The 72,089-nt window shown below is 35.8% G+C and overlaps 2 protein-coding genes, 1 non-coding gene and 3 pseudogenes across 3 annotated transcripts; 2 read left to right on the forward strand and 4 right to left on the reverse strand.

Moving 5' to 3' along the window:
* The first annotated feature begins 1,823 nt into the window (after window positions 1–1,823).
* On the forward strand, window positions 1,824–5,840 carry LOC146886217 (uncharacterized; annotated as a pseudogene).
* Window positions 2,418–2,524, reverse strand: LOC114186429 (small nucleolar RNA R71). The gene has a single exon (XR_003605087.1). It is a non-coding gene; the product is annotated as a small nucleolar RNA R71 (small nucleolar RNA).
* Window positions 5,841–21,252: 15,412 nt separating the features above from the next.
* Window positions 21,253–24,055, forward strand: LOC146886218 (uncharacterized; annotated as a pseudogene).
* Window positions 24,056–29,753: 5,698 nt separating this feature from the next.
* On the reverse strand, window positions 29,754–31,980 carry LOC114184467 (uncharacterized). Its single transcript, XM_085672899.1, has 4 exons — window positions 31,445–31,980; window positions 31,083–31,297; window positions 30,242–30,979; window positions 29,754–30,039 (listed from the first exon to the last, which is right to left on the reverse strand). The coding sequence occupies exons 1-4, from the start codon at window positions 31,875–31,877 to the stop codon at window positions 29,926–29,928; spliced, it is 1,500 nt and encodes a 499-aa protein (XP_085529025.1). The 5' UTR covers window positions 31,878–31,980; the 3' UTR covers window positions 29,754–29,925.
* A 4,095-nt stretch (window positions 31,981–36,075) lies between these two features.
* LOC114184468 (uncharacterized) lies at window positions 36,076–44,451 on the reverse strand (annotated as a pseudogene).
* A 2,353-nt stretch (window positions 44,452–46,804) lies between these two features.
* Window positions 46,805–49,332, reverse strand: LOC114184469 (replication protein A 70 kDa DNA-binding subunit B-like). The gene is made up of 11 exons (XM_028071777.1): window positions 49,174–49,332; window positions 48,806–49,073; window positions 48,625–48,721; window positions 48,429–48,550; window positions 48,266–48,350; window positions 48,065–48,197; window positions 47,875–47,981; window positions 47,603–47,723; window positions 47,337–47,516; window positions 47,175–47,252; window positions 46,805–47,101 (listed from the first exon to the last, which is right to left on the reverse strand). The coding sequence occupies exons 1-11, from the start codon at window positions 49,330–49,332 to the stop codon at window positions 46,805–46,807; spliced, it is 1,647 nt and encodes a 548-aa protein (XP_027927578.1).
* Between the last annotated feature and the right edge of the window lie 22,757 nt (window positions 49,333–72,089).

Genomic DNA, 72,089 nt, shown 5'->3' on the forward strand with positions numbered 1-72,089 from the left:
GACCACGAATTAGGTCTGCATGAAAGGAGGCCAGCCGCTCCATCATCTTGAACCTCTCTTCAAAACCTCCATTTTCGTTCTCCAAGCTTCCATGGACGCCCCCCTTGCGGTTTTTCACGTTTTTGTCTCATTTTTACCGTTTTTATGCATATTTGACAGCACCCATTGAGGGTTTTACGTTTTGAATTCGTTTTCTTGCTTGGGCAGTTCGTTTTGTGGGTTTTATTGACATGGAACAATACCCATTCATGGGGTTTTCGCATTTATATATTACAACACCGTTTTGCATTCCATTTAAGCTTTGAAATCTCTATTTTTGCTCTTAAATTGCGTTTTTTTCAGATTTCATAAGTTAGGGTTCTTGGTTCTGTTTTGTTATTGCAGTTTTGAAGTGTTTGATTGTTCATTTTCCATGTCTAGCTAAGGTTTTCGTATTGGTTCCTTGAAGAAACTGATTTGAAACCATGAGGTTGATGTTTTACAGTGCACTCCAATTCCTAATTTCTCTTCATCCTATTCAATTTCGTAGCTTTGAATGAAATGGAATTTGTGATGCTTAATCGTGGGTTCATATTTTGCACAATTTCAGAATCCTTGTCATGCTTAGTGAGTTCGGGTTTTGGCCACAGTTGCTTAATCTGTGTGTGTGTGTGTGTGAAATTGAAAGAAGGATGTGTGCTATGCTTAATGGCATAATGAAGCTATGTTAATTTTCGCATAGTTGATTAATTCGGATTTCATGAGAGTAAATTGGATAAGAGACTTGATTTAGTAACCTGTGATTGGTGGATTTTTAGTGGAATCAAGGGACCAGTATGTTTTGAATTGTGTGTTTAATTCAGTTTTGGTGTTTTGATTAGAATTTAGCAAGCTTGTGTGAATCTGCCAAACCCCCCCCCCCCTTGTATTTTATTGTTGTGTTCATCTAGAAATTTCGCTTTAAATTAAAATATTGGTCGTTGGGAGATGACTTGGTTCACTTTCATATACTATATTTAATATGTTTTAATTGGGTGGGGTACGGCCTCTATCAAATTTGGCGCCGTTGCCGGGGACCAATCGTTTCGTTCAAAGTAAAATTTCCAGTGTGTTTGTGTTTTGTGTTTTGGTGTGTGTGTGTAGTTCAAGTGTGGTTAAGTTGGTATATGTTCATTGTGATGTTAATGTTGTGTTAAGTTCAGTGCCTGTTTCCATTCCTGTGTGTTTCTGTGTAGTGTAGTGAATAGTGTCGCGGCGCATGAATAATGTCATTTGTAGTAGTGAATAGTGTTTGAATAGTGTCCGAATCTGGCATTTAAGTTCTGGATTTTTGTTTTGGTAGCTACGGTGCTTGTTTTGACTTGAAATTTTTTTCCCCCACTTCTAAGACGTTGAACTTGATAGGAAAAATAGCTAGAGCAGTTGATATGGTCTGAGTTAAGAGATTCAAAAAAAATTTTGGACTGATTTTTAGTGAAACTTCAGAGGACCATAACTTTTGCTCTGGTTATCAGAATCACTATTATTTTATATGGATTTGGGGTAGAATTTGATTTCCTACCTTATCACAATCCGCTTTGTCGGTTTGCAAACTCAGATTCTCCAGAAAATGCCATTTTCTACATTTCAGCAATGCTTTTTGTGATTTTTCTTCATTTTTTTACTTTTGAAAAATTGAAAAAAATACTTGTGCTTTGAGTTTTGATCTGATTTTTTTGGTGCTTCTGTTTGACCACTCAAAGGAATATCCTACCAATTTTAAAGTCATTTGAAGGTCGTTTGAGTATACTTGTAGTTATACCCTTTGTTATGCCAATATCACTACAATTAGTGCTTTTTGGTGCATGACTAGGGGAAACCCAACTGATTTACAACCATTTGACCCTGAGATTGATAGGACATTCCACAGAGGAAGTAGGCATCTTAGGAATCCATCTTTGCATGCTGAATATTCAGTGACTTTTCCTGATTCTTCTGACTCTCATCACATTCCTGACACTCCTCATTCTTTACATTCTGAGCATACTATTTGTTCTGAGCATTTTCATACTGATAACATGGCTCAACCTCCTCCACCTCATGAGAGAACCATGAGTGAGCTCACTGCACCAGAGTTCACTTATGATAGTTTATGCATACAATACCCTGAGGATGAGGTTCCATATGTGCTGAAAACTAGTTTAATACACTTGTTGCCAAAGTTCCATGGTCTTGCAGGTGAGGACCCGTGCAAACACTTGAAGCAGTTTCATGTCGTCTGTTCCACCATGAAGCCTGCAGATGTACAAGAGGACCATGTATACTTGAAGGCGTTCCCTCATTCTTTGGAGGGTAATGCGAAAGACTGGCTGTACTACCTAGCACCCAGGTCCATCATAAGCTGGGATGACCTGAAGAGATTGTTCCTTGCCAAGTTCTTTCCTGCTTCAAGGACAACAGCCATAAGGAAGGAGATTTCTGGCATCAAGCAGCAATCTGGGGAGACCCTTTATGAGTACTGGGAGAGGTTCAAGAATCTCTGTTCAAGTTGTCCACACCATCAGATTTCTGAACATCTCCTTCTGCAGTATTTTTATGAAGGCTTGCACCACATGGATCGAAATATGATTGATGCCGCAAGTGGTGGTGCCCTTGGTAACATAACCCCCGCTGCAGCCAGACAACTGATAGAGAACATGGCTTCAAATTCTCAACAATTTGGCACAAGGAGTGATGCCATAGTTGTTAGAGGTGTTCATGATGTAGGAGCAACCGAGTACACGAAGAAGTTGGAGAGTAAGATTGATGCTCTTACCACACTAGTCAACCAACTTGCTTCCAATCAGAGAGCTCCAGCTGCAAGAGTTTGTGGCCTTTGTACATCTGTTGATCATTTTACAGACTCTTGCCCAGCATTGCAACAACAAGCTGTTTCTCCTTCTTCTTCTACACCAGTGGACACACCTCAGGCCTATGCAGCAAATATTTTCAACAACAATAGGCCCCAACAACAACAACAAAACCACCATGATTTGTCAACCAACAGATATAGTCCAGGATGGAGGAATCACCCTAATTTGAGATGGGGAAACTAGGGTAACCAGCAGCCCCAACAATTTCAAAATGTGCAACCACCTCCACAACAAATAGTTGCACCTACACCACAAGCTGCTCCTGTTCCACCTGTACCCACACCAGCTCTTGCTGCAGCACCTGCACCTTCTTCTTCTACTTCATTGGAGGAGTTAGTCAAGATGATGACCCTTCAAAATATGCAATTCTAGCAGGAGACTAGGGCCTCAATCCAGAGTTTAACAAATCAAATGGGGCAGATGGCCACTCAGCTAAACCAGGCACAAGCTCAGAATTCTGACAAGCTTCCATCACAGACGGTGGAAAATCCTAGGAATGTGAGTGCCATTACTTTGAGATCTGGGAAGAACATTGAAGATCCCACTTCCGAGCCTACACCTCCAAAGGAAGCCCACCTTGCCACACTTCAGAGAAAGCATGATGCTCATGCAGTTGGTCCTTCCACATCTGGTGCGACTTCTACACCTTCCACCTCTACTGCTGCACCTTCCATACCTCTTCCTTTCCCTCCAAGAGCCATTCCAAGCAAAAAGATGGAAGAGGTTGACAGGGAGATCTTAGAAACTTTCAGGAAGGTGGAGGTGAACATACCTCTGTTGGATGCCATTAAACAGATTCCCAGATATGCAAAGTTCTTGAAGGAGCTATGCACGCACAAGAGGAGGCTAAAGGGAAACGAAAAGATCAGCATGGGCAGAAACGTGTCAGCATTGATAGGTAAATTTGTTCCTCAGATTCCTGAGAAGTGCAAGGACCCAGGTACATTTTGTGTACCTTGCATCATAGGTAACAATAAATTTGAAAATGCAATGCTTGATCTTGGTGCTTCAATAAATGTAATGCCTCTGTCTACTTTTAAATCTCTTTCTCTTGGACCCTTGCAACCTACGGGTGTGGTGATTCAGTTGGCAAATAAAAGTGTTACCCACCCCGCAGGTTTGGTTGATGATGTTTTGGTTCGTGTTGGTGAATTGATTTTCCCTGCTGATTTTTACATTCTTGATATGGAAGAGGGATTTTCACATGGTTCTACACCAATCATTTTAGGCAGACCATTTTTGAAAACTGCACGAACCAAAATTTATGTCCATGCAGGTACTTTGTCCATGGAGTTTGATGATATTGTTGTGCGATTCAACATTCTGGATGCCATGAAACATCCTTCTGAGGATCATTCTATTTTTCACGTGGATATTATTGATGATGCTGTTGATGGATTGATTTCTGATTTCCACTCTTTGCATACATTAAAACATTCATCCGTGTCTGAGTTATCTGAATTTGCATGCATTGATGTTCTTGATTCTAATTCTGATTCTGATTATGATGATGCTGAATATGATGTGGATAATGCTGAATGTACAGAGTTTGACTCTCTGGATGTTGTACCTATTCACTTTGATGTTATACAATCAGGTTGCACTAACCATGTTGCAGGAAGTACATATGCATCTGATTGTTATGCTCAAGTACAGGCTGTGGAACCCATTTCTCCCTCCCCTCTAGTCCCTGATATTCAGCCAGCATCCAATACTCTAGAGTTGAAACCACTACCAGACAACCTCAAGTATGTTTACTTAGAGGAGGAGGACAAACTGCCTGTCATCATTTCCACCTCCCTCACTGCTGAACAAGAGCAGAGGTTGTTGCAAGTTCTTAAGAAGCATAAGAAGGCAATTGGATGGACATTGGCTGACATCCCTGGTATTAGCCCATCAACATGCATGCACAGGATATTGTTGGAAGATGGAGGAAAGCCAGTGAGACAGCCACAAAGGCGACTCAACCCTGTCATCTCGGATGTTGTAAAGAAGGAGGTGACCAAGCTTCTACAAGCTGGGATCATCTACCCCATTTCTGACAGTCAGTGGGTTAGCCCTATCCATGTTGTTCCAAAGAAGACTGGCCTCACTGTAGTCAAGAATGAAAAAGAGGAGCTGATTCCAACAAGAGTGCAAAATAGTTGGAGGGTTTGCATTGACTACAGAAGGCTAAATCAAGAAACCAGAAAAGACCACTTCCCCTTGCCTTTTATTGATCAGATGCTTGAGCGCTTGGCAGGTAAGTCCCACTATTGCTTTCTTGATGGGTTTTCTAGTTATTTTCAAATTCACATTGCATTTGAGGACCAAGAAAAAACCACATTCACCTACCCCTTTGGCACTTTTGCCTATAGGAGGATGCCGTTTGGCCTATGCAATGCCCCTGGCACATTCCAGCGGTGCATGCTTAGCATTTTTAGTGATTTTCTTGAAAAATGCATAGAGGTGTTTATGGACGACTTTACTGTATATGGGTCCTCATTTGATGCATGTTTGGATAGTTTGGACAGAGTTTTAAACAGGTGCATCCAATCTAACCTTATTCTCAATTTTGAGAAATGTCATTTCATGGTAGAACAAGGCATAGTATTGGGGCACATAATTTCAAAAAAGGGCATTGAAGTTGACCCTGCCAAGATCTCAATTATTTCACAATTGCCTTACCCCTCTTCTGTGCGAGAGGTTCGTTCTTTTCTTGGCCATGCAGGGTTTTACAGGCGCTTCATTCAAGACTTCAGTAAGAAGGCCCTCCCACTATCCAACCTACTGCAAAAGGATGTTGACTTCATCTTTGATGAAGGATGCAAAGAGGCTTTTGATTGCCTCAAGAAGGCCCTGACCATAACTCCAATCATTCAGGCGCCCGACTAGACAGCCCCATTTGAGCTTATGTGTGATGCATTCAACTATGCATTAGGGGCTATTCTAGCTCAAAGGATTGATAAGCAGCCGAGGGTAATCTACTACGCCTCCAGGACATTAGATGCTGCCCAATCAAATTACACCACAACAGAAAAAGAGCTCCTTGCGGTAGTTTTTGCACTTGAAAAGTTTCGATCTTATCTGCTTGGTTCTCCTGTTGTTGTGTTTACTGACCATGCAACTCTTAAGTACCTGTTGAAGAAGGCAGAATCAAAACCTCGGCTGATAAGATGGATGCTCTGGTTCCAAGAATTTGATTTAGAGATCCGTGATAGGAGCGGAGCACAAAACCTGGTTGCAGACCACCTAAGCAGGATTGAGAGGTCTACTGATGATGCTTCACCGATCCGGGATGACTTTCTCGATGAAAGTTTGTTGACACTCTCTACTTCTTCCTCACCTTGGTTTGCTAACATTGTTAATTATCTTGCTGCTTCTGTTTTTCCTCCCCTAGCATCCAGAGCTCAATGTGATAAACTCAAGAGCGATGCTAGGTATTACATTTGGGATGACCCCTATCTGTGGAAAATGTGCAGTGATCAGGTTACCAGGAGATGCATTCCGGACCATGAGATTGACTCAGTCCTCAAATTTTGTCATTCATCTACACTTGGTGGTCACCTTGACACACAAAGGACAGCTCGTAAGGTGCTAGATTGCGGATTTTATTGGCCCACCATCTTCAAAGATGCGTGGAGGATTTGTAGCACATGTGAGGAATGCCAATGAGCAGGAGAAGCCATTTCTTGGAGACAACAGATGCCTCAACAACCCATGCTATTTTGTGAGGTGTTTGACGTCTGGGTATAGATTTCATGGGCCCTTTCCCTGTCTCTTTTGGTTTCACTTACATCTTGTTTGTTGTTGATTATGTTTCAAAATGGGTGGAAGCCAAAGCCACTAGAACTAATGATGCTCGAGTTGTTGTGGATTTTGTTAGGTCTCACATATTTTGCAGGTTTGGAGTTCCTCGAGCTATTGTTAGTGACCAAGGCACCCATTTTTGCAACAGATCCTTGGGGGTTTTGCTTCAAAAGTACGGGGTTGTGCATAAACTTTATACACCATATCACCCCCAAACTAATGGGCAAGCTGAGATCTCAAACAGAGAAATCAAGAGGATCTTGGAGAAGATTGTGCAGCCCAACAGGAAGGATTGGAGCAATAGACTTGACGACGCTCTATGGGCTCACAGGACTGCTTACAAGGCACCTATAGGGATGTCTCCTTACCAGGTTGTCTTTGGTAAGCCATGCCACCTTCCAGTGGAGATAGAGCATCGAGCCTACTGGGCTGTCAAGTCATGCAACTTCTCTCTTGATCAAGCTGGGGAGGAAAGGAAGCTATAGTTGAACGAGTTGGATGAGATCCGTTTGGAGGCATATCAGAACTCGATGTTCTACAAGGAGAAGACCAAGAGAGTCCATGATAGCTCCATTGCTAGAAAGGAGTTTGTTGTTGGTCAGCAAGTTTTACTGTATAACTCCATACTTGGACTCATGGGGGGTAAGTTGAGATCAAAGTGGATTGGTCCTTTTGTTGTCACTAATGTTTATCCTTATGGTGCAGTTGAAATCAAAAGCCAGTCCAAAGATAAGAGCTTCAAAGTGAATGGGCATCGTGTTAAGCCATTCCTCAGCAATCCTGCCTTGGTGGATACTGTTGTGGAGGAAACTTCCCTGCTTGACCCCACTACTGTTTCACCATGATTCAGGGAGTTTTCTTTCCCTTTCTTCTTTACTTTTATTGCACTTGTCTAGGTCTGTCTGTTGTTGTTTCCTTTTGTTTGATTCCTTTTTGTTAATTTGTGTTAGTTAGTGTTATGTTTTCGCTTTCTGTTTGGAACACTCACTTCACTTTTGGAGGATGAGTTGTTGGTTATTCTGTGAACTGATATCCTTGCTTTGTCTTTGCATGTCAAGTTGCTTTTGGAATTATTTTATCCAGTGTGAGAATTTGAGCCACTCTCTGTTCTTTGTTGTGTGATACCGCCTCTTGAATGCTTGCACAGTGGCCTTGGCTTGACTCTTTCTGATACTTTCCTGATACACATGCATGTTGGGATATGATTTAGGCAATTTTGTTTTGTGAGCCTATAGCCAGATGAGCCTACCTTGAACTATTTCTGTTGATACCCCTTTTTGAGCCTGCATACCCTTTCATTGTTCTACAGCTCATTACAAGCCCTTAGCCTGAAAAACCATGATTATTCCTACCTTAGGAAATTTTGGAGCTTTGGAATTGTTTTGGGAATGGGTGCTCAATTAAGTGTGGTCGCGCACAACAAGTGTGGTTGTGCGCGCACTTGTTGTTGGTTGGTTCTTGGAATTGCTCATTTGTACACCAAAGTGGGATTTCAAAATTTTTGTTTCTCTGCATGTTCTTTGTATAGTAAAAAAAAGAGAGAAAACAAAAAGAAAAGAAAAGAGAATAAAGAAAAGAAATAAAAAGGAGTTTGGATTTGAGCATTGTGTGAGAACCGAAGTTGGAAGTGTTGGTGTTTGGGATTATTTTCATGATTGATTGAGACTTATTCCCCATTGCTCCTCTATTTCCTTGGTTGCTTAGCTACTTATCCATATGTTCCACACCTTGTCCTCAGCCCCATTACAACCTTGAAAAGTCCTTCTGATCTTGACCTGCATGTGTTTCTGGTTTGGTTGTTCATTCTAGAGGCTTGCCAAGTCTGTTTGATGTTTGTTTTTCAGGGATGCTTTGAGAGTAAACAGTAGCCTAGAGATTTGAGTGATACAGTGCATATTTCGTGAGGTTATGTTACTTTCAATTCTCTCCTTAAGCTGAATTGAGTACTTGACATGTTTTGAATTGCTTGGATGATGTTCATGGATACCTTGCAGCTTTGAATCCTTCTGTGTTAGATGTGTTTCCGTTTGTCATGTGTCTGTTTGTCTTGTGTCTTTTTGTCTCTCTTGTTATGTTTGTGATGTCCTTGCTTTGCTTTACTCTTTAATTTTGCCCAGGATTGCAAAAGGGTAAGTGTGGTCGATTTTGATGAGTCATTATTTTCTTCTATTCCACTAGCCTTTGTGCACCCATTAGACAGTTGATTAGTGCTTAATAGTTCATCATTAGAGTATTTTTCATCTGTTGGGCTTTATTGGGCCATTGTTCCGAATTTGGACTAATTTCACATTATTTTGCCTAATTTTTGTTTTTAATTATTTTTAGGTATTTGGGTGAAGCAATTTTGGAGCTTGGACATTAATATTTAGTTGAAGAGACTTTCCACATCATTTCCATGTCATTTCCACGTCAACAAAGTCAATGGGTCAACATTTGAGGCCTAGAGTGGCATTTTTGTAAATCTGAGTGGCAGAGTGGCAATTTTGTAAATATGAGTGGCAGGGGTGATATGACCACGAATTAGGTCTGCATGAAAGGAGGCCAGCCGCTCCATCATCTTGAACCTCTCTTCAAAACCTCCATTTTCGTTCTCCAAGCTTCCATGGACGCCCCCCTTGCGGTTTTTCACGTTTTTGGCTCATTTTTACCGTTTTTATGCATATTTGACAGCACCCATTGAGGGTTTTACGTTTTGAATTCGTTTTGTTGCTTGGGCAGTTCGTTTTGTGGGTTTTATTGACTTGGAACAATACCCATTCATGGGGTTTTTGCATTTATATATGACAACACCGTTTTGCATTCCATTTAAGCTTTGAAATCTCTATTTTTGCTCTTAAATTGCGTTTTTTTCAGATTTCATAAGTTAGGGTTCTTGGTTCTGTTTTGTTATTGCAGTTTTGAAGTGTTTGATTGTTCATTTTCCATGTCTAGCTAAGTTTTTCGTATTGGTTCCTTGAAGAAATTGATTTGAAACCATGAGGTTGATGTTTTGCAATGCACTCCAATTCCTAATTTCTCTTCATCCTATTCAATTTCGTAGCTTTGAATGAAATGGAATTTGTGATGCTTAATCGTGGGTTCATATTTTGCACAATTTCAGAATCCTTGTCATGCTTAGTGAGTTCGGGTTTTGGCCACAGTTGCTTAATCTGTGTGTGTGTGTGTGTGTGTGTGTGAAATTGAAAGAAAGATGTGTGCTATGCTTAATGGCATAATAAAGCTATGTTAATTTTTGCATAGTTGATTAATTCGGATTTCATGAGAGTAAATTGGATAAGAGACTTGATTTAGTAACCTATGATTGGTGGATTTTCAGTGAAATCAAGGGACCAGTACGTTTTGAATTGTGTGTTTAATTCAGTTTTGGTGTTTTGATTAGAATTTAGCAAACTTGTGTGAATCTGCCAAACCCCCCCCCCCCTTGTATTTTATTGTTGTGTTCATCTGGAAATTTCGCTTTAAATGAAAATATTGGTCGTTGGGAGACGACTTGGTTCACTTTCATATACTATATTTAATATATTTTAATTTGGTGGGGTATGGCCTCTATCAAAAGCCTAAAATTCGTGAGCCTCTTGGCTTTGAGCATGTGATCATGAATCACATAGATCCAATCCACTTGGATGTTGTTTTGAATGCAATACATGAGTATCAAATCTCCCTCATTCAATGTTGAATGGGTTCTACCACGTGGAACTATGATTTTTATGACTATCATATCAAGAAGCCTTTGATCCACCTTGAGACCACCAACATGGAAGTGCTTGATTTTAGCAGCAGGAGTCCTCAAACATTGGCCATAGTATTGCATCTTGTTGAATTATGGAACACCTCTTGATTTGAGTCCAACCACATCTTTCCAAGCTCTCTTGTTGATCTCCATTTGAACACCCTCGATGCTGGACAGCAGAACATCATTTTTGAACTCCAAGTACGTGAAAAACACCTTCACCAAGTCTAGATAGATTTTTCCTGAAAGTTCAAGGAAGGACTTCAACTTTTGATGCTTTAGTTGTTGGAATAGACTTTCAAAGCCTTCAGCCCTTAGCCATGAGAACCTCAACACCTTAGAATTGCTTATCTGCTTCCTATTCATCTCAATGAGGAACACTTGAATGTTGCCTCATGATCCTCAAATCATGCTTCAATTCTTCCATGGCTTTCATGATTTGGAGACCTTGGGGTAGGAGGAGTGGAGTGCTCATCATCAGATTAGATAGCTCTTTGGGAACGATGAGGCATGATAAGTGTTGGTATGGCTTTTTCTAAGAGATGTATGATGCAAATGCAGCAATACAAGTGCAGTATTTATAATTCAACAAGCTGATTTTCAGAAATAGTTGATTAAATGGTGCAAATTTTTCTAATTAATTCGTTTTAGGTTACCCAAATCAATTTAATGCAGTCCAAAATAGTATCTCATGCATTCATGATGTTTTCAATGTTTTTTTATGAGTGAATCAATCAGTTCAGGTCATGTGAGCTGCATGCACATTGGAATTGTACACTAGAATGCTTTTTGGTCAAACAAATATGTAAAAGTAACACATGGTTGATGAAATAGGCAGTTAGGAGCAGATAGTACCTGACAAAAAGATGCTTTCTTTGACTGGGTCAGCTTAACAATTCAATTCATTAGTAAATGCACAGTTTAAGAAAAATCAACACGTTGAAAAATAGAATCAGTCGACTAAAACAGCATCAGAGCATCATAGATTAAAAATAGAATCTGATTAAGTGAAATCAGTTGACTGATTTTGAAAATCAATCGATTGAAAATTGTAAAATTTAACTTCATTTTTCTAGATTCAGTTATTCAGTTTTAATGAAATCAACATACTGAATTATGAAAACACTAGATTAAAAATCATAGCAGATCAATTTTCCAGCATTCAGTGGCAGTTTAAGTGAATAAACATGTTGAAATACAGAATCAACAGGTTGACAGATCATGTTTTTGCAAACAGAGGTAGATTTAAGTGAAATCAACACGTTGAAATGCAAAATCAACAGGTTGAATATGACAATTTTCAATTTTTGCATACAGCAGCAAATTTTTATGAAACCAGTGCATGAGTACATAAGATTAACATGCTACAAACACATCAAACCACATTATTGATGTCTAATATGCCTAGTTCAGTTCTTAGCTTGTTAAACCTATCTCTAGCCAATGGTCTTGTAAACAAATCCACCAATTGATTTTCAGTTTTAACAAATTTGATTTCACAATTCCCCTTTGAACATGATCACGAATGAAATGATGCCTAATCTCTATATGCTTGGTTTTAGAATGTTGTATTGGATTCTAGGTTAAGTTGATTGCACTAGTATTATCACAATACAAAGGTACTTTGCTTAACCTTACACCATAGTCCAAAAGTTGATGCTTCAACCATATGATTTGTGCACAGCCATGTCCAACAGCAATATATTCAGCTTCAGCTGTAGAGAGTGCCACACATGCTTGCTTTTTGCTATTCCATGAGATTAGACTTGATCCAAGCAAATGGCAAGTACCACTTGTGCTTTTCCTATCCAACTTGCACCCTGCATAGTCCGAATCTGAAAAACCACTAAGAATTATGTTAGACTCACATGGATACCATAAACCAACATTGGTTGTTCCTTTGAGGTACTTTAGAATCCTTTTTGCAGCCTTAAAGTGTGATTCCTTTGGATTTGCTTGAAACCTAACACATAAGCATACTCCAAACTGAATATTTGGCCTACTTGTTGTAAGATAGAGCAAAGACCCAATCAACCCTCTATATTTGGTTGAATCCACTGGTTGGCCAGCCTCATCTGCATCCATAAGACAATTTGTTGCAATTGGAGTGGCAGCTTCCTTGCAATCCTCCATTTTGAACTTTTTCAACAAGTCAAAACAGTATTTTGATTGGTTTAAAAATGTTCCATGCTTGAGTTGCTTGACTTGTAGCCCTAGAAAGTAGGTAAGCTCACCCATCATGGAGATCTCAAATTCTCCCTGCATAGCTGCAACAAACTCTTCAGACAATGTGTTGTTATTTGAACCAAAGATGCTATCATCAACACACACTTGAAGAAGTATAACATCATTACCATGTTTTCTAATGAAGAGTGTTTTATCCACTACACCTCTAGCATAACCTTTTGATAAGAGAAAATTGCTTAGCCTTTCATACCATTGCCTTGGTGCTTGTTTCAAACCATATAAGGCCTTTTTCAATTTGAAAACATGGTTAGGATAGAGATGATCCTCAAATCTAGGAGGTTGTGATACATACACTTCTTCATTTAGGAAACCATTCAAGAATGCACTTTTCACATCCATTTAATGCAATTTAAAGTTACACATGCAAGCATATGCTAAGAGTAATCTCACAGCTTCTAGCCTAGGTACAAGTGCATAAGTTTCATCAAAATCAATGCCTTCTTCTTGATTATAACCTTTAGCAACTAGTCTAGCTTTGTTTCTTACAATATTACCATCTTCATCCATTTTGTTTCTAAAAACCCATTTAATTCCAATTATATTCATATCATCAGTTTTAGGCACTAGCAACCACACATAATTTCTTGTGAATTGATTGAGTTCATCTTGCATAGCCACAATCCAATTACTATCATTCAAACCATCATTCACATTCTTAGGTTCAATTTGAGATACAAAAGCAACATGTTCACAAAATACAATCCTACGTCTAGTAGATACTCCATATTTCATATCACCTATGATGTTGTCCTTTGATAAACCTCTAGGCTAGATCTAATCTTTGGGCAAGTTGTTGTCTACAACTTTTTCAGTCGATTGTTTTGCCTTTTCAGCCGATTGATTTCCTACAGCAATAGACGTTTCTGCAACAGAAATTTGTTTTTCCAGTAGATCTTCTTCATCTGCATTCTTTGGCACTTTATTTTGCAACTTTGGGTTAGTTTCATCAAATACAACATGCATAGACTCTTCAACAGTCATCAATCTCTTATTATAGACTCTATATGCATGACTTTGTGTAGCATAGCCTAGAAAAACACCTTTATCCGCTTTTGCATCAAATTTGCCAAGACTTTCTTTGCCATTATTTAAGATGAAGCACTTACTTCCAAATACTTTTTGGTGACTTAAAACAAGCCTCCTCCCTTTGAAAATCTTATAAGGGTTTTCTTCAAAATTGGCCTAATCAACACTCTATTTAAAACATAGCAAGCAATGTTGACTGCATCAGCCCAAAAATACTTAGGTAGTGAGTTTTCATTCAACATAGTTCTAGCTAGTTCCTCAAGTGACCTGTTTTTACTTTCAACAACACCATTTTGTTGTGGGGTTCTTGGTGCAGAAAAATTATGGTTAATGCCATGCTTTTCACAAAAGTGTTCAAACTTTTCATTTTGGAATTCCCCACCATGGTCACTTCGAATATACACTATCTTGGAACTCTTTATATTTTCAAGCATCTTGGCAAGTCTTTTGAAAGCATGAAAAGTGTCATTTTTGGAAGCTATAAACAAAGTCCATGTGTACCTAGAGAAATCATCAACAATGACTAATCCATAAAGATTGCCACTAAGGCTCATGGTTCGAGATAGACCAAATAGATCCATGTGAAGCATCTCTAAAGGTCTTTCAGTTGAAACAACATTTTTGGATTTAAAAGAGACCTTAGTTTGTTTTCCTTTTTGACATGCTTCACACACTCTATCTTTCTCAAACTTGAGTTTTGGTAGTCCTTCAACCAGTTGTTTTCTATTCAGCCGATTGAAATGCTGCATGTGTATGTGACAAAGTCTTCTATGCCATAACCAAGTATCATCCTCTTTTGAAAGAAAACAATGGATGCTAAATGATGCATAATGCAGGTCAAGTAGATATATATTATTGACTCTTTTGCCTATCAAAATAATACTACCATGTGCATCATATATCAAACAACTATTTGGTTCAAACATGACTTTAAAGCCTTTATCACATAGTTGACTTATACTTATCAAATTGTGTTTGAGTCCTTCTACGAGCAGCACATTCATGATGTTGAAAGAGGATCCATTGCCTATGACTCCATTTCTAAGGATTTTTCCTTTGTTGTTGTCTCCATAGGTTACAAACGCTTCCTCCTTCAACTCCAACTTTGCAAATTTGGTTTTATCTCCTATCATATGTCTCGAACATCCACTATCAAGGTACCGCAAATTTGGTTTTGTAATAAGATTATTACTTTGCCTTTAATTGAATGTTGGCATATTAAACGATGTTTTAAAATTTCCCGCGTTTGGGCATAATAATATTTCGACGTTTGAATATCAACTTTTATTTATTTATTTAATTAAATAATTTCCCTTAGGGATGTTAAAATGGCCATTTTGGCCTATTTTTCCGCCAGGCGGTGGCGCCTCGCAACTCTTTCCAGAGAGCTGGCACTTGGCGCCACTCTTGAAGAGGCTAGGTGGTGGCCATGTTTTTGCCTCTTGTTCTAATAGTCATCTGATTTCTTTTTGGGTTGTTAGGCCTTAGTGCTACAATGTTTTTTTGCACTTGAATGACTCTATGTTTTGTTGTTCTAGCTTAGTCTTTATATGCAATTAATTCTCTTAGACCTTATCTTTCTCGATATAGTCTTTTTGATTGAATTTGTCATTCCAAAACTAACATTGAATCGTCCGTTTGTACCGAATGTTTATTTTACAGATGGCATCTTCCTCCAACCCCAAGAGAATCAAGACAACCATTGGCAACCCCACTAAAGGGCAGAAACGCAAGGAGAGAATTTATTCTCACCACTTCCTCACTAAAGACAATGAAGACCGTTTCTCAGTGGTCATGTAGAGAAAATTTGTGGCAGAGAGGAAAGTCATTCTGAGACTAGGGGAAGTAAATGAATTCCAACAAGATTTGAGTCGACGCGGTTGGGAAAGGTTGGATAACTACCCTGACACGTTCAGCATAACATTGGTTAAAGAATTCTATGCCAATGCCAAGGTTACCACCTCTACAGCTCCCACCTTCCTCAGCTATGTGAGGGGGAAAAGGGTGCCCTTTGATGCTGAAACGATCAATGAATTCTTGGGAACCCATTTGGCTGATGATGTAGAATGCCAATTCTCAACACTAGATGATGAAGGAGTGGCGCCTGGAAATCTGCTCTAAACATTCTGCTTGGCGTGGGAAGGATTTCGTAGGGGCGCGATTCAGCGAGGTTCCCTTCACCTCCTAGCCCGATTCTTGTCAGCTTTTCTTCATGCCAACATCTCTCCATGCTCCCATGTGTCTGATTTTACGGAGTGACGAGCCACCATCTTGTACATCATCATGACCAACCAGGTGATGAATGTGAGCCAGTATATTGCTAATGAGATCCAACAGTGTGTCAATGTTGCTGGCAATGCCTCTCTATGCCATCCCTTTTTCATCACCCATATTTGCAGCCTGGAAGGGGTCGACACTTCTATATCCCCTTTGGAGAAAGCAACGCAAGAACTAGACTTTTCCTATTTTCAGAGGTTATGCTCAATTGTTCCCAGACCTCGGAGGCGCCAAATAACAAGTTGAGCTAGAGGCTGAGCCAGATGCAACCCCCACGATTGATATGCGATTGCTGACTTTAGAGGCAAAATTAGATCATCTTCAGCTTTTGGAACCTCATATGCAAGCTCTATACCGATTGGGAATGGCAAATACAGATATGCTGAGGGGCATCTCCCTTACGATTCTAGAGTTGAGCACTCGATCACATGGGAAACTGGAATGATGTGCTACCTTTGGTGGAGTTCACCTACAATAATAGTTACCACTCCAGTATTGGTATGGCGCCTTATGAAGCATTGTACGAAAGAAGGTGTAGAACTCCCTTATGCTGGTATTAGGATGGCGAGGCCTTTGTGTTTGGTCCTGAATTTCTACAACAAACAACTAGTAAGGTTAAATTGATTCAGGATCGGATGCGAGCCACTCAGAGTAGGCAAAAGTCTTATGCTGATAAGAGGAGACGACCACTTGAATTTGATGAAGGAGACCATGTATTTCTCCGGGTTACTCTAACCACAGGTATCAGAAGGGTTCTTAAATCAAGGAAGTTGACTCTAAGATTTATAGGCCCTTATCAAATTACACGGAGAATAGGAGCAACGGCGTACGAGATCGCTCTACCACCTCACCTATCCAACTTGAATAATGTGTTTCACGTCTCACAGTTGAGGAAATATATTGCAAGTTCAGATCATGTTTTGGAGTCAGATGAGGTGCAAGTACGTGAGGATCTAACTATGCCAGTTGGACTGGTTCGCATATTGGATACTCAGGTCAAAGTTCCACTCAATACATACTCAATCAACACTAAGGTCAGCAACATGAACTAGATAATGAATCAACAAAGACCACAAAACAGGGGCATGATGAACAAGGTAATTAAGTGGCATGATGAACAACTTAGTGAAATCAAAATGACATAACAGCTCCATCCAAATAGCAATAACACAGTTAATCTAGACAAAAGCATGCAACAGCAACCACATAGAACACCAAACTAATCTAGACTAAACAATCACAAATTCAACTGAACCCCAACCGTTACCAGCGTTGCAGTATCACCAAAATTGGTCCAAGAATGACCCAACTCACACAATTACATCTCAGAGTAACCAAAACAACAACATATCTCAATCAAAATCACAAAACAGAGCATGGTATCAATGCAACTCAGTGAATTTAACAAGGCCAACACAGCACACCTGAAGCACGTTAACTTAGTTCACGAAATGCACAAAAAAATAGAGAATTTAATACATGAACAACATATATGAACTAAAAGAAAAAGAAAACAAGAATGGGTACATGAGTGGATGCAAGGGAGAAGAGTGCCTAGGTTCGTGAGGTTACGAGAAAATGGAGCTTGCGCCTAGAATTTGCTTCAGCCTGCGAGTGAGAGGGATTTGGCTCAAAAATGCGTGGGAGAGGAGTGCGAAAATGGTGTTGTTCGTGTGGGTGCAGGGGTTTCAACCTCGTTGAGTGTTGAGGTGCGTGTTTGTGTGGTCTGTAAGTTGAAGAGGTGAGTGCGTGAGTGACAGTTGAATGAGAGGCGAGGCTAAGCGGTGGGAGCAGCAATGGTGATCGTTGAAATTAGGGCAGAATCTAGGTTAGTTCATGAAATTGGGGAATTGGGAGTGGGGATTGTGAGATTAGGGTTTGAGTTTGAAAAGGATTGGGAATAATGGAGTGAGGGGTCGAGATAGGGAGAGTGAGAGTGAGAGTGGTTGAGGTTGAGCGTCAGCTTTATTGGGCCAAAACACTATTCATACAAATTGAATCACGAGCTCGTGCATAGCACCGATTTCCAGCGTTGAGCGCCGATTTCCAGCGCTAAGCGCTGTATTAGCAAAAACCAGAATTTCAATCTTTCTAGTGTGGCACTGAGCGTCCAAATCTAGCGTTAAGCGTTGAAGCTGTAAAGGTGTATTTTTCGCGTTGACTGAGGCTAAGCGCTAAAGCTGCAGAGTTTTGATTTCTATGCTTTTTCTCTCAACCTTTGAACCTTGGCACTCAACACTTATGCAAACATGTATTCAAAAAAAAAACCAAGCTAAGACTAACTTAAAAAAGCACCCTAAAACCACACTAACAACATTTAAAGGTTGATGCACACATGACTTAAAACAAAGAGAAAAACATGCTCAACTTGGCATCAATTTTCACAAACACACCAAATTTCACAATAAGACTTAAAGCAACAAACTGAAATAAGAGAAACGATTGAGAACATTGGGTTACCTCCCAAGAATTGCTTGTTTAACATCACGAGCCTGACGGGTAAGGCGCTTAAGCTTGGTTGGTGATTTTGGTGTGCTCCTTCCCAACCTCACACTTATACAACTTCAATTGATCACTAGTCACCAATTTAGTCCTTCTAGAATAAAGAGCTTCAATTTCAATCCTTCCATCAACTTTGATGTCTCTAATAATTCATAGCTTTGCCCCTTTTGACTTGAACCTTCTAGGAGAAATCTTCAAATGTTCATTTCTCATCACAATTAGTTGGCCAAGTCTAAGCTCATTAGTTCCCATCAAAGAGTGGTGGTGAACTCGAACGTCATCTTTCTCTTCCTTCTCTTCATTCACTTTCGTAGAGAAATAATTAGAGCACTTTTCAAGCAACTTTGAAGCTTGCCAAGGTCTACTAGTCACAGATAAGAATTCATTGATGGCCTTAAGACTAGTTTGTTCATCAGTCGGTTCTTGCACAGCTTCAAGAACATTGAACGTCACCTCCTCATTTTGGTCTTTCAATTTTAGCGTTCCATCATCCACATTGATAAAAACCTTTGTTGTCTTCATTAATGGCCTCCCAAGAATGAGAGGTACCCCTTCATCTTTCTCCATTTCCATCACCATAAAATCTACTGGGAATTTAAGGTTATTTATTTGCACCACCACGCCATAGGGGTATTTGACGGAGTTGTCTGCTAACTGCAAGGCCATCCTTGTTAGCTTGGCTTTGAGACCACCAATCTTTTTAAGCATAGATAGGGGCATCATATTAATGTTAGCCCCTAAGTCAACAAGATCTTTCCCCATATCTTGATTTCCAATGGTGCAGGGGATGGTGAAGCTACCCGGATCCTTGAATTTTGGAGGAAGATTTTTCTGAATAAAGGCACTACAATTCCCTTGCACTTCAATGGTTTCCCCTTCCATGTATTTCTTCTTTTTGCCAAGGAATTCCTTCGTAAACTTTACATAAGAAGGTATTTGTTGTAGTGCTTTGGAAAAGGGGATCTTGATCTCAAGTTGCTTGAATATGTCTTTGAACCGAGCTAATTTTTTCTCCTTCTCTTTTCTTGAATGATTTTGAGGATATGGAATGGGCTTGACAACAAATTTGTCTTTTTATCTTTTCTTTTCACTTTTATTCTCTTCTTCTTCCGCGACAATCTCTTCATCAACTTCTTCCGCGACAATTTCTTCATCAACTTCTTCCTCTTGAATCTCTTCTTCATTCTTTTACTTTTCTCTAGCCTCCACCTTTTCTTTAGAACCTAGCCCAACCTCCTTTCCACTTCTAGTGAAGATGGCCTTACATTTCTCTTTGGGGTTCGCTTCGGTGTTGGTGGAAAAAGAACTTCCTCGTTGATCAGCCAATTGCCCCACTTGCACCTCCAAGTCATCAGTGTATCTTTGATTTTGAATTGACATTTGCAAGAACTGCAACATCATGTTCTCAAGCTTTGAGGTTCTGTCAGTCAAAGAGGGATGGTGATAACTTGGTTGAGTTGGGGGTCTATTAGAGGGTTCTGATTGGCCCATGTTCTGGTGAGGCCTCCATCCTTGACTGAAATTTCCTTAATGGCCCTGATTACTCATATAGCTAACTTCCTCCTAAAATGTTCTTTGCATGGCACGTTGTCCATTAGAATGGTTTTCCCCACACAATTCACAGCATTGCCCTTGTTGATGTTGAGCTAGAGACGCATTTTGAAGTTCTTGAGGAAGTTGAGAAAGTTTCTTCATGAGAGCTTCAAGTTGTTGAGTTATGATTTTGTTTTGAGCTAGCAAGGCATCTTGGGATTGAAGCTCTAAGACACCTTTCTTTTGCAAATGGGTTCTCTCATTATAAGTGTCATTGTCACTAGCTGCCATGTTCTCTACCAACTCGTAGCCTTCCTCCGGTGTCTTCCACTTGATATTTCCTCCAGCTGAAGCATCCAACATAAGCTTTGTTTGGGATCTAAGTCCTGCCAAGAAAAATGTAATTTGTGTACGTTGATCGAACCCATGAACGAGAGTTTTCCTTAGCAGTCCTTTAAATCTATCCCATGCTTGACCCAAGGACTCATCAACATCTTGTTGGAATGCGAATATCTCTTGCTTTCCCTTGTTGACTTTGGACTGGGGGAAGTATTTGTTCAAGAATTTGGCCACCACATCATCCCAGTCATTTAAGTTATTCTGTGGGAAGCGTTTTAGGCAAGCTTTAGCATTTCCCGCCAATGAGAAAGGGAATAGACTTAGGTGGATGGCCTCATCTACTACTTGATGGATCTTCACCGTGTTGCATATCTCCAAGAAAGTTGATAGATGAGTGTATGGATTTTCATGAGTTAATCCATTGAATTGATTACTCTGGACCAAGTGAATGAGAGTTGCCTTCATCTCCATATTGGTGGCATTGACGGTCGGCCAAGCAATACCATTAAAGTTGATAGGGCTTGTGAACGCTGCATAATCTTCCAAAGTGCGTCTTTCACGATCTCTACCATCACCATGAGGATTTTCAGCCATTTCTTCCTCTGGAAATGAATCAAGATTCTGAGGAGTTGACGGAAGAGTTTCTAAAGCAGGAGAGTAAAGGGCAACTTGTTGTGCTTGAGCTCGTCGTCTCCTTATGGCACTATTGTTTCTACGGGCAGTTTTCTCTATCTCAAGATCAGCAAGGAGTGGTTCTAAAGACACAGTCCTCCTTGTACAGATCCTACCCTGCATACACTAGAGAGCAATAAAAAAGACAAGCTCGAACTACAAGTTAGCCCAAATAATGTGTGTATAAAGCTAAAAAAAATAGTAAACATTAAAAAAAGAATTAAGTCTAAATAAGTCAAAAAATCACACAATAGTCAAGTATTAGACATGGCTCTTCGGCAACAACGTCAAAAACTTGTTAAGACTCCGGCAAGTGTACCAGGTCGAGCAAGTAGTAACCGGTAAGACCAGGATATCGTTTCCCAAGAGACTCATGTATACTAAATATTTGGGTAATTAGCGACTAATTTAAACTAAAGAATGAATCCATATTTTGAGTTTCATGTATGAAATTAAATTTTGCATAAATGATTAAAATTGAACTTTGGAAGTTAGAGGCACTTAGTGAATGGAAAAGATTAGAAATGATATGAACGGATATTGTCGGGGTTAGAATTCACAAACTATGCTCTCATGCAACTACAATTTTACACCCTCTAAATTAATATGCCAATGCCAACCCACAATTTTACTCAAACCCTAATTCCTTAATGGATTAAGCCTAAATTTCCTTATTAAGAGTCAATTCCTTAAACTCTTAATAACCAAATTTGCTTTATGCACTAAGGTTTAATACAACCAATGGGTCAAGCCTTGTTCCTAAGTATAAGCTCCATTGAGTTTTCTTGTTCCAAATCAAGGTTTCAAAAGATATTTCCACACCCAATGAACCAAAAATCATTCAATGGATGGGTAAATCAATGCAAGCATTAAGTGAAGAAACAAGAAGACTAGCATTCAATGAAAGAGGCATTTATATATTCAAAGCATTGCAATTACATAAGAGTGCAGTGGTTACATCTAACCCCAACAAAAATGGGTTTAGCTCTCCATTGTCATGGAGAGCTCAAGCTTGCAAATGGAAGAAATGGAAGAGAAAGAGATACAAGGAGGAAGAAGGAGTCGTGCCCACAAGCCCTAGCACACCTCCAAGCTCTCCAAAACGAGTTTGCTTACGCATCCCACTGCCAAAGATCGTTTCCCCTCGAGAATCTAGAAGAAATAGGTTTAATTTTGCAACATTAGCTCAGGTGCCGCTCAGCGTCATCCTCGCACCACTCAGCGTCCAAAAATTGCGAGCCAATCAACGCTCAGCGCTGGCTTCTGGCGCTCAGCGCCCAAAAATGTGAGAAGAATGGCGCTCAGCCTTGAACTGCTATGTTCATATCTTCAATTTTGGCTTTTTTTTTCTTCTTTCTTCTTTGGTTGACAACTTCTTTGGGTTGAGACAAAAGCTTCCTATCGTTAAATTGGTCACAAAAGTGGGGATTAGTGGTATAATTATATCTATGTAACCCGTATTGTATTTATTCACAAAAGCAAAGTAAAAGTGAGGATTAAGTGGGTAAAAAGCTCAAGAGGAGTTGGTTTTGTTAGCAAAAGATAGCCTAGATAATGGTAAAAATATACATTATCACACATGCACATCTACTACTGTTTTTGCACCAAAATAGCAAATACCCAACTATAGATGACATTGATAGAGCAATTTCAGCTGAAATTCCATGTCCACTACAAAATCTAAAGCTACATCAATGTGTTAATGAACATATGATTCATGGACCTTGTGGAGTAGTCAACAAATCCCTTCCTTGCATGAAGAATGGTAAATACTCACGCTTCTACCCAAAAACATTTCAAAGCATTACAACTATTTCAAAAGATGGTTTCCCACACTATCGTCGAAGAGACAATGGAATATGTGTTGTAAAGAATCATGTTTCAATAGATAACCGTTTTTTGGTTCTGTATAACCCAAAGTTATTACTTAAATATCAAGCTCATATCAATGTTGAATGATGCAACAGAAGTACTTCAATCAAGTACTTATTTAAATACATCAACAAAGGTTATGACAGGATAACAGTTGCTATAGTTAATAATAGCAATGAATTTGGTGTTATACATCAACCATCAGATGAAATCAAACAGTACCTTGATTACAGATATATATCGTTATGTGAAGCATGTTAGAGGATCTTTTCATTTTCGATTCACGGAAGAAACCCATTGTAGAAAGATTATTTTTCCATCTTCCTGGACAACAAGCAGTGTACTTCAAAGATGATGTTTATATTGATGATATCATTAGAAAGCCAACTATTGCAGAGTCCATGTTCACAAGTTGGATGGAATGTGACAAAAACTACGAAGATGCTAAAAGCTTAACATATGCACAGATGGTATCAAAGTTTGTATATGTAAAGAAAGATAGATGTTGGAAACCAAGGAAAATGGGAAACACAATTGAAAGACTAATTCAGGTGTCGTCCAGTACAGGAGAACTTTTCTATCTAAGAAGAATGCTAACAGTAGTAAAGGGGTCACTATCTTACGAACAAATCAGTACTGTAGACAATATATTGTATCCTACATTTAGAGAAGCCTATGAGGCATCCAGATTTTTAGCAAATGATAATGAATATGTAGAAGCCATCAAAGAAGAAAATGATTGCGGTTCTGGACACTACCTAAGAAAACTTTGTTACAATGCTATTATCTAACAGTGTTAACCAACCACACCAACTATGGGAAAAAACTTGGCAATGGTTGTCTGACGGCATACTATATATGGAATGAATAAAAGCTTCAAATCCAGGTACTGTAAATTTTATTTGGCCGCTTTAAAATCTTAACTAATATTTTAACATAAACATTTGACTAGCTATATTTGTATGCATGCAGAACAACAATTAAGCAATGACATCTTGAAGAACTTAACATTACTGCAACTAGAAGAGATGTTACAAAGAAATAGAAGAAGCCTAACACAATTTCCATTTATGCCTTATCCTGATGGTTTTGTTACAGCTATTATGGAAACATGTTAATATACTCTGAAGTGGATTATAATGTTGTAGATGAACATAACCTATTTCAAAAATATTACACTTCCATGAGAGGTAAATAATTCTTACCTAACTTGCTATACTAAAATTGTACAAATTATATAGTCATTATTGATTTATGAGCATTTAATGAGAGGATTAAAATTTAACAGATGAATAAAGGAAAATTTTTGAAAAAGTCAACCAAACTGTTGTTAACAATATATGAGGAATGTTCTTTTTGTATGGATATGGAGGAACTGGAAAAACTTTCATGTGGAGTACTTTATCTTCAACATTACGTTCCAAGGGATAATTGTATTAATAGTGGCATCGAGTGGTATAGCATCTCTTTTGTTATCAGGAGGAAGAACAACACATTCTAAATTCAGAATTCCAATCCCAACCATAGATAACTCAATTTGCAACATAGAGCAAGGATCTAAAGCAGCGAAATTATTGAAAGTAGTTGATCTTATTATTTGGGATGAAGCACCAATGGCATACAAATTATGTTTTGAGGCATTAGACAAAACTCTTAATGATGTAATGAAACACCACAAAAAATCGAATTCAGTCTTTGGAGGTAAAGTTGTAGTGTTTAAAGGTGATTTTAGACATATACTACTTGTCATTCCTAGAGGGACTCGGTCAGACATTGTAAATGCAACAATCAATGCATCATACCTTTGGGAACATTGTCAAGTTATGACACTAACCAAGAACATGAGACTACTACAAACAGGTTTAGAAACAAGTACAGCTTCAGAAATTCAATAGTTCTAAGATTGGATAGTTAAACTTGGTGATGGTTTATTATGTGAACCAAATGATGGAGTAGTGGATATTGAAACACCACCAGAATTTCTGATTTCAGATTTTAATGATCCAATCAAAGCAATAGTATCAAGCACATATCCTTATCTATTACAGAACTATAGCAATGCTAATTTCTTGAAGAGTAGAGCAATATTGGCGAGTCGAATAGAAACTGTTGAAGAAATCAATGAACACATATTATTCTTAATTCCTGGTACATATCTATATATATTTACACAGTTCATATATATTATGTTTGTATTATATGTCTAATGACGATTATTAATAATACTATGCAGGAGAAGAGAAAGAATATCTAAGTGCAGATTCAATTGATAGATGCGACAATCCAGTGAATGATGACTACGACGTCATTACTCCAGAATTCCTAAATTCATTGACAACGTCTGGAATACCCAGTCATAAAATCAAACTGAAAATACGAGCACCTATAATGCTTCTAAGAAATTTGGATCAAGTAGAAGGCCTCTGTAATGGAAGCAAATTAATTATTACAAGATTGGCAAAACATGTAATATGAGCAAGGAATATTACTGGAAACAAAGAGAGAAATGAGGTTTACATCCCACGTATGTCTATGTCCCCATCTCAATCTCCATGGCCATTAAAGTTGATCAGAAGACAATTTCCTATTATGTTATCTTATGTTATGACTATAAACAAGTCATAGGGCCAATCTTTATCTTATGTTGGATTATACTTGCCAAAACCAGTATTTAGCCATGGTCAGTTGTATGTTGTTGTTTCTAGAATTTAGAGTAAATTAGGATTAAAGATCTTAATCTATGATAATGACAAAAAACCACAGAGTTGTACAACAAATGTTGTATTCAGAGAAATATTCCAAAATGTATAACAAATTAAAAATGTGTTAACTTTGATATCTAAATTATGATGATTATATAATATTTGCGGTTTATATATCTAATTCGTATAAAATTAAATTAATTACCATCAACCTAATAAAATGTTTAAGCTATCTAAATTAGCTTTTCGACAAGCTAATGAAACCAGTCTGGTATATAACATTATACAAATTAGACTGAACTAAACAGATATACAAAGGAAGATTTGAAAAACCATACCTGAGGACTAAATATTCAAATGAACCATAAAAACCGAAAAAATTCAAGGATAATTGATTGTAAAATCGTAACTGAAAGAGGTTACAAAATAACACAAATCGAAATGCAAATACAAAATATCAAAACTCACAAAAAACATACCATCAATCTTCTTTTTTATTCTCCATTCATTGATAACATTATGTTACAAATTCTATAATATACTTCTAGGAGAAGAAAACTGCCTTATCATTTAAAGCAATATCAACCGTCAACCAACCCACAAAATAATAATAAATAATGTAGTTATGAACTCAACACTCACATTTGGTTTTTCTATTCAATGGAGACAATCTACTCATTTATAAATGGGTTAAATATGTTTTTGGTCCTTTAAGTTTCAGTGAATTTTGGAATTAGTTCCTCTTCAAAACTTTATACCAATTTAGCCTTTCATCTTTAGAAATGCGTGAATTTAATCATTCTTACCAAATTTTGTTAAGTTTCTTTGACATTTTAATCATATTTTATGATAATATTTGAGTTAACATTGAAAATAAAATGTGTCAAACAGTGTAAACAATTCAAATACTATCATAAAATGTGCTTGAAACGTTAGATAAACTTAACAAAATTCAGTTAAAAGGACTAAATTTACGCATTTTTAAAGATAAAAGACTAAATTGGTCAAAACTTTTGAAGACGAACTAATTTCAAATTTCACTGAAACTTGAGGAACCAAAAACATATTTAACCCTTTATAAATTCAATTCACTATATTCGATCTACAACTAAATCCACCGAAAATACCATACTGATAAATTAATACTTACAAGTGCCAAAATTATATTATCACATAAATAAAATACTAACTACAGGACAGGACATTGTTACCGTATCATATATAATATTGTGTAAAAATTATATTAATCAATTAGTACGTTTAAGATAAGTAGGGGTGGGCAAAAAATCTAATTTTCTTGATCCAATCCACTTTTGCTCCAATCCAATCCATTTATAATCCATTTTATTAAAAATCCAATCCATTTAAAATCCATTTAATGGATCTAGATTTCAATCTAATCTACATTTTATATATTTTATGGTTGGATATCCATTTTATAAATCAAGATTTTTAAATGTGGATAATCCAAAAAATCCAACCCAAATTTTCAATTTAAATTTTTAGTTGGGTTAGATTAAAGGTTGAGATGGACTATGCTAAATTCAGACTTGGATGAGCCTTGCTCGATGACCTATACGAATCGGGCAGGCCCGACGATCATAAGAGGTTCGGCGAGCCTAAAGATATGAACGGGCTAAGCGGACCCAATGACCTGATGAGCCAGGTGGGCCCGAAGACCTGAACGGGCCAGGCAGGTTCGAAGATCCAAACGGGCCAAGCGGGCTCGAAGACCCGAACGGGCCAAGCAAGCCCGATGACCTGAATGGGTCAAGCGGGCTTGAAGAACCAAACGGGTCAGGGACGCCCAAAGACCCGAACGGGTCAGGCCAAAGACCCGAAAGGGTCACGCAGACCCGAAGACCTGAACGGACCAGGCAGGACCAATGACGAAAACAAGTCAAGCAGCCCAAAGACCCAAACGGGTCAAGCAGGCCCAAAGACCCTTATGGACCCGACGACCCGTACGGGCCTGACGAACCGAATGGGCCCGATGAACCGAATGGGCCCAAAGACTCGAATGGAGCGGACGACCTAGATGGGCCCGGCGACCCAGACGGGCCCGACGATCCGGACGGGTGTTACGACCTACACGGGCCTTACGACTTGGATGGACACAACGATAGGAACGGGCCGGACGACTCAGATGGGCTCAACGATCCGGACGGACCTGATGACTTAGATGACCCAGAAGGGCCTGACGACCCGGACGGGCCTGACGACCCTGACGACCCGGATGAGCCTGACGACCTACACGGGCCTTACGACCCGGATGGCACGACGAAACGAACGGGCGCGTCGACCCAGAAGAGCATTACGACCCAGACGGGCCCGACGATCTGAACGGGCCTGACGACCCGAACGGGCCTGTCTGGGTCGTCTAGCCCGTCCGGGTCGTCGGGCCCATCCGGGCCTTAATGACACAAGTTTTAAAAAATTCAATTTAAATTTCTTTTATAAAAAATGGATTCTGGATTTTGAACTTGATCCAAATATTTGGATTGGATTTAAATATTGATCCAAATATTTGGATCTGGATTTGAAAAAAATCCAAACTACTTTTACTAAAAATATGGATTTGGTTCAAAAATCTAATCTAATTATTTGGATCTAAAATAGATGTGGATTGGATCATTAAAAATCTAATCCATGCCCACCCCTAAAGATAAGGGATCATTTTAAATTACAGGACATTGTTATGTTTGAGATAATAGATCTCCGTATAACAAAATAAATTTTACTAAAGCATTATAATAAATAAAATATTTTAATAAACTTATAAAAATTAATCTTAAAATCAATAACCAAAATAACCAAAAAGGACATTCCTACAGTAATTCATAACTTTTAATTATTTTAATTTTAATAAGTATTCCAGAACACTTACAAACATTGATAAAAGACCAATAAACCAGCAAATATTTCAAGAATAGAAAGAACATGGTAGAATAGAAAACACTTCTATTAAAAATGATGACGAAGAAACTGATATACACGAAAAATCTACAAATGAAAAAGCAAACGTCACAAATCAAATATATTTCGCAATGCTGAAAAGACATATTGTAATATCTACACACATTCCTATTTTACATTTATCTAAAAACAATAAATATATTCACGTCAAACAATAAATGTATGTAAATGTATTTAAAAAATAAAACAAATTATTACTATTATTATTATATTTCGTATAATATTAATTTGGTATAAAAAACTATATAAAAAATAAAAAACAATAAATAACTACAATAAATTAAAATATTACTATTATTATTGTATTTAACAAATAAATTATTATTTTTATATTATGTATTTAACACTTTTTTTTAAATATAATAAATACTTCAAAAATTTAACATACAATTAGAAAAAAAAAAAACAAAGACCCGTGTCAGATGCTAGTTTCTTTAAAAGAAACTGTTTTAAAATTATATTGGTATACCGACCCCTTAGGATAATCTCTAACTCTCATTGAATGTTCTCTTAAATGTTTTTTTAGTCACATTCAAAACAATTACAAGAAATTCGTCACCTTCAATTTTTTTTAATTTTACAAAGGGAATACATAATTAATAAAAGGAAATTAAATGAAATTCCATGAATTAATATTCGGTATTCATTTATCAACCCAATTAATTGACATAAGTTATTAGAAATGCTCCCTCTTTTTCTTGTCAAAACATTTAAACTATGCTTATAATTAATTAAAAAGCTACGAAATATATTAAAAGAAATCCAAGTTTGATGAATCATTTTACAAAATACATAAACTTGTCTTTCATGATATCAAAGAACAGTTTTCCAAATTAATTTGAAAAACAACGTACATTTTCTGTGAGACTAGCTCCGGAACTCAGTTTAAATGGTTCACCAACAATACTATACATACGGATAAAAATAATTTTCGAAAATGACCTTAAACCAAGTCGGATTCATATGGGTACAAATTTAAAATTGCTAAATCAATACAGCGAAGTAAAAAAATGAAATTTCTTTTTTCAGATACATAAATTAATTTAAATTATTTTTCCAAAATGAATAAATAAAAAAAAATCTCTTGACACATTAAATATATCTCAAAAATCTCGACAACATTTAATCTTAATATTAATATCTTGACAGAGCAAGTAAAAGTAACACATGTAAAGAAGACATCCTCCATTATAAGAAGGCATCAAAATTGCTGGAAAAGTCCAAAATCATTTTAATGACAACAAAACATTTTAAATGTAAACATAGAATTGCGGAAAATGAAAAAAAAAACGAAATAATAGGACTATTTCTAAGAGAAAATATAGTTAATTCCAAATAAAGCTTTTTCTCACAAAATGTGTGGTAAACTCTGGAGAATGTCATTGTTAACTCAGCACTCCTCCTTCACTTTTGTTAAGCACTCTTCCTTCACTTTGGTTAAGTGGCTCAGACTTAATGTTGATAGGGCTGATGTAGTGCACAAAGCTTGTAGGGTGCGCACAACCTGCAACAAGACCATAATGTTAATAAGTGTCTTTACAAGGTTTAATATATAAAAAAAAATTATATACAAAAAATAATATTTCAAGGACCGGATGAAAAGCAATTTTAGATAGAAACTAAACAAAGAATTGGCTAGGAAAAAAAATTATATATATATTATATATATATATATATATCATAATTTTTTATTTTACTATTCTTACCTCCTCTTTGCCTATGCTAACTACTTTCTCTTTTAAGTCATGAACGGGGATGTCCATACTGTTCAGCAAAGACATAACAGAAAAGGAGGAGGAAGGAGTCACAACCAAATCATCTGTTGCCATATACATGGTCGGTCCTTTGGCATATCCTTTAACGTTGTTACTTGAATCAGACAAGGGATCCACAAACACCGAAGCCACACAACTTTCTACCAAGGGGTTCACTTTCTTACGGGTGGAAGTTAAATAGCAGACTTTAATTCTTTCAGTAAAGTGATCTTCGATGTTAACGTAACAAAAATAATTGGGGACAACGTCGCACATTAGCGGTAGCAAATTACCCCTTTTGAACTGTGCGGCAAGAACAGGAGCAACAACCTTATTTTTCACTTCCTTTGTGATCCAATATTTGTCATCCAGATCAACAACACTCCTGTACAATCCATCAACACTACCAAAATAACAAAATCCTTTCGTCAAATGTACCGCACCTCCTAAAGGTATAGTCAGCAAACTGAAAAGAAAATCCGCAAAATCCTCGTTTCCTTCGGCAAACACTATCTTTCTATTAGATTTTCTCTGCATTATCTTCACTGTGATTTTACCACTATCTCTTGCTTGAAAATCAGAGAGAACGATTCTTTTCCTTTTCAGTAATCTCTCACCGGGAAGTTTTTCTAAGAACAAATCTGTCAAAACTGTCTTTGAGCACAAACTAAGTCTCAACAGATCCACTACCTGTAAAAAGCAAAAATCGATACATAATCATAATCATACCAACCTTAAACAGTCGTTCAATAAACAATCTTAAGAAACTAATATGAAATGCAAGTACAAAAACCTGATTCTTAGTTATATTCACTGTCATTTCGCTTACAAAAGACACGTTTCTTATTCCACTATTCTGTAGCACATTAACAGTTGTATTCATTGAGTTTGGAAAAACTCTCAGATCGTCCGTGATCATGAAACTGGAATTACTCAGAACAAAACCATCGAAAGAGTCAGATGTTTCAGTAGAAATAGGATTTGCTAGTAAACACTGTTTAATGAGACCTGAGTTTAATCACATAAAATACCAACACTACTCTCAATCCAAAACCTTAAGACAATGAATTTGTGGATCTTTATTTTTATATAGTGCTCTACTTTCTCATTTTTAACCAATATGAGACTTAGACTTCCACTTGAATTCCTAACAACCCCCACATCTGCATCTTTTATTTCTGAAGGTGCTTATCAAGACAGGGCTTTGGTGTCTACAACTGATCAAGTTTTCACATACAAAATACCGAGTGGGTTCTGTGTCGTCAATGTTTATCTTCAAACTCCTGCAATAAGCTTCCACTGAGTTTCTCGGACGCAGTAGCATTTCCTTACACGTATCTGTGGGAAAACACCCTTTGTCGAGATTCTCCACACTTTGATAGAGCGAAATGAGTGATGCAATTTCAGGTGGCTGCGACTTACACCCCTTGCGTACAAGTCTTGCGATGGTTCCTAAAGGCATTGTTAAGAAGCTGCACAGAACATCCACAAAGTCCTTTCCTGCTTCGGCAAAGATAACTTTTCTTTCTTCTCTGAATACTGTGAGCTTCAAGGTAATAAGTTTCTCAGATCCAACAGCAGTGGCCATTGTAATCTACCAATTATCTATACCTTTTGTTGTAAATCGCTTGAAAATATAAATCTCCCTTTGTTTTCAGACAGAAGGTAGGAAAGGTAAAGACAATTTGAAATGTTCATTAATCGTAAAGAAGAGAAACAAGAGGAAGGGCAATATAATTATTATTATTATTATTACTACTATATCTAAAACCGGTCTAAGATGGTCATTTATTTTGAACTGTGTCCATTCCTTTTCGTACTGAAAATTAATACCATGGGTTATGAAGTGACAGGTGCTTTATTATTGTATGGTTACAAGAATAACTCATTATCATATTTTACTTCTAACACGCATATTTTGTCAGTATTTTGTCCAATAACCGACTTAACCAAAAGTTTTACAGATGATTCAATCGTAGCTTTCAATTGTTTTTTCCCTCTATGATGAATATAAAGATGCGGTTGTCCATATTACAAAACTTTACTTTTTTTTTTTATCAGCAGTTATAATCTATATATGTATAATAAAATGACAACCATCAGCAACATTTTAAAAATTTAAATTCATCAATCACAAAATTTAAAAATTTTAAATTTAATTAATACTATCTTCTCTTTTTCTTGATCCAAACAATTTTAATTTTAATTTTCTTTTTATTTTAAATTCATTCAAATGCATCCACTAAATCTATCATTTTAATTCAAACACACCTTAAAAAAAATCTACCCATCAAATTTATCTTTTTAATCCAAACACACCTAAAAAGAAAAATTAAACCACACCTTCAAATTAAACAAGTGCCACTCCATATTTCTTACATGTAGCTTTGTGTGCTTTTAACATTTCTTTTATTGATGCAAACAAAAAATTCAAAAAGTACATTCTCACATAAATATTAATACTTAAATATTATACTTTGTACATTATTAATGAGAACAAATCAATAATAATTTTAAAAAATCAATAATAATTAATAAATTACAATATTTATTGAATTACAATATATTTATCTATAAATAATCTATAAATAACACACCTCAAACCGTCACAAAAAAATAAATTTTAAACCTAAATCAAACACAATAATCAAAAATTTCAAAATTTATTAAAAGGAAAAAAATGTTAAACACACTCCATAACTATTATGTATAAATAATATAGATAATAATTTTATTCTAAAAATTTTGAAAATTAAATTTTCCACTTAATTAAAAATTTATCACTTAACTAGAATTTCATCACTTAATTAATAATTAAACTAATAATAATAATTTAAATTAATAATAATAACTAAATTACAATAATTATTGAATTACAACTATAAATGATAGATAACTTTAAATAATAATTTGATTTTAAGAAAAAATTGAAATTAAAATTCATCACTTAAATACAATTTTACCACTTAATTAATATTTATATTAATATTAATAACTACATATGTCACTTTCAAATTAATATTAGTAACTAAATCTGTCATTCTATTCACAAGAAAAGCTGGAAAAAAAAATAATAACAATAATATTTTAAATAACATTCATGTATTTTTAATTTTTTATATCTAATATAATAATAATTATAATAAATAAATTTTAAAGGAAAACATTTGAAAATTTTGTAGATGTAATCACATTAAAACTACTAAAAATATATAAATATAAATATTTGTTTTCTTTTCCTATTTGTAACAAAAAATGATAACAATTTTCTATTATATCTAATATCTAATGATAACTATAATATTTCAAACAGCACAAAATGAATTGAGATTTTGCTTTTTACATCTAATAGCAATCTTCAACATAAATGGCAGTTTTCAATAAACCATCAATCTCTTCCATATCCTCCACAACTTTCTCCTTTTCTCTGCAACTTTCTGCACATTTTTATTCTCGAATTTTTTTTCTCGGTTGTTGAAACGACATCACATTTTATGCATTTTCCTTGTCTATGTTTCTGTTTCTGTTCTTACTCAGTCAAACAACCTATTCCCATTTCGGGTTTTTCGTGTGTGTATTACTTTTGCTTTTCAGAACTATACAAAACTCTTTTTCTTCTCTCACTTTTAGTAATCCCTGTTTTTGAATGCTTCTTACATTATTCAGTGTTCTGTACAAGGTTTGTTTTGGTGAAAGTTGTATTTATTTTGCTTTGCATCTTCGATTGCAATTCTGAATTTTGGCTGTTAGTGATTTAGGATTTTCAAAGCTCTCATTAATAACATTGTTATTCTCTTAAACTAGTTTTTTGACTTTTTTTTTATTATTGATAATAAATTATAGAAGTGTAACAATTTGTTTTAAAAATTTAATAAAATATAAATCTATAAGATGTTAAACTTAGATAATGATATTATTGAAATGATAATAAACATAAGTCATGAAATACATCATTTAGAACAACAACATTTTACAAATATGCTTAATCTAATCACAACAACAACCATTAACAAAGACCTCAATATTTGGTTCGATAAAATCATTGTTTGTTTAGAAGATAACAATATCACCTTCTTTTAACTCATTTTCAACACAAAATAACTTCCAACCTTGACCTATCTTTGTTGAACTTCTATTCCTATTTGATAATAGGATTTTGCAATTGACTATAGTTTTGGGCCCTATAAGAAACACATATTCTACCTTCTCGTCCCGAGTGAAGTTGGCAAACTTTGATGGCAAGTCCTGTATGATTCAAATTTTATTGTTAGTGCATTAATTAATTTCATTTAATTATATGTAAATTGATATTATAATACTTGAAATGATCAAAAGAATTCGTAAGACATATACCAAGTGACTTGCTTTGCTTTGATACTTTGTCAATTTCACTAAAAATATAGATCTTGTTTCTTGATGACTGATACGGCACATAAATGTTGACAAACTCCTTGGTGTACAACCATCTTTAAACATAATTATGTGAAATAAAGAATTTTCCATATACTGAAACCGCATGTGAGAGTCACTTTTGATGTCATACAAATCTCTCATATTACTCCAACCTTCTATGATTTTTGGGTTATTTGAATCCATGTTATAGGTAACTATCGTGCTCTTACCATTTACATCTACCAAGTGCCACTGTTGAACTAATTCATGTTCATAAGCAACAGCAAAATGTCGATCGACAAATCCAAATGGCTACAAATTAATAAACATAGTAAAAAAACGAACAAATTTATCTCTGCAACGAAATGAAAACATTAACTCAAACAATTATATGAGGGAAAAATCTAGAAATCTTAATGTGCCTGATACAATATGAATCAGGATGATACAATTCACACCAGAAAACACATAAAATAACAAATATCAATGCTTTCCAAAAATTTATTTCTGTTCTTAAATTTACAACATACTTGAGAGCAGATGTAGATGGTGTTGAAGTTCAAAAGAATTCTTCTGTTGTTTGCTCCATATGTACTGGTTTGCTCCATCTCCATTCATGTAATTGTAGAAAAAAATAGAAGGTTTAAATATATGGGTAACTGAAAAGGAGTGTGAATGAATGGTAAAGTTGAAGTTGAGAATGGAAGAGCAAAGATTATCACGTGAAAAAGGAATATTACCTAAAAGTGGCAGCAAAGATGCAGTATCACGTGCAAACAGTGGCTGTAATTGTAAAGTTACTTTATATATGTTGTATATGTTCTTTGCAGATATTTTAATATATAAAGAAACTTAAACAAAAACAATTTACAACTGTAATGCATTTATAACAGTAAAGCCACCTGTACTGCAGTAAGGAATAAGAACATCTAGGTACATATTTTTTCTTGACAATACATTAAAGCCACAAACATAAATAAAAATAACAACAATTCAGAATCTTTATAACTGTTATAATATATGTACTACAACAAACATGGTGTTCAAAATATCAATCTATGACTGGACAATGAAATAATGCTATTCAAAGATGTATCAATGACCATGTATTTTCAATATGGCTGCAGCTAGGCATATTATCATCTGCAATAAAGCAAAGAAATTATAGTTAAAAATACAATAATTGACTAATTATAATAATTTTCTTAAGTAAGTTGTATACCTCTTATCAAAGATTTACAAATATTTCTTTGTAGACCACATTTGTAGTTGTATTGCTTACTTTTTCATCTTCATCCATAATTATAATCTGCAACAAAACAAAGGAATTACAGTTAAAGATACAATAATTGACAAAGTATAATAATTTGGTAAAGTAAGTTGTATACCTCTTATCAAAGATTTTCAAATATTTCTTTGTAAACCACATTGGTAGTTGTATTGCTTACTTTTCCATCTTCATCCAGAATTAAAATTTTGAGTCCTTGCTTTGTTGTGACTCTAGAAATTGCTACGTACAATTGTCCATGAGTAAAAACTGGGCGAGGAAGATAAAGTCCAACTTTAGAAAGAGTTTGTCCTTGACTTTTGTTTATTGTCATTGCAAAGCATAAGGATATTGGAAATTTCCTCCTTTGAAATTTAAACGGGATGCTGGAATCAGAAGGTGTCAAGTTCATTCTTGGAATGAAAATTTTGTCACCAACATTTTTCCCTGTTATGACAGTAGCAGAGATAACATTCTTTCCCAAATCATTAACTTTCAACCTTGTACCATTGCAAAGACCATTTGCTTGATCAATGTTTCTTAAAAGCATAATTGGTACGCCAACTTTCAATTTAATCCTATGATTTGGAATTCCTGAACATTTGATATCATTTAGAAACTCTTGAGTAAACCACTCACCTTGAATTTCTTGATCATCATCAGATTGGCAAGGAGTGTCTGAACTTAAATAAATTTGTTCTTCACCAAGAATCAAAGATAAAATGAAGTTATTTACTTGTTCAACACTATCAATTGTAGGGCAAAGTATAGCACCATCATCAAATAAGGCAGGATTCATGATATTTTCAATTAGACCACCATAAACAAATTTCACTAAAGAAAGTAAGGTGTTTCACTTTCTGGAATTAGAAGATCTGTTGGTATTGAAATGTTGGCTTCACCACTTTCATTGAAATTCATATTTCCATCTCCAATTTTAAGAATCCAATCAGCAAATTCTTTTATATGTATTGCACTTTCATTAGAAACAACACATTTTAACCTCATGTTTTGTGATAGCCTAAGAACTGTGCAATATTGCCACAAATCAGAGTAATTAATTGCTGAATTCACAATATCATACCTTGATCCCTTTCTTACTACTGGCAAGATTTGTCTAAAATCACCGCCCAAGACAACAACCTTTCCACCAAATGGTTTGTCAGCATTATCTTTATTTGTAGCTCTCATAATGTCTCTCAATGTTCTATCAAAAGCTTGGAAACATAACTTATTCATCATAGGAGCTTCATCCCATATGATAAGTTTTGTTTCCATCAATAGTTTAGCACGAAGACTTCCTTGACTGATGTTGCACGTTGATTCATCATTGATTGCTAGTGGTATGCAAAAAGTAGAATGAGCAGTTGTACCTCCAGGAAGCAATAAAGATGCAATACCGCTTGAAGCTACATTAAGCGCAATCATTCCCTTTGCTTTAACAGCAGCTGACAAAAGTTTCCACAAATATGTTTTTGCAGTCCCACCATAACCATATAAGAAAAAAAAATTCCTACATCTGAATTCACTGTTGTCATAATTCTTTTATAAACATGTAGTTGGTCATTAGTGATTGACTGCAATAGAGAGTGATGTAGCTTCTCCATTTCTTCTTTATCATAATTCAATTCATCAATAATGAACCTGTTATTAAATTTGAATGAATGAGACAAATCCGGTTGAGGAAGGGAACTATAATCTGTTAAAGATCGCCCATTGGAGTTTAGAAGTTCTTCTACTTCTAGAAGACACAGAGTGTGTAAATCATGTTCTTCCATTTGAAAACCTACAAAAAAAATAACATGTCATGAATAAAAAAATATGGAATAAAGAATGGAGATTATTTATATTTACTACCTGGTATGTTCAAGTGTTTCCTTCTTTGGTATAGGATACCATCTGCCAATAAATTCCAAGTTGCATCCCAAACAAATTTTGGCTTTGACATTGTATTCATGATTAACAAAGACACAAATAATCTTCTAAGTTGATTTCCAGATGCAAGATGGCTAGCCTCTTTAATAGCATCAATGAATTCTTTGTCATCTGCCAATAATCCCAATTCCTGGCAAGCCTCTTGGTATGTAGAGAATGTTTTACCATTAATTGTCTTTATACTATCATGATTAATACAACCTTTTTGTTTTGTCAGTAAGATTCTCATGTAATAGCATTCACCCGATCCTGGAGGAACATATGTCAGTCTTCCAATACTATAACCCTGCTTTCTTGGTTTCCATTGCCTTTGTTGAGACATCCAAACAAACTTTGTTGGAAATTAAGCATAGGTCAAGTTCCTTCCTTCCTCATATTTTTTGTTAGCTTCAAACCAAGCTAGAAACATGGTATTGATGTTGTCATTCCTCTCCAATACATCATCAATTCTATCATCATCTTTAAACAAAAATGTTTGCTGATCTTGTAGGTGAAAAGTTAAACGCTGAACAGCAGGCCATCTATGATGGATATCAAATTTGAAAATTCTCCAAACTGCTTCACATGGAGATAAATATCTACAATCATAATATCTTTTAATCTCATCAACAATACGGACTTCTGTAGAATCATTCTCTTTGTCTGTAATTTTCATTGTGGCTCTATCAGGACCTTTGTTGACGTATTTGAACAAATACTTGATTGAGTTTGATTTGTTGCAATATTCTGTATTAACATGAGCTTGATATCTCATTAAGAGAAGAGGACTATAAGGCACAACATTTCCATTACCTAATTTATGTCCATTTTTCAACACAAATAAACCATCATCTCTACGCCTATATACAGGATATCCATCCTCATCAATTGTAGTTTTATGTCTAAACGTTTTAGGAAAAAATTTAGAACACCGACCTTCTTTCATGCATGGTGAGTTGAATCTAGCAGCTCCGCACGGACCATGTATCATATATGTTTTAATAGCCTTTGAAAGTTTTGGATACAGATCTGGATGAGGAAGTTCAACAGAGATTACTTTATCTATGTGTTTTGCATTTTCTAACTTGTTTGAGTTACTCAACCATAATAATATATGAGCATGTGGCAGACCTCTCTTCTGAAATTCAACTGTATACATACCTATAATTTGAAGATAATAATTATACAAAACAATTTTAGGTAAAAAATCAGAATGATGGAAATGTAGTTTGTGTACCTGCATTGACTTTGCCAAAGAAATTATTCTTCTTGAAATCTGTCATCATTTGGTCTAATTTCATTTTAAAAACTCTGCAAACAATGTCTGGCCTATCTGAAGCAGTTAAACCTCTTGATTTTACAAAATCATGAATTTCAGGCCAATTGACATTACATGTGATTGTTATAAACAAATCTGGATAGCCATACCTCTTACAAATGGCCATAGCATCTTGGCAATTATTGAACATGTATCTCATGCCACCTGTAAATGAAGCTGGCAAAACTATACGCTTTCCAATGGAAGAAGGATCAGTTTCACCTTTGTTAACAGCTTCTTGTAACCCATTTAGAATATCAGAACGAATGAGTTTTTGATTATTTCTTATAAAAGACAACCTTTGATCTTCAATCATCGTGTAGGTATCCACTAAAAATTGTTGAAACAATCTACGTGAGTGTACAATGTTACCAAATTCAACCTTTCTATCTTGTATTCTGAAAGCAATGAATTCTCGTAAAGAAATTCGAACTCTCTTTCTACTTTGACCATATCTTTGACAATCTCTAATTGGAATATCCTCTTGATAACCATCCTCTCCATATGGAAAAATCAAAGGATATTGCAGAGGAATGAAACATGTATGAGTTTCATGTAGTCTTGTCAACTGACCACAAACTTTCTTGACAATGATGTCTCTTCCTACATCTAAAGTGCTCAAATCACCAACTATCAATGCTGCGACTTCATCTGCTATTGGGGTATTGTATACTCTAGGATCCTTACAGCGATGTCTAAATAACCTCAATCCAAAATTTGATCGATCATCATCATGTATCAAATCTCTTACTCTTCTGAATGATTGAGCAAGAACATTGTGTTTGTCAATCATGCTTTTCAAATCTTCTATCAATGATTTATCAAATATGGATTGTTGTATATCAGACCTGTAAAATTACAAAAGGATAAATAATATACAAAATGATTCATAAAAAAATAATAAAGTATGTAGGCATACCCAAAATGACTAACTCTGTTTGTTGTTTCATTTTCTGTGTCATAAATATATAGTTGTGCAAATTTTGGACTTGATCCTTTATCGGGCAATAAACTTCCTATGCGATGGTAATTTTGACCACTAAGAATAAACTGAGGAGGACCACATCCATCATTGATTGAGGAATGAATCTTCGCACCAATTGATGTAAATGAGAACATGTTGTTGTAGCTTCTTATGTACTGTAAGAAATGTTGGCTTGTAGTATCTTCACCTTTCAACAACTTTTGAAGCAATTGAGGAGGTTTCTTTAACAATGGAAGTTGGACTTTTCCCTTTTGACAACAAAGAGAAAAATCAACTTGTTTTAATCTTTTGCATTTATCAGATCTTTCTTCGTACCACAATTGAGCTTCACAATAGGGACACTCAATGGAACAGTCCCCTACATCAACATGTGCTAAGTACATAAAAAAAATGTTATTAATTAAAAGATTTTTATATTTATATGTACAATATAATAATATAAATTGGGTAAAAAGTTATATTCAACCTTGAACTTCAGCTCTTGAATACAAATCAGAGGAGAAATGCCCAATAAGATAATCTGATATAAAATAAATAAACAATTAATAATAAAGTTAAACAAAAAAATATTAATTTATTTTTTATAGTTAAGCATTATTGATTACCATGATTCTCATCTTCATCAGAATTGTTGTCAAAATCCAATATCTTTGAAATAGGTGTAATAACATCATGAAGAGAAGGCTGCCCCAATTTTACAGCTTCTAAATATTGAGATGATTGACTTGATATTGCACTGGTATAGGATTGTAGCTTACATATGTCTAAATATTGAATTAAGCATTAGCAAAATGAAATTGTAACACTAAAAGTAATTAAAGTATTCAAAATAATTTTGTTAATAGTACAAATTACCATGACTTTGGTTCTGTTCGACATAAAAAAGATTAACAACTTCAGAATAAGAAGAAGCCATAGAAGCAGGAATGAAGGTGCTACCAGCAAATTCTTGATCTAAAATTAGATATAAAATGATGATATATTAGTTTCAAACTTGGATTGAATTAACAGAAACTTGGAATACAATTTGGATTGTTACCTTTGTTGTTAATGTTGGTCTTGTGCAAAATTGGACCATTGGTGATTTCAATTGAATTACAAACAATTCCAGATCCAATGGAGGTAGAACCATGAATTTCTTTACATGAAATGTTAGAAAATATTAGTAATATAAAAACTATTAAAGGAATTGAAATAAAGATAAAATAATATCATATTTATCAGGCCCATTATTACTTTTTTCTGCAATCTTCTGATCCCTAATAACTTTCCTTCTAGCTCGTGCATTCTTATAATTACGTTGGTCAATGTCTGCAAAAAAAAAAATTATCCACTTTAAAATACAAATATTACATTAACTATAAAGATGAATGACACATTCTGCCTTTCAACTTCATTGTTGGGAAATTCAGTGAACAAAACTTACCACGACATGTCAACTCCAACAATGGCTTTCTATTTGAAGATTGAATTGCTTGAGCATGTAGGTTTCTATCTTCACTGACAGTAAAGGAGTTGTTGATAGTTGGAGTAATATTTTCATTCCATACTACTAAAATGGTTCAAACTGTTAAACTTTAGCACTAATAGATGAAGTTGATTTGAAATAAAATTGTTAAACAATGTAATCCAAACTGTTAAAATAATTGCAATCCAAGTAATAAAATAATTAGATCTGTTGCATTTTTTTTATGAATACCTAAAAAAAATATTAAGAGGTGTAGATAGTGATTACAAAAATCTGTATAATGAGAAAAAGGTTTTAACAACAAATGAATACCTCAAAAAGTTTATTTTACCTGAGGAGTTCATCATCATATTTGAAATATTTGTTGACACAATGCTCTTCCTTTTTCTTCTTGCATTTGTTGATAGATTTCCATCCATTTGTTTATGTTTGTTTATGCATACAATTGTTGTTATGCATACACTGTTATGTTTCCAGAAGTTTATACATACCCTTGCTGTTTTGTTTGTTTACACAGTGAAGAGAAGTTGAAAAAAAATAAACATTTTGTTGGAGGATGTGTTGAATATAAAGGGACATAGTCAGTTTTCCATGCTGAATATTCCTAAGGTAGATAATGTAAGTACAATCTTTTTATAAAAAAGAACAACCAAGTCACTAATATGGAAACTGTAACTTTTGATCAATATCTGTGACAGCGTACCTTTTGATATCCAATGTCCAAATACATGATTTGCAGACACTGATATGCTTCTGTTCAGACTTTGCATCTGTGCTATAATACCTTCTTGGACCAACACATAAGTACTATGTTTGATAATAGTCAACCATAAAAGTAGAAATTTGTTTCTACATTTACTTTACAATGAAAGTAATGGAAATAATTCTTGAATCATTCATGAAAGAAAAAGAATGAGAGCTTAATGTAATTTATTGGCAAGAAGTTTTTAGAACAAATGAATAACTCAAAAAGTTTATTTTACCTGAGGAGTTAATCATCATATTTGAAATATTTGTTCACACAATGGTCTTCCTTTTTCTTCTTGCATTTGTTGATAGATTTGCAGCCATTTGTTTATGTTTGTTTATGCATACAATTGTTTTTATGCATACATTGTTATGTTTCCAGAAGTTTATACATAGACTTGATGTTTTGTTTGTTTACACATTGAAGAGAAGTACAATAAAATAAACATTTTGTTGGAGGATGTGTTGAATATAAAGGGACATAGTCAGTTTTCCACGCTAAATATTCCTAAGGTAGATAATGTAAGTACCATCTTTTTATAAAAAAGAACAACAAAGTCACTAATATGGAAATTGTAACTTTTGATGAATATCTGGAACATCGTACCTGTTGATATGCAATGTCCAAATTCATGATTTGCAGACACTAATATGTTTCTGTTCAGACTTTGCATATGTGCCATAATGCCTTTTTGGACCAACAAATAAGCACTATGATTGATAATAGTCAACCATAAAAGTAGAAATTTGTTTCTACATTGACTTTACAATGAAAGAATTTTTGAATCATTCATGAAAGAAAAAGAATGTCAGCTTAATGTAATTTAAATTGTCCTTTGATAAAAAATGAATACACGTGCTGTTCAACTTTTTAAAACATAAATACACTACAACTTTGAGAGTAACAAATTAAATTTATTTCATTGAATTGTTTTGAGATAGGATTACAATACAAAGATAACAGAATTATAATGTTGGTATTACAATACAAAGATAGTATTACATTTACAACATCAATTCCGTGTTAAAAATTTGGTAAAAAAATTAGTTTTGTTAATAATTTTGATTGATACAAATGAATATTCTTTGTATAACATTAATATTAAAATAAATCTTAGTTGTAATGATGTTTTTTTCATAAATATATATAAAAGTAATACATAACTATAAAAAATAATTTGAAACATGAAAATAAGTAAAATAAAAGTAAGTAAAATATTAAAGTTCAACAAAATTAACATACGGATAATACTTTTAGATATAGCTTCTACTTATTAGAAGCAACAAAATGACGATAGATAGAGTCTTACAAACCAAAACAAAGCAAACTTGCTTCAAAGTGAAAACCAAAAACATAAATACCACCTAAAGTTCATAAAAGAGAAGTAAAATATTAAAAACTAAACTCTTTTTTGACATAGACTTTTACCTTCTTCTTTCTCATTTGGTTGTGAGCTGCAAAGACAATAACATCCCCTTCTTTCAACCAATTGAATATGCAAAAGTCCTTCCATCCCTTTCCAATCTTAGTGGACTTCTTAGGTGAATTACGCACCAAAAGCTTACACTGAACAATGCATGTGTTGGTCGATCCCTGCAATTCCAACCTCTTGAATCTACGTTTGCGAACATAAGCTGCAAAGTCAGTTGGTAGGTCCTGCAAAAAATTAATAGTTAAATAAATAAAAACTTCTATGAAGTGGATAGAATATAAAAAATAATATAAAAGCAAAATGTTCACCAGATGGCTAGCTTGGCTTTGAGATTTTGTCAATTTCACTCTAAAAAACTGTTTTGATCGCAATCGATGTATGTTTGTCAGAAATTTGGCGGCAGTTGATATTGCAGTCATGCCGGAGAATACAGTAATTTGGAATGTTGAGTTTCCAACATATCTGAATATGATTTGATGGATATGCTGCAATTTATAAAGAACTCTTAGGCTAGACCAACCATCAGTCAGCAATGGATTATTGACATCCATATTATAAGTTAACTGATGGCGATTCCCTTTAATATCTTCCAACTGCCAAACAGGTCCTAATTCTTTAGCAAACATAGCAACAAACATACGATCAACATGTTCGAACTCCTAAAATTCCAATGGTCAACAAAGAAAAAATAGGGTCAATAAAATTTGAAAAAATGACTGTAATAAACTGAATGTAAGGAAATATTAAACTGATAATGAAAGAAAGACAGAGAATACGTCAGATATACAACAAAGTAAAAAAAAAAACTTTGCTTACGGAAGTAGAATTTTGAAAATTTAAACTATTATTGGAAACTTAAAATTTTTTTATAAGACAAAAAAGTTTTGTAACGAAGAAGAAAAAATGAAGAAAAAAAAATTGAAAGATAAAAAACAAAAAGAGATGCATGTTTGATGAAAGAAGAAATAGTTAGACAGAGATGAAAAGTGAAGAAGAAAAAGAAAAACCATAGATTTAAACCATTATAAAGTAAAGTTTTGATTTTTATGTAAAAAAAAAAAATAAGGGTTCAAACACTGTTTTAAAAAATGAATGGTTGAATGAAGAAAAAAAATTTACAGTGCATTTGAAAGGGCTCATTTTGAAGAACGAACATATATTTGAAGTTCTTGTAAACAAAACATATTTGATTATGAACAAAATGCATTGTAGTGAACCTTCCTAAGGTTATTCTGGCAGGCACAGGGACAGAGGTATCCATGGAGGGTGAAGGAGAGGTATCCATGAATGGTGAAGGGAAGTGACCGTTCTGTTTGGTTGATGGATAATGAACAAAACTTGATGGATACTCAACAGTTTTATACATACCAAACACTGTTTCAAATTCTAATTACTTAACCAATAAAATATATTTCTTTAATGCTTTTGTATCTATTTATTACAAATTAAAAATATAAAAAAAATATAAATTAACAATTCAAAATAAAGATTAAATAAAGAACATTAAATGAAGTTTAAAGAGTAGTATCAAAATTTGAGGCCAATATAATATTAAAAATAAAATAATATAAACTTTTAAAAAATTAAAAGATTAAAAATTAAATTAAAAAAAACAATTTGTAAGTTTAAAGAGTAATATCAAAAATTACGTAAAATAAAATATTAAAAAATATATAATGTCAAATTTTTAAAAAATAAAAAAATGAAAAAAATTAGAAATTTATAGATGTTGCTAATTATAATTAATAGTTGAAAGAATAATACAAAAAATTTAAATACATAAAATAATAAATAAATAATATTTAATACAAATTTCAAATATTACACATTCTTTAATTAGTGATTAAAGAATCAAAATTCAAATTTAAATTTCGAAACAAAAGTAAAAATTAGAATTTCAAACAGCAATACAAATGGATAATAATTAATAAAATTATAGTTCTTGTATTCATGGATTAAATAAATTCGTTCCAAAAAATGAAATAAATTAATTGATGGTGTAAATTTTTAATGAATGACGGATTTTGTTTTGGTTAATTAGAATTAGAATTCAAAAAATTTATTGTGCTCAGAAATGATTTTTAAATAATAAAATTTAGTCAAAACATGCAGTATAGAGCAAACTTAATCTGTTTGATGTAGCTAGCATGATAGTGTAGTTGACACAAAAAAATAATATCAACACATTGACTTTAAGCTAGCAACATATCAACACACACATCAAAAAATAATAGTACATGTATGTAACATGAAATATATTTTTACGAATTAATGATTGCTAATATTGAAATGTAAATAAATGCTGAAAGACTAAAATCTTTTAAAAAAAATTACACATACAAAAAACTTGCTTTCATATAGGTACCACGATTATAGTGTTGACAATATAAAATAACTCTCATTGAGCAATAAGTAAAATAAGAAGAAATTTGAAATGAATGTTTTAAAAATTAAAACAACTAAAGAAGAAAACAAATTGTAGCTAGCATGATAGTGTAGTTGACAAAATAAATAATATCAACACATTCAGATTTAGCTAGCAAAATATAACGATGTTTACAAATCAACACAAAACAAAACATAAGTACTATATGTATGTAACCTGAAAAATATATTTACGCATAATTGATTGATAACATTAAAATGTAAAGAAATGCTGAAAGACTAAAATCTTTTAAAACAAAATACAAATAGAAATACAATACAATTCCTTTGATGTAGCTAGCATGATTAAGGTGTTGATAATAGAAAATAATATCAACACAGTTTGACTCTGCTAGCAAATTGTGAATGCACAAATAAAAAGTCAATCCTGTTCAGCAATAAGTAATATAATTCATAAATAAATAAAGAGAAACTTCAAGTCAATGTTTTGAAAATGATAACTTAAGAACAACAAAACATATTGGTCATGAGTATCAGCAAATGTTTTCCAAAAAAATAAAACATAACCAAGATAAAAACACAAATAAAGTCTAGTACAAATTTCATTCACTTTTCAATCTTGATGTTCTTCTTCAACATCTTCACTGGGATCTTCTTGTTTTCTTGAGCCGCATATTGATTCTGCCTTTTAATTGCCGGGACACGTGCTTTGGTAGCCAAATCAAAGCTAAGATTCTCCAGATGAGATGATTCTTTATGGGTTAAGTCATCATTTTCAACATCAATTAAAGGTTGATTGACCAAAGCTTCCTCTGTAGAAACAGGGCTTGATTCTATAGTGTTCAAATGATCACTTACAGGCTCAACATCATTTGATTCTTCAGTGAATTTGAGCAGCAAATCCTAAAAATAAACTTGAAAAAGTTAGCATATAAAAACATTTAGAAAAATAAGTATAGTTGTAATATTAACATACCTCTGCAATGGTATCAGGTGCAATCTCATTTGTAATCTGCTTAAGTTTACTTTCTTCTTCATTTGCAGAGTATACATCCTAACAAATATAGTAAAGTCAAAAAATAGTAAAAATAAAACTACATATATGAAAAAATATAAACAGAAATAAATCAGATCTTACCAAAGACTTAAGTTCAACATCACTAAAGCTTTCAATGATTTTTTCATCCATGCAGACTTTTTTAACTCTAAATGATTGCTCAAATTTGCTATTATAATCATTCTTGCACTCAACTTTGAACACATAGGTCTTATCAATGAGGACTTCAAACTCTTTAGGCAAGTTACCAGCAACAGTGTTCTATAAAAAGAAGTAGAAATGCAAATGATTGAAATGAATGAAAAATAATTTCATCATGATTTATTTCAATATATAGGATACTTAACCTTGTCTTGTAAGTCAAGAATATCAGAGCATGATTTCTTCAACATTGCACTTGCATCACGATCAAATACAACAAAAGTTGTAGAATCAGTAGCATCAATTACACGAAGTCTAAGTTTAAACCTAAGCAAAGAAAAATAGAACATTAGTGATTTATACAAATATGTCTATCAGTAAAATTAGAAAAATTACAGAAAAAATAATTATGAAGATTAATAATATTACCTAGGTGTAACCTTAATGACATGTTTGTTACATTTCTCACAAAAAAAACATTTTGGAGTCAGGATAAACAGCTTTGTTGCAGATACATGCTGTGTACCACCAATCATCATGATCTAGAACATGTTTGATAGTAGCCTTCACTACAAAAGTACTTTCCTGGAACATAAATAATGCAACAATATAAAGCATAGTATTCAAACTAAACAATTTAAATGAAAGAGAGAGGAAAAGAATTTAACCTGTTCAAAATCTTTGAGATCTTCAATTGAGCATCTAGGATGCAGCTTAATGAAATCTTCTTCTAAGCTAACTTTTGAAGACTGACCAAGTTGGGTAAGAGGTTGAGAAGGAGATTCAGTACTATCCCACACCCTAGACAAAAAAAAAGGGAAATTAAACGAAAATAAAATAAAAAAATAAAAAATGCAAAATGTACTTACATTTTCTTCAACTTGGTAGCATCTTCACCATCACAGTTAAAAATTATCCTCATACAGTTCATACAGTTTTGAATAGAAACTTTATCTATAAAATATATAAAGATGTCAAACAATTTTTAAAAAAGTTACTCCATTTGTAAAAATATGTCAAAAAGTTAGTTACCTTGGAAGATCTTCACTTTGCAATAATGTAAAGCAATGACAGCATATTGATCCTCTCCAAACGCAAGAAATGCATTTAACATATCAACATATTGACCAAATAAAGTACACTCCAATCGATAACTATTGCATGATATAAAATTTCATTAGATAAGAATAATGTTAAACATAAAATAAAAGAACAACAATAATCTTACCCATCAGATTCAATAAGGATGACATTCATGTTGGTCTTCTTACCACCTTTCTCTAACTCTCTCTCTGTTCCAACACCAGTAAACATTCCAATGACATCTAAAAATAAAAATAAAACAATGAAAAAATATAAAATGAATAAAAATTTTAATGCAAAGAAGAAAAAAAAATTAATATACTTACTAACTAAGTAATCTATGTCAAAACCAGGTGCTTGGATGGTTGAAAAAGGGGTGTATGCAGTACTAATATTGGGAACTAAGGTAGATTCTACCAAATTGACCTTGGTTCCAAATTGGAAGTTGATCTTATAGGCATGATTTGTAGTTCTATAAGAACCACCATTACATGAAACACTAAAAGACTGAATGGAGTAAACCTTATCCTCTTTGATTTCAGATTGGAATTTGTATATCAGTGTGCATCTAACAGACGCATGGATTAGGACACCCTGCAAAAAAGTTTCATATGAAATATTATAATATAACATGGTAACTAAAAAAATTAAGAAAACTAAAAAAATGACGAATGTTTATAGTATGGTATAGTACCTCTTTGTCTTGAAGAACAATCTCCATGGAAAATGGAGATTTTCCTTTTGTGTAATCTTCTACAAACCATAATCTTACCACTCTTGCAACAATATTCCAGCTTTCCTTCTCCGGGTTCAATTCTTGTAATGACTGGGTTTGTTTTTGCAAAGCAGACATGGTGTAAAGAAAACAGAAAATTAGGCAATAGTGAAGAAAGGATGTTGTGGATAGATGTGTTTGTATAGAACATCAAAACATAACAATAGTCTGATGTATTTGTAGACATAAAAAATGAAAAGGAAAACCGTACGCATGCTATGGTGTTGGTTACACAAATTCAGTAAAAATCGGGATAAGCAACTGTCAAACATATAAAGGGGACAGAAGAAAGAAAAACAACTTTTATGAAATGCATACTATGGTTCATTCAAACCAAAACCATACGCATACTCTACTTTTGGTTTCCCAAAAAGAGTAAAATGTGGGAAAAGCAAATGGTCAAACATATGAAGAACAGAGAAAAAAACAAAAGCTCTTTTTCACACCGCTCACTATTGTGGAATAAAAGGAAAATATGGCAGACAACAGAAGCAAAATAAAATCTGCAGGACATTTAAAAGGAAATAAAGATATTGTTTGAAGGTTTCAAGAAAAACGAAAGAAGACAAACAAAAGTATGAAGAGATGACAAAGCTGAAAAAGGAAAGAAGTAACATGATGTAGTCATGTAGCTGCATTGAAGATAAAGGAAAGAAAAGACCTGATGTTAATTAACTGAGGACTCCAACATAAAATATGGCTAAACCTACATAAAAAAATTATCATAAGCTTAGAAATAAATTATAAGGTTAGAAATCATATGCATAAAAAACATTACTTACTCTGCATTGAATTCTTACAGTGAATGAGAAAGCAGGTCCACCTTGGGTTGCAATGAATAAAACTGAGCAATTCATTTTAAAAAGATCAAGAAAAAAATCAAGATTAATATTAAAAAGTATTTATGAACAACATCAACAACCAACAAATCAACAACCACTAATAATCAAACATGAACAGAATAAATTGAGATGAGTTCCAATGACTTCCAAATTCAAAATAAACTCATGACTGTCATTTGAGACATCCTGTATATTAATCTACAAAACCTACAAAATAGGTAATCCTGTAAATCTGAATAGAAAGTGAAGGCAAAATCAATACCTGGTGGAAGAAAACCTAAAAAATATGAAATCAGCTTGTAAAAACAAAAAAATTAGCATCGAAAAATAAAACACAAAAAACACAAAAAGATACAAATAAACCCTAAAAAAATAAGCCAAAAATGATCGGAGATGATCGAAGAAACCATAAAAAATGTGAAATCAACCAGGAACAAATACGAAAAAACAGGATCAGAGATGATAGAAAAAACAGAAAGAGTAAACGGTGAGGGCAAAACGAAAAACTAATCGGGAAAAACCTAATAAAACAACAAAAAGAAAACGAAAACATGATCGAAGATGATAGAAAAAACATAAAGAGTAAACAGTGAAGGCAAAAACAAAAACTCATCGGAAAAAAACCTAAAGAAACCATAAATACAAAACGAAAAAATGATTGGAGATGAGAGAAAAAACATAAAGAGTAAACAGTGAAGGCAAAAACAAAAAGTCATCGGAAAAAAACCTAAAGAAACCATAAATACAAAACGAAAAAATGATTGGAGATGAGAGAAAAAACATAAACAGTAAACGGTGAAGGCAAAAACTAAAACTCATCGGATAAAACCTAAAGAAACCATAGATACAAAACGAAAAAATGATCGGAGATGAGAGAAAAAACATAAAGAGTAAACGGTGAAGGCAAAAACTAAAAGTCATCGGATAAAACCTAAAGAAACCATAAATACAAAACGAAAAAATGATCGGAGATGAGAGAAAAAAAATGAAGAGGAAAAGGTGAAGGCAAAACCACAAAATGATCGGAAAAAGTAGCGTGAAAGAAAGTAGAAAAGTAGCGTGACGACAGAGAGAGACAGTGAGAGAAGAGTGTTGACGACAAAGAGTGAGAGAAGAGTTGTTAGGGTTACGACAGAGGGAGAGAGTGAGAGAAGAGTGTTGACGACAGAGAGTGAGAGAAGAGTTGTTAGGATTAGGGTAGAGAGAGAAAGTGAGAGAAGAGTGTTTCAGGAAGAGAGTGAGAGAATAGTGGAGTGTGAAGGAATTAGGGTTTAGAAGATGAGTGACACGTTCGTCGCGAGACTATGCCACTTGTCAACCAAAGATAGTGTTACAATATGCTATTTTGGGATAATTTTGTGTGTTTTGCTTTTTGTGGGTCATTTAAAAAGTTGCCTTTTGTGCTACCTTGAATTGTATTATTAATAGATTCCCTCCGCTTTTTTAGCGTTGAGTAAATAAATTTAATTTAAATTAAATCTAAATTTAAATAAAAGTTGTTCCGATCGATCAAAGTTCGTCCGATTTCCATCGTTACGAACAACCACCACGTTTATGATATATGGTCTGCATTGAAACATAGAGTTCTGTCACGGTTTTGTCCTTAAAAAGTGTCTCGAAGGATAGAGGGAGGAAGGAGTATATAAACTGTGTTTGACCTCGACTCCTAAGCAATGTGGGACTTATTGGGTATACCAGAACAAGACTCCCACTCAAGGGCAAAGGGAGTTGAAGGGGAGTTGTCGTTATCCCCACAATGGGCGCCAATGTACCGATTCGACCAAGTTCGTCTGGCTGCCATCGTTAAGGAACAACCAGGATATTGTTCGCTTTGGAAAGCGGAGTTCCGTCACGGTTTTGTCCTTAAAAGACGCCTCAGAGGGTGGAGGGTGGAGGGAGATAAGAGTATTTAAATTGCGCTTGACCTCGACTCCTAAGCGATTTGGGATTTGTTGGATGTACCAGAACAAAAGTTAATGTGATGTAACTACAAATTTTTATTATTATGTGTGTTATGACTATATTTTATATATTTAAAATTTAATACATTTATTATGAAAATGTATTCTTTAATTAAAAATTAATATAAAGTTACAATACCACAACATTACTTAATTAAAATTTAATATAATTAAAATTTTTTAATAACAAATTTTGGATGATACAAAACATTTATTTTGTTTCTATAATTTCATTTGAATTCTATTTTTATTTAATTTTATTTATTATTTATAATTTAAAGGCTAAAATTGGATTAATTTATATTTCTACTAAAAATCAATAATTGTTTTATTGATAAAGCATTCGTTATTTTGAACTTGCAAAGTAAAAGAAGGCGCTAGATCTTGATCACGACGACCCAATGGTCATTTTGATCAAGCTGGCAGAGTATGAAATTGGCAAGGTGTTAATGGACAAGGGTAGCTCGGTCAACATCCTGTATTGGAAGAAGTTCAAAAAGATGGATATCTCGAAGGACCTAATCGTGCTCTGCAATGAGCAAATCATCGGTTTTTCAGGTGAGCGAGTAGCCACTCGAGGGTATCTAGATCTCCGAATGCATATTGGCTCAAGGTGTGACAGCCAAGAGGTAAGAGTAGGTTACCTGTTGGTTAAGGCTAACACATAAGACAACATTTTGCTAGGGCGTCTTGCTTGAACGCCTTCAGAGCGATTGTCTCCACACTGCACTTAGCCATGAAATTCCCCTCAAACAAAGGAGGTGTATGCACGATCCACATCGATCAACAAACAGCTTGGGAATGCTACACCACCGGTTTGAAGATGACTCCTTACAACCCGCCGAGGAAAAGTTGACGATCAGAAGTAGCCATGGTCGGCCTAGATTCACGGACAAACACTAATGATCGCATAGAGCCCCAAGGAGATAGCAAGGGCTTAACAATTAGAAAGACTAAGGGACAAATGACAAAGATCGAAAGTAACCTCAATCTAGCGGAAGAGAAAACCCTTACGAGCGTGCTCCTTAAGAATAAAGACATTTTCACTTGGACATTGGTGAGTCATTATTTTCCTCCATTCCACTAGCCTTTGTGTACCCATTTGATAGTTGTTCAATGCTTAATTGTTTATCTTTAGTGTGTTTTCATATGTTAGACTTTATTGAGCCACTATTCCGAATTTGGGTTAATTTCACATTATTTGGCCTAATTTTCGTTTTTAATTATTTTTAGGTATTTGGGTGAAGCAATTTTGGAGCTTGGACATTAATATTCAGTTGAAGAGAGTTGCCACATCATTTCCACATCATTTTCACGTCATTTCCACATCATCTAAGTGAATGGGCCAAATTTGAGGCCCAATAGTATCATTTTCGTAATTCTACACCCAGTAGTGGCAATTTTGTAAATAATGGTGGCAGAGTTGATTTGACCACAAGAATTAGGTCTCTTGGCATGCACCAGCCGCAAATCATCTTTTCCACTCTTCTCCAACCTCCATTTTTTATGTTTTCAAGCTTTGGAAGGTGACCCATGGAGGCACAAGCTGAATTTTCACGTTTTCCACTCGTTTTTAACGTTTTATAAGTCATGGACAACACCTATTGTTTGTATTCACATTTTCTGCACCTAGGGTAACATTTATATTAAAGCATTTAAGGTTTTCTTGGTTGTTTTCGTTCTTGCCTCTTTCTCTCCTTGCACATTTTCGTTTCCTGCACCAATTTAAGTTTTCTGCACCAATTTATACTCATTTGAATGGTTGAATTGCAAATTCTGTTGAACCTTAATTCGGATTCCATGAGGAACTAAGTTTTGCATTGATTCCTTGACGGAATTGAAATGAAACCATGAGATTGTTGGTCCTTTCTGGGTTGTGTTCGAATTTGATTTTGTTTCAGGTTGAGTGTTCATGATAAAATGCATTTTTGATGCATGCTTAATCTCAAATTCGTGTTTTGTGCACATTAAGGGGCTCGTATTCATGCTTAATGTTTATGGGTTTTGTCACAACTTGCTTAAATATGTGGGTGTTAACTGCTTGAAACTTATTGTGCTTAATGACATAATGAATCCATGGTAATTTTTGCTTAGTTGATTACTTAGGGTTCATGAGAGCAAATTCGAATAGAACAATTAATTTGATAATATGTGATTGGTGGACTTTTCAATTGAATCAAGGAATCATTGCATTTTCAAATAACTGTTAAATTTCTCCACAATTTTGTGAATTTAATTTTGTGAAACTGAATCTACCAAAACCCCCCTGTGTTATAGTGTTGTGTACATCAGGAAATTGAAGCTTTGGATGAAAATATTGGTCATTGGGAGACGACTTGGTTCAACTTTCGTATACTGCATTTAACTATTTTAATTTGGTGGGCTACGACCTCTATCAGACGTAGACAAATATGTCTGGCATCCATCTAGAAGTTATGTCCCATAAGTTGTCAACTTTTAAGGAAGCCCGCCCGGTAGCCCAGAAGAAGAGGAAAATAGGGTAAAAGCGCAGAAAAATTGTGGAACAAGAGGTGAGGAAGCTTTTGGAGGCAGGATTCCTCCAAGAGATTAAATACACCACTTGGTTAGCCAACGTGGTAATGATGAAGAAGTAGAGCGACAAGTGGAGAATGTGGTGGAGCTCCAAAGGTGCGTGAAGAACTCCATGAGCAGCGGAAATTGGATGAAGGAATGGAGGCAAGTTTTGAAGGCATTTGCAAGCTATGAAAATGAAGGAGGTGATAGGATTTCCTAATCTATGCTAGCCTAAGAAAGGTGGCTAGAGGTAGAAAGAGGAAATCTCTAGAAAGAGTGACTCTCAAAGGCAATAGAAGGAGGAGTGCTCTCAACTCAATTAGCATCTATTGCATAAAATTTGAAGAGTGAATACAAATGAGTGAATTTTTGGCTTTTATATGAAACCATTTACACATGAGAAAGGAGAACCATTGGATGGAGTGGGTCTTGATCTTGGACATTGATGAAAGCTTGGAGAAGGAGGCAAGGTCACGTCCCTTGGATCTTGGCTTGAAGAACAAGAAGGATTCTTAGCCTTTAGATGTGATGACCAACCTTAGTCAAACCATGAAGCAAAGGAGCCTCCTTGCCTTGCCTTGATAGTCTCGGCCATGTATGAAGAGAAATGGGCCGAGCCCAATTTGAACCCCATCCTATGTTCCTTTTATGTCTTATGTATTATTGGAAAGCAAAGCCCAAACAATGGCCCAACTTAAATCTACACTACTAGATTTACATGCACTTCTTCAAGTCTTTGTGATCTCTTTGGCCCATTTAAATAATGTGAGAAGCCCATTGAATTTGTGATCATCTAATTGGAGGCCCTTTTGAATCTTCTTCGTCATTGATCTTGTAATTGGGCCTTTAAGTGGGCTGGTATTTGAAATGAGGCTTGAAGGTGCACTTGGACTTGTTGGGGTCACATCATCGCCTCCCCCTCGAAGAGAATTTGCCCTCAAATCTTGGTTGTCATCCTCATCAACTATAGTACCTGTAAAAGGAACTAAGTCAGTGATATGAAAAGTAGGATGCACACCATATTCAGTTGGAAGATCTAATTGATAAACATTATTGTTGATCTTCTTTATGATTTGGAATGGACCATCACCATAGAGACTAAGTTTGGATTTCTTAATTGAGGAAATCTTTCCTTCCTTAGATGTAACCAAACTAAGTCACCCTCATTGAATGACCGAACTCTCTTGCCCTTATTTTTAGAATGTGCAATTTTTTCCATTTGGGCTTGAATTTGACTCTTAACCTTCTCATGAAAATCTTTGATGAATTGGGACTTAGAAACCCCTTCTTTATGAACAAAGTCAAAAGAAAATGGAAGAGGTAACAAGTTTAGAGGAGTGAGAGGGTTAATGCTATAGACAACCTCAAAAGGTGAGAGTTTGGTGGTGCTATGGACCACTCCATTGTATGCAAACTCAATGTGGGGAAGATACTCATCCCAAGATTTATGGTTTCCCTTAAGCACAACCCTAAGCAATGTGGAAAGGGATCTATTGACTACCTCTGTTTGCCCATCAGTTTGAGGGTTACAGGAAGTAGAAAAAGAAAGTTTACGTCCAAGCCTAGACCACAAGGTCCTCCAAAAATGGCCAAGGAACTTAGTATCCATATCAAACACAATTGTCTTGGGTAGGCCATGAAGACGAACCACTTCTCTAAAGAACAGTTTTGCAATGTGGCTTGTATCATCGACTTTGTGGCATGGAATAAAATGTGTCATTTTTGAAAAACGATCCACAACAACAAAAATCGAATCAACACCCTTAGAAGTCCTTGGAAGCCCTAGGACAAAGTCCATGCTAATATCTTCCCAAGGGGTGGAAGCCACATGCAAAGGAGTATACATCCCAACAAGCATTGCGCTAGACTTAGCATGCAAACAAGTCTAACAGCTAGCGCAATGTTTTTGAATATCACGTTTCATGTGGGGCCAAAAGAATTTTTCTTTAAGCATTGCCAACATTTTGGCGACCCCAAAATGTCCCACAAGTCCCCCCTCATGCATCTCAATTATTAAGAGTTTATGATGAGAACCACAAGGAATGCATAGGCGGGCTTATTTGAAAAGATATCCATTTGAGACATAGAAGCCGCCTTGGGACTTATTTAAACAATTAGAATAGATAAGGGCAAAGAAGGGATCTTGACTATACAATTCACATATATTGTCAAACCAAAGAATTTGAGATCCAACTTTGGCTAAAAGAGTATATCTTCTAGAAAGTGCATCAGCCACAACATTGGATTTCCCTTTCTTGTATTTGATGATATAAGGGAATTGTTCGAGAAATTCAACCCACTTTTCATGCCTCTTGTTAAGCTTGTGCTGGCTTTTCAAATACTTGAGAGTTTCACAATCAATGTGAATTATAAACTCTTTAGACACAAGATAGTGTTCCCAAGTATGAAGAGCTCGCACAAGGGCATATAACTCTTTGTCGTAGGTGGGGTAATTACGAGAAGGGCCATTGAGTTTTTCACTTAAGTAAGCAATTGAATGACCTTCTTGTAATAAAACCGCACCCACTCCAACCCCAGAAGCATTACATTCTAGCTCAAAAGTTTTCTCAAAGTGTAGAAGAGCTAAAACTGGTGCTTGGGTGAGTTTAGCCTTGATCTCCTTAAAGGCTTGTTGTTGCTTATCACCCCACACAAAATGTGTGTCTTTCTTGACAAGTTCATTGAGGGGTGAGGCAATTGTGGAGAAGTGGGGTACAAACTGTCTATAGAAGCTAGCTAGCCCATGAAAGCTACGGATGTCCCCAACATTCTTTGGCACAGGCCATTCTTGGATGGCTTTGATTTTGTCGGGGTCTACATGTACCCCACTTTTATTGACCACAAACCCAAGAAAGATGACACTCTCTACATAGAAAGTTCACTTGTTTATGTTTGCATAGAGTTGATGGTCTCGAAGGAGAGACAGGACTACCCGAAGGTGTCCTAGATGAACTTTGAAGCTATGGCTATAAATTAAAATGTCATCAAAATAAACAACCACAAACTTCCCCAAACAATCCCGTAGGACATGATTCATTAGTCGCATGAATGTGCTAGGAGCATTGGTTAAGCCAAAAGGCACGAATAACCATTCATATAGACCAAATTTAGTTTTGAAAGTGGTTTTCCACTCATCACCTTTGGCAATTCGAATTTGGTGATAACCACTCTTGAGGTCCATTTTTTAAAACATTTTGGCCCCATGCAATTCATCCAACATATCATCTAGTCTAGGGATGAGGTGCCTATACTTTATGGTAATGTTGTTGATGGCCCTACAATCAAAACACATGTGCCATTTGCCATCCTTTTTGGGCACCAACAACACGGGAACAAAACAAGGACTAATACTCTTTTAAACTCATCCTTTGTCTAACAACTCGATCACTTGAGTCTCTATCTCTTTAGTCTCAATTGGATTTGTCCTATAGGCTGGTCTATTAGGTAGACTGGCCCCTGGGATAAAATCAATCTTGTGCTCTATTCCTCTAAAAGGTGGGAGTCCTTGGAGGCAATCCTTAGGGAAAAGATTCGCAAATTCATGGAGAAGAGCACATATAGAAGGAGGTAGATCCTTAAGTGAAGGATGTTGGAGACATGTAAGGACAACATGACAAAGCAAAAGGTAGGAAGGGTGTTCAACATGAAGAGTTTGTAAAAGAGTTTTATAAGTGAGAATCACTTCATGATGAACATCCTTAGAAGGAGAGACTTCCTCTACCCTTGTCTTAGAATCCTTGGATAATTTTGTAGAATTGGTGGAACTCTCTTCCTCCCTCCTAGGTCTCATTTGAGCTTGGTCACTAGCAACTTGAGTAGGAGTGAGGGGATGTAACATAAAAGTTTTAGAATGATGTTGGAGGATGATCTCATTGGTATGGCCATGGTGTGTGGTTTTACGGTCAAATTGCCATGGCCTACCTAAGAGAATATGGCAAGCTTCCATTGGAATTACATCACATAAAACTTTGTCTTTGTACTTTCCAATAGAGAACTTAACCAACACTTGATGCTTGACTTTGAAATCCCCATCTTCATTAAGCCAATGAAGTTTGTAAGGTTTGGGATGGGGTAACAAAGTCAAGTTCAACTTCTCAACCATTCTTGTGCTACAAGAGTTGCAACAAGACCCACTATCAATGATCAAAGAACAAGTATTGTTTAAAACGTCACAGCGAGTGTGAAAAATGTTTTCTCTTTGATCATTGAGAGGAAGGGTTGGTTGGTTATTGAGAAGCCTCCTAATCATTAAGAGAGACCATTCTTGAGGATAGGAATGAAGTTTGTCCTTAGACGACTTGTCATTGTGGGAGTCACTAGAGGAGGAAGATTCCTCAGAAGACTCCCTTGACTGTTGTAGAGGTCTTGACCCTTTAGCACAATGGTGCGCTTGGTAGGACACTGGGATGCCAAATGACCTCTACCTAAACACTTAAAACACTTGATCTCACTACCTCGTTCAGAGGTCTCACCCTTATCTTGACCTCTTGTTGGGTGTCTATGAGCGGTCTCCTTGACATGAGAAAAATCTTTCTTTTGAAAATCAAATTTTGAAAGAGAGTGAAGAATCCTTGCAAATAGGTTTCCTCAAGAGTTGTTGCTCCACTTTGATGCACATTTGAACAAGTTCATTTAAATTTTGAAATGGGAACAACTCAACTCTATCTCTTATGTTGTAATTTAGACCACTCAAAAACCTAGCAATGGTTAGATCTTCTTCCTCATCTATCCTAGCCCGCAAGATGTACAACTCCATATTTTGCCTATATTCCTCCACAAACATGGTTCTTAGTTGGAGCCTTTGAGTTTATCCATAAGCTCTCTTTTGTAGCATGAAGGAACATGGCGAGCATGGAGGGCCTCTTTGAGATCAAACCAATATTCAATCTCGGGAAGGCCTTTTTTTTCTATTTTGTAGGACAAGGGTTGTCCACCAATTTAAGGCATGACCTTGGAAGCTGAGGACAACAAGAGAGACACGTCTTTCTTCCTCAACCACGTGGCTGTCAAACAATTGTTCAACTTTTGCCACCCAATCTAGATATGCCTCAACATTGTTTTTTCCATGGAATGGAGGCAAATCTATTCTTGTTTCTTTGGGGTGAGGAGGAACACGTCTTTGTCTCCTAGTGTGAGGAGATTGCCTTGGAAAAGGGTGTTGTAAGTCCTCCTCCTCGCCACTAAGATCATGATGATGTCTTGATGGGAGGGAGGGGGCGAGAAGATCTAGGAGAAGCACGGTGAGTGTGTGGAGGATTCCTTAATTGCTCAGATATGAAGTGCAAATTAGCTTGCATGGCAACCATTTGATCCTTGATGTCACTCACCTCTTTGGTAAGTTTGTGAAGCATACTAGGGGAAACATCTCCCTCATCATCCGCACTGGTGTTATGGTGTGTGGGTGGTGATGAATTTTGTTGGGTTTGCACCCTTGCACGTGTAGCCCTTCTAGTGCTCATGATTGACATGATCTAGAACTTGAGACAAAGTGTGAATAAAAGTTAAGAACACAAGTGAACCTTCAGGTAGGGGAGGTGAATCTAAAAAGACCACTTAATAACCAAGGCCAATCCTAGCCAAGGCACACTTGGGCAAGTTTGAAAAAAATTCACACAATGGCTAAGTGCTAAATGATGAGAATCACTAGACACTAGTTCTCAACAAAGAACAAAGAACAAAGAAATCTATAAAATACTAAAGACGAACCCTTAATTGGCCAAAATATGTAGAGACTTTGGTCTCAAAATTTTAAGCCACTAAACAACGTGAAAACTTTAATATAAACTATGCGGCCTAATGTAAGGTGAGAAAGCACTTAGAACTTTCAACACACTTACAATTAAAAGTGAATTACTAATGGAGGATAAAGGTTCTACTTAGGAGATGGGATTGAACACCTTGTGGTTCCCCAAGACACCTAAGTAGGCCAAAATTACAAGTTCAAAGAGAATTAAAATTAGTACACAAAGATTAGGCAAAAAGGAGCAACCCGAGAGCACCAACTTTTAGTGAACTTTGGGTAGAAAATGAGGCACAAAGGATGCTCCAAATTGACCAAAATAAGTGACCAAATTGTAGAAAAACTAGTAAACTTAAAAAGATGCAACAATTACAAGGCACAATGGCCAACAAAAATGCTTGAAATTGGTGTTGGAAGCTACTCCCGAGGCCAACTTAAACACCACAATTTTGGACAACAAAGTGATGCACTCCGAAGAGCACTATGGTGCCAAATGAAGCCTTAGTTGATGGCTTTGAAGTATACACCAATTGGAGGGATATTTGGACCCCTTGTGGACGCAAAATGCAACACCAAACAGAAACACATCCTGGCCAAAATAATGAATAAAAACAACAAACAAACTATGCCAAAAGCATTGGTTAGCTCTCACTCAAGCAAGAAATTGAAGGCTCAAAACTTTCCACAAAAGTTTGGAAGGTGAGTGGAAGAAATCAAGCACACTCTCTAGAGTTTTACTTCTCAACCACCACTTAAAATGCTACCTTAGACTAGCAACCAATTTGGAAAACAAAATCACTTAATTCACAATCATGAGCATTGAAGCCAACATTACTTGCCAATTGAAATGTATAACACAAGAAAAGCTAATTAAGAAAGCTAAACCACATTGAATATGATTTGACAAGACTGAGTTGAATAGCCAATAAAAAAAGGACAACCAAGAAATTAAGGCTTGAAATAAAGGAAAGCACATCAAAAGGAATCCTAGAATGGAACTAGAATGGATTAAAAATTGAAAACAGAAACTGCAGTGCTCATAATGCTTATGGTATTCATTGCATATGTGCCAATGTGAGGGAAGTAATCCACTCCAAATGAAAGCAATTGAGGGCAATAAGGAATACACACATAAACAAGCAAATGTATAGAGCAAGAACACTAAAATTCTGAAGCAAAACACACCAAAAATGCACTAAACAGTGATTTTCCCGAAAACACAGCACCAGAAAACGCTGACAGATGCCTTAATTTTGACGATTTATCATATTTTTTGTACTGGACATATTTGAATGATTCTTTTTGCTAATTTTTCGTCCAGATGTTAAAAAAATTAGGCAAAAATAAGAAGATGATTCAGTGCTATGAATTGTTCCAGTTAAATCAAACAAGAAAAGTGTGCGTCAGGACACAAGTGAAAATAGTAGCAAATTGGCACTAAAAAACACTGAAAGTTGCCTCTACTTCAAAAATTTGTATAGAATTCAATTCTCAACATAATTCAATGATTCTTGTTGAAGAATTTTCGTCTATGACTTAGCTTTTCGAAGCAACAATCAACTTAAAATTTGGTGCACTGATTCACTCGTGACACTTCTCAAATAGAAGGTGTGCAGTGGAAAAAGGTTGAAAACTGAAGCAAAAGCAGAGTGAAAGTGGAAGATGTTCAATAAACAAATCAATTCGATTTGGAGCTTGATTTTGATCTAGAATCAAGCATAAATGAAGAGGAACATATAGGACACTCTAAGGCACAAACCAATCGATGAAATGGCATTAAAATAGTGAGGAAAGCTGACTCAAACATCCACACGCATAACATGAAGCTTCATTGCGTTTTTGAGTGGAGTTTGGCACGATTTCACTCAATCAAGTGCAGAAATTTATTGTAAATGGTGGAAAATTGAAGAAACATATAAAAGAAAGCATGAACAATACTTAGAACACAACTTGAACGGTGGAAATGTAAAAAAAAGAAGAATCACCGAATGAAAATGACAAAAAACACTATGGAAGCAAGAAAATGGTGTTGAAATTTAAAGGAAAGCTAGTAAATGATGTGAACCATAGCAAGCATGGAAATCTACAAACAGAGTGTAGAACACTCTTGTAGTCTCATAGTTGCATGGAATCAATGGAGAAACATAATAGAAACACAATGAAATGGCAAATAAATGGTAAATGTGAAAGAGAAAAACAAAATAGACCATGGTTTGATGGCTTTTGATACCATTATGGTGGAGCTCCAAAGGTGCATGAAGAAGTCCATGGCCAGCGGAAATTGGATGAAGGAATGGAGGCAAGTTTTGAAGGCACTTGCAAGCTATGGAAAATGAAGGAGGTGATAGGATTTCCTAATCTATGCTAGCCTAAGAAAGGTGGCTAGAGGTGGAGAGAGGAAATCTCTAGAAAGAGTGACTCTCAAAGGCAATAGAGGGAGGAGTGCTCTCAACTCAATTAGCATCTATTGCATAAAATTTCAAGAATGAATACAAATGAGTGAATTTTTGGCTTTTATATGAATCCATTTACACATGAGAAAGGAGAGCCATTGGATGGAGTGGGTCTTGATCTTGGACGTTGATGAAAGCTTGGAGAAGGAGGCAAGGTCACGCCCCTTGGATCTTGGCTTGAAGAACAAGAAGGATTCTTAGCCTTCAGATGTGATGACCAACCTTAGTCAAACCATGAAGCAAAGGAGCCTCCTTGCCTTGCCTTGATAGTCTCGGCCATGTATGAAGAGAAATGGGCCGAGTCCAATTTGAACTCCATCCTATGTTCCTTTTATGTCTTATGTATTATTGGAAAGCAAAGCCCAAACAATGGCCCAACTTAAATCTACACTACTAGATTTACATGCACTTCTTCAAGTCTTTGTGATCTCTTTGGCCCATTTAAATAATGTGAGAAGCCCATTGAATTTGTGATCATCTAATGGGAGGCCCTTTTGAATCTTCTTCATCATTGATCTTGTAATTGGGCCTTTAAGTGGGCTTGTATTTGAAATGAGGCTTGAAGGTGCACTTGGGCTTGTTGGGGTCACATCAGAATGTGCATCTCCTTCATCAACCTGAATAAAGCATGCCTTATGGACGCGTACCCGTTACTTAGCACCGACCGACTAGTGGATGATTTGTCCGATCACAACATTCTGAGCTTCCTCGTTGGATACTCAGGATATAATCATATTCCTATGTATGCACCGGATAGGTGAAAGATAGCCAATTACTACTATGAAGTGATGTCGTTCATATTGAAGAATGTGGGGACCACATACTAACGCTTGATGGAAAAGATTTTCCACCATCAAATTGGCTGAAGTATGGAAGTGTATGTCGATGATATGGTGGTAATATCCCATACCGGTTGAAGAACATGCCCGAGACCTTGAGGAAATCTTTCACCAATTCCGTAAATACAACATGCGATTGAAGCTGAAAAAGTTTGTATTCAGAGTCACGACCGGCAAGTTCTTGGGATTCATGCTCACGACTTGTGGTATCGAAGTTAACCATGACAAGTATGTCGCCATTCTCAACATGATGAGTCCCAAGAACTTATAAGAGATATAGAAAATAGTAGGGCGATTCACTTCCCTGAAAGGATTTTTACCAAGGCTTACCGAGCGGATCAAGCTGATCTTGAAAATGATGAAGAAGCAAATGTTGAACAAGTAACACTACGTGGCGACCTTCCAAGATATCAAGGGTATGATAGCCAGTCCCCCGATCATGTGTCGATCAGTCCCCGATATACCCCTCAAGCTCTATCTATCAATCTTAGACGAGGCAATCAGTGCAGCCCTAGTGTAAGATGTAAGACCCGAGAAAATTAAATAATTAAATAAATAATTATTTAATAAATGCGGGTATTGGAACCTTTATGAAATTTAATGCGAGGGGTTATGATAATGAAAAGTACTAGTTCAAGTGGTTGAGAATACTTGGGTTCGAGTCTTCTGTATACCACTATAGTGTTAATTTAATTGTATGACTTTTAATAATATGCTTGATCATGATAAGTGATAATATAATCCTAGATATATAATAATTATCATTAAACATGAATTGGTTGAATGTTTGTGCATTTACTTGGCAATTATATGGTTGTGTGTTCAAACTTTGGTATGAATGAGAGGGATCAGAAAACCCTAGTCGTCTTAAGGAGCAGATGGAAGGGTTAGCAAACCATCTACTAATGGCCTTTGAATGGAAATTACAACCATTATTAATTGATTTTCGTTTTTCTTATTATTTCAATTAATTAAAGGATTAGAGTGGAACTTAGATTCGGGTTCTAGAGAAATTACAGAGAGATTGAAAGGTGAGGTTTGAACATTGTTTTGGGACCGTGAAAAGAGAGATAAGTGAGAGCTGAGAAGGATCCTCGGAGGAAACTTGAGTAAGGATTGTGCAAACTTGAGTAAGGAAAAACTAGGATAGGGGAGTTGTAGTTTTGTGTGTTAATCTATTGTTTCTGGATTCTTGTTGCATGAATAGTATGTCAATCTTTGATTCTTGCAATTTTCTGGACTGTTTCGTATTTCTGGAAATTTCCCAGAAACTGCGGGGTGGCTTTGAAGGTCCGCCAGACAACTAATGCGAATTACACTACATTTCTAGGTTCCTGCTAGGAATCACCTAGCGGCCAATTCATGTTATGATCCGCTTGGCGGCGATGAACACCCACTTGACGACGCAAGCAAAGTTATCTCGATTTTGGTGTTCTGGAGTTGTTGGGTGATTTTGATCGGGGGAAAAAGGGAATTGATCTACTCGTTAAGCATTGGATGCATATAATCGTTAGGTTGTGTCTTGGTTGGAGGTAATTGGATGAATTTGTAATTAAATGAGTATAAAGGTTAGTGTTGATTTGGGGAAAATGGGTGGCAGCAGTGTGATCGTGATAAATGGTGATTCTAAATTATGTATTGGTATGATATGTTATGAAATTGAGTGAAATTGGATTATATAAAGACAATGGAAGCATGATTCAAATGCAGATTAGATAAAAATTGGAAAAAGGGATGATAATTGAGGTTTAGGGTTAGAACGGGTGTTGTGAAGTTTTAGGAAAATTCCTAACAGGGGATGCTCCGCCTAGCGGTACCCAATCTACCACTAGGCGACATCGTAGGGAAAACTACAGTGTGTGATTTTGCAATATTAGGGCTGCGAAATTGGAACTTTGTTAGTGAATGATTGATTTTAGGCAAGGATAATGAAATAGCAAGTAAGGTATGTATGAGTTGGAGTGGTCCCTAAAAGTTAGAAAATTGAGGAAATGTGATATGTTAGTAAAGGCATTCTTAAGAGGAAGTGAGAGATTGATTCCTATTGGTATTAGAATCTGGTGTAAGTTTGCAAACTGATATGGGGTTATGACTGCTATAAATAGGTGTTATGCATAAGTGGAAACGAGATTGGTATGAAATTAGTTAACAAAATAGAGCTATGATTATGTATATCCAGGGGCGAACTTGAAAGGGTAATGGGTATGTGTGTTATGATGGGTTTCACTTAAGAAAATTGGGTATTATGAAGTGTGGAATAGTAGGATCGAGATGCCTAAACCTTTTTGGAGTGCCTAACCCAGTACTATGCGAGTTACTAGTGTAGCGCCTGGCGTTGAAGGTTGAACCCCAGGCGCTAGCTACAAAGACAATGAGGTTTGGAACTCTTAACGCCTAGCGATGTGGACGTCCCGCTAGGTGTAACATCCCGACTGGATATTACGGATTTAAAATAATAAAATAAAGAAACAATAATTAACTTCATTTATTGAAATATCATTTCCCAAAAACGCGGGAAATTTAAAACATTTATTAACTCATAAGGTATATCAAAAATCCAAAAGTTTGACTTAATTACAATACCAAAAATCTCATAACGTAAACTGATTCAAAACCATAATATTAACTCCATTACAAATGTCAAAGTCTAGTAATAAGAGTTTACAAAATTATTATAAAGTCATAAAACATAAAAAAAATTCTGATAAAATATTCTTCTCCCAAGCTAGCCTAGCTCTGACTCTATGCATCACCAAATCCACCTGTAACATTTCCTGCTCACGTGTACCGCGTACACGATCATCGCCAACCACAGATAGGGTGAGCTAACTGTTAAACAAACATATATATAAACCATATATTTTCATCAGATAAATCATACAAGTACACCAAAGGAATTTTCATCCTTTGATTTCACACTGCATGGCCACCACCATGTTACTCGTGTTCTACGTCTCCTAATGAATACCTCAAGATGTATTGCTGCCACACCTACCGACCACAACCGATAGAGCGTGTGCGAGAAACCATGCTACGGATCACACATCGTAATGACAGGTAGAGTTCCCAATACGAATAATATTCGTAATGTCCCAAGACTACCAAACTCGCCAGCTTAATATTGAGGAGGGCAATCTACTCGACCCAATCTGTACATGCCGCTACATGCACACTCCCACCGGCAACACTTGCCAACCCGAGCCACAACTTAAGAGTTCCTCGTGTTAATCTGTCATCCTGAGCCACAACTCAAGAGATGCTATTCCGATCCACAACTCAAGGAATACCACATGCTTAACCCCTATCCCGAGCCACAAATCAAGGGATACGTTCTGAGCCACAACTCAAGGAACACCAACAAACCAACCTTTAAGGCATCACTAAAGCATTGTAGATCACGCACATCAAGAGTAAGAAACACAAATACTGCTACAGCAAAATTGTAAGACCCGTGGAAATTAATTAATAAATGCGGGAGTGGCGAAACTTTAATGACATTAAACATATTTGGTATGACGTGGAAAAATACTAGCTCAAGTGGTTGAGAGTACTTTGATTATGTGAGAGGACTTGGGTTCGAGTCCTATGTATGCCATTTGTGTGTTATTTGATTTAATATTATTTTGGTAATATATTTGTGCCTAGTGAGTGATAGTATAATCATAGTATTTTGATAATTATCATTTAAGATGAGTTGGTTGGATGGTTGTGTATTGAATTGGTGTTAGTATGGTCACAAGTTCAAACCTTGATGGACATGGCTTTATTTTTGCTAAATTTAGCTTGGAGTGAATGTGAAAAGGTAGAGGGAACCCTAGCAGAAGGGGCGGCCAAGAGGGTCTGAAAAACCACTATGTAATTATCATTGAATAGGCATTAAACCCATAATTAAGCCCATTTTCGTTCAGCTTTTTAAACCCATTACCAAGACACATATAAAAGGTCAATTTTAAGTGGGAAGAAGGGTTTCTGCAGTTGTTGTTTTTGGCTTTAAGAGGAGAACAAAAATTTGAGAGGGAGTGGTGAGTATTGGGTGCACAAGAGACTGAATTGGGAGTAAGGTTGACGCAAGGCATAGTTGGATAAGGAACCTTCATTTTTTGCCCTTTTAATCAAGAATTCCAAGTTAGGGGAAGTTGCTTTGTATGTGTATAAATTATGCTGGTGGTTCTGCATTTCTCTTATCAAATTGATTTCTTGTATGTTCTGGAATTGTGATATACTTGATGTGTATGAATAATTGTGGTTATTGGTTTACTATGCTAAGGTTATTTTTTTGTTTTTGGGATGAAAGGGGTAAAGGTTTTGGTTCAGAATCAGGGATCATGGATGAGTCCCAAGATTGTGGTTCAAATGTGATTATAGTATGTCTATTTGGGTTATTGGTGCTTATATGGTTGTTTAGTACGAATTACATTGTGTTGGTATGGTCTGGTTAGTTGTTTTCACGCTTGAACAAGGGAGAAATACTGCAATTCTCGCCCAAGCGAGCCACTCTCGCCTAAGTGATAGTTGCAAAAATTCGTTAATGGTTTAGGGGTCGAGCATCTCGCCCAAGCGACCTGTTCTCTCGCTCAGGCGAGAATGGTTCGTCCAAGCGAGGTCGCGACGAAACGGGAGGGGGGTTTACGTTAAATCCTCGTTCAGACGTGGGGTGATGTGCTTGAGCGAAGGAGAGTCTCGCTCAAGCGAGAAGGACTCGCCTAAGCGAGAGTTCGTGGTGAAACCACTATTTCATACTCGCTCAGGCGAGGTGATTTAGCTTAAGCGAGGCTGATGGACTAGCTTGGGCGAAGACCCTTGGCTTAAGCGAGTATGCTATGTATTCTATGCTTGTGTGTGTTGTTTGGGATGGTTAGATTGTTATTTCTTCAATTATAGGCACTATATGCGTGTGTTTGAGATGTTTGGAGTTGAAGGACCAAGTCCATAGGACTTTGGGATGTGCTTGGTTGAGTCGTGAACGAGGAGTTTGTAAGACCCGGGAAAATTAATTAATTAAATAATTAATTAATTAATAAATGCGGGTAGAAGCCGCCTTTATGACATTAATTGTTGTTTAATGTGACGTGGAAAAGTACTAGCTCAAGTGGTTGAGAGTACTTTTCTTGTGTGAGAGGACTTGGGTTCGTGTCCTAGGTATGCCAATTATGTGTGATTGTTTTGTTATTGATTTTTAAGGATATGTATGAGTATGTGATTAGTATTGTAAGATATTGTTGATTTGTGAGTATCATCAAATGTGATTTGGCATAATTGTTATGATATGGCCTTATGAGTGGAAGGTCATGGGTTCAAACCTTGGTGGGCAAAGAATAAGCTTTATTTTTGCTAACTAATAGTTGTGGTATGAATGTGAAGGGGTAAAGAAAAGCCTAGCAGAATGGGGCAGCCAAGGGGCTGGGAATTTACCAATTAAGTAACATTGAAGAGGAATTAAAAGCCCAAACTCGTTTTATTTTTAATACCCACCTTAAAGGCACCTATAAAAGCCAAAAATTAGGTAAAGGGAAGGGTTTTCGCAGTGCTGGGAATTTGCTTTCGAGAGGAGCACGAGTTTGAGAGAGTGAACTGAGTTTGAGGGCAAGAGCTGAAGCAAGAGGAGATTGTTGAATCAAGGGATCCTATCTGCACAATTTTAATCACACACTCCAGGTTAGGGGAGTTGTATTTTAAGTGTGTGAATTTTATGATGTGAAGTGTGGTTTTGTGTTATTGTTGTCTCGATTGGAGTATGATTGTGGTGAAATTATGCATGTATAATCTGAATATTGAATGGGTAGAATGGTTATGGGTTAATGGAACTTTTATGCTTTGCGTGTTGGGTGCCAAGAAAACAAGGGTTTTGGGTAATGAAAAATGTTGATTGTGCTTTAACTAGATTATTGGGATTATTTCGGGTTGTATTATGTGCACATGTTTGGGTGTATGATTTTCCATTTGTTGGTATGAATTGGAGTGTGGTTTGGCATGATTTTGGGATGGCTAGTGTGCGTAAACAGAGGGAAACTCTGCAAGTCTCGCCCAAGCGAGGTTATCTCGTCTAAGCAAGAGTTGCAAAACCTCGTTTTTGGCCTTGCATCGCGCTTCTCGCCTAGGCGAACGAGTTCTGGTTTTGAGCGATAGACACTCTCGCTTAGGTGAGAGTGGCTCGCCTAAGCGAGATCGCAAGGATGGTGCTCATGTTGAGCGCGACTTCTCGTTCAGGCGAGGAGTTTATTGTGTTGAGCGAGTCTGGTCTCGCCCAGGCGAGACGACCTCGCCTAAGCGAGATATCGAGGTCATGTGTGATGTTTTTGGGTGATTCGTAGCTCAGGCGAGACTGTTTTGGATGTTTGGGCGAGAGATGATCTCGCCTAGGCGAGGGGATCCCGCCTAAGCGAGATAACGTGCTGTGGTCACTGTTTTAAGCTCGCTCAAGCGAGGTAAGCTAGCCTAAACGAGGCTAAAGGCTTAGCTTGGGCGAGTGTCCCTGGCTTAAGCGAGTTGGTGCAAGTTGCTATGCTTTACATGTCTTTGTGACTGCGTTTAGCCGTTGTATGCTAAGGATAGGACATATTTGCATGTGGTTGGTGTTTGGGCTTGAAGGACTAAGTCCAATAGGGGTCAGGGATGTGCTTGGTGGTTGGACACATGATGGGCATGGAACTGGTTGAGTTCCCGTCGGCTACTAATGGGCGAGGAATCCTTAGTATGGGGATTGCATGTGTCAGGAGCACGATGGGCAAGGAATTGTGAGGTTCCCGTCGGCTACTATTGGACGAGGAGTCCATAGTATGGTGATTGCGTGCGTGCCAGGGTGCAAGTGAGAGACTTGGATGTTTATACTACAGACGAGGAGTCTGTGGGGCAGGACTATGAGCGGGATAGGCTCATAGGGTTGGACCACGAATGAGTTAGTTTCGTGGGAGCACAAGGAAGTTCCAAGACCTAGTTCATGCATATGACTCATGAAGGACTATGAGGTCATGGTTGGGTGATTGTGAAATATGAAATTAATTATGTTATTTTGGGTTGGGAAACATATTTATACTCATGTTTCTTTATATATATGTTGTGCATAACTCACCCTTTTTGTGTGTGTGTGGCGATGATCGGGTAACTTATTATCCGAGAGCAGATGATGTGACAGGTGGGCCAGGAGATGCTTAGACTCGGAGCGAGGGCTAGCATGGGATATTATGTAGATACCTATGTATTATGTTTATTATTTTATCCTTGTGAAAATTATGTAAACTTGGCAGGAGCCAATGACTTTTATTTCAGTTTTAGGAATTATGGACTCCTGGTTTTATAACTCGTATATTTAAAGTTTTAAATTTCCCGTGTTTTTGGGAAATGAGGTATTAATAAATGCAGTGCAATTATTTTCCCTTGATTTATTTTATTAAATTCGTAATATCTTGACGGGATGTTACATAGTTCGTGACGGGTGGACCACATACGGAATGTGAACATATTTGTTCACCGGAGGTACTCTCATTAGGATGAGTGAGTGAGGGAGTTCATCTCATGCTCAACTTGGGAATGCTATGAGCGAGGGAGTTCATAGTAGGAAAGGCAGGTATGTGTGTCCGAGTCCGAGCTAGGAGTTCGGATCACGGGTGTGAGAGCCCGTGAAGTAGGACTACGAGCGGGATAGGCTCGTAGGTTGGACCACGAGCGAGAAGGGTCATGGGAGCACATGAAATCCCAAGGTTTAGAGTGCATGCATGGACTCATAAAGGTTATGAGTGGAGAAATGGGAAAATCTTAGTTTCTAAAGGAATGAATTATCATGAATTGTCGAGTGTGAGTATTTCATATTTATTTATATCTTTGTGCATACCTCATCCTATTTGTTTGTGTGTGGCGATGATTGGGTAACTTGTTATCTGGGAGCAGATGATGTTACAGGTGAGCCAGGAGCTACGTAGTGGCGGAGAGTGGGAACCAGTGACATGGGAATTTTATAAAGCATGTTATTTAATTTTCATGTAATTGGATTGTCGAAATTTTACTATTTTCTTGATCTTTAAATTGTAAAGGTGAATTTTAGAATATTTTGGCTATTAATAGTTTATTTTTAATGTTTAAAGTTTTGAAATTTCCCGTATTTTTGGGAAATAGACTAAATAAATAAATGAGGTATTTATTTATGTTTTGTTTAATTATTTATTTTAAGTAATATCCCACCGGGGTGTTACAAGTAGCTTGGGGAATTAAGCTAGGAAATAAATTATATTTTCTTCTGTTTTGTTAGATTTGGAAATTGTATTAAGATTATTACTTTAGCTTTAATTGTATTTTGGAGCATTGAATAATATTTTAAATTTTCCCGTGTTTGGGAATAATAAATTTTTTTCGTTTGATCTTCATTTCTTATTTATTTATTTTAATTAAGTAATTTCCAGTAGGGACGTTACAAAAATCACCTGACGCAGTTCATGTAGCGCTAAGCGCTGCCCGCTTCCAGATCGCCTGGT

The sequence above is a fragment of the Vigna unguiculata genome, chromosome 5, assembly GCF_037176805.1.
Source record: "Vigna unguiculata cultivar grain cowpea cultivar isolate G323 ecotype 2 chromosome 5, ASM3717680v1, whole genome shotgun sequence".
NCBI lineage: Eukaryota > Viridiplantae > Streptophyta > Magnoliopsida > Fabales > Fabaceae > Vigna > Vigna unguiculata.

Bases quoted from the DNA above. Each gene is read 5' to 3' on its own strand.
- LOC114184467 (XM_085672899.1), bottom strand. From the start codon at position 31,877: ATGGCCACTGCTGTTGGATCTGAGAAACTTATTACCTTGAAGCTCACA. The intron at 31,298-31,444 runs GTTGTTAGGAAT...GATTAAACTCAG, and splicing joins TAAAAGATGCAGATGTGGGG to GTCTCATTAAACAGTGTTTA. The intron at 30,040-30,241 runs GTAAGAATAGTA...GTCTTGTTGCAG, and splicing joins TTAGCATAGGCAAAGAGGAG to GTTGTGCGCACCCTACAAGC.
- LOC114184469 (XM_028071777.1), bottom strand. From the start codon at position 49,332: ATGTCTGCTTTGCAAAAACAAACCCAGTCATTACAAGAATTGAACCCG. The intron at 48,551-48,624 runs GTAAGATTATTG...ATCATGCAATAG, and splicing joins ATCCTTATTGAATCTGATGG to TTATCGATTGGAGTGTACTT. The intron at 48,198-48,265 runs GTAAGTACATTT...TTTTTTGTCTAG, and splicing joins GCTACCAAGTTGAAGAAAAT to GGTGTGGGATAGTACTGAAT.